General features: G+C 35.4%; 1 protein-coding gene across 3 annotated transcripts; it reads left to right on the top strand.

Annotated features, from left to right (window-relative positions):
* Positions 1 to 39,802: 39,802 nt before the first annotated feature.
* On the top strand, positions 39,803 to 66,192 carry LOC107872278 (uncharacterized protein sll0005). 3 transcript variants are annotated; one of them, XM_047414769.1, is made up of 15 exons: positions 39,803 to 40,026; positions 40,108 to 40,365; positions 41,521 to 41,644; positions 43,154 to 43,397; positions 44,703 to 44,744; positions 49,147 to 49,218; positions 49,545 to 49,680; positions 50,124 to 50,281; positions 52,632 to 52,713; positions 57,723 to 57,922; positions 58,045 to 58,206; positions 60,451 to 60,600; positions 63,126 to 63,386; positions 64,390 to 64,653; positions 65,127 to 66,192. In XM_047414769.1, the coding sequence occupies exons 2-15, from the start codon at positions 40,305 to 40,307 to the stop codon at positions 65,373 to 65,375; spliced, it is 2,205 nt and encodes a 734-aa protein (XP_047270725.1). In that variant the 5' UTR covers positions 39,803 to 40,026; positions 40,108 to 40,304; the 3' UTR covers positions 65,376 to 66,192. The 3 variants fall into 3 exon arrangements, with proteins under 3 accessions (XP_047270725.1, XP_047270746.1, XP_016574530.1); XM_016719044.2 differs by lacking the exon at positions 39,803 to 40,026 and having other exon boundaries at positions 40,045 to 40,365; positions 65,127 to 65,384; positions 65,476 to 66,192; XM_047414790.1 differs by lacking the exons at positions 39,803 to 40,026; positions 43,154 to 43,397 and having other exon boundaries at positions 40,044 to 40,365.
* Positions 66,193 to 72,089: the final 5,897 nt, after the last annotated feature.

The raw sequence follows: 72,089 nt of genomic DNA, 5'->3' as shown, positions 1-72,089 counted from the left end.
AACTGGCACATAGACATCACATTCAAAAATTCATAGATGACTAATATTTGGCTTATGACCAATGATCAATTGTGATGGTGAGTACTTATTATAATGAGTTGGTCTGAGATGAATAAGTGATGTTGCATGCAACATAGCATGACCCCAAACAGTAGTGGGCAATTTCATTTTCATAAGTAGTGGTCCATTTTGAGTATGAACATGAGCAATAAGATGTTCAACTCTTATTCCAGTTGATATATAATAATCATCAAAAGCTTGGGATGAAAATTCTCCAGCATTGTCGAGGTGAATAGCCTTAATGGGACAATTTGGGAATTGGCCCTTAATCATATTATTTATACCAATAATTTTGCAAACCCCAGGTTGTGAGATGATAAGAGACATAAATGGGACCATCTTGAAGATACATCTATTGGGATTATAAAATATCTTGATGAATCACTGGATGGATGAATAGGTCCACATATATCCCCATGTATATATTCTAGAAAAAGAAAGGATTTGATGCCACTTTCAGTGACGATGGATTAGTTATCAGTATGCCTTGATAACAAGCAACACATAAAAATTCATCAATTGTAAGAATAATTAGGTTCTTCAATGGGCATCCTTTTGAATTTTCAATGATTCGTCTCATCGTTATTGAGTCAAGATGGCCTATTTGATCATGCCAAAGCACAAGCATATTTAGATCGGTAAACTTCTGATTTACGATAGAGTGTGCTTCAACTGTACCAATTTTTGCATAATATAAGTCGAAAGACAAAGTTGGTAATTTCTCCAACACGTGTTCCTGGCCTGAGGCATTCTTGATAATGAAAAGATATTCAATATTCAGTACATTTATTGTCTCAATATGATATCCATTTCGGTGTATGTCTTTAAATCTCAATAAGTTTCTTGGGGATTTAGAATAGAACAATGCATCTTTTATAACCAGTTTTGTCCCCTTAGGAAGAAATATAGTAGCTCTTCCAAAGTCTATAATTAATTTTGAATTACCAGAGATTTTTGTAACATTTGTTTTTCTTCTATGTAAGTGGTCAAAGTATTTCTCATCTTTAAATATAGCGCGCTATCAATGATACAAATATCATCTCAATAGATTATTGATCCAAATAATATTTGAGGAGTACCCATATATTATTCAAGATGAAAATATAAACAAAGTAAATATTATAGAATTACTAACACACAACATATTATACAAACTTTATTTATTTACAAGACTAGTGAAATACTACAAACGAGAATATAAACTAATACAACCAATAGAAAAGTAAAATAATCAGACTGTTGCAGATTCGTTACCGACAAGGTGACTAACATTTTCTTCAAGGATTGCAAAAAAATCTAAAACATCTAAATTTATAGGCTTAACATTATCTTCAGAGATCGTTCGGTGAATATTTATGAACTGATTCATGACTAGATATCCGAATTCTGAAACTGATGCCTGTTACATATACTGAGCTGAATTCACAATTGTGAAACTATTTTGAAATGACCGTACTTATGAAACTTTAGGTAATAAAACTAGGTTGGATCAAAAAAATGGAAATCCATAGAAATCTATGTGCCTGATTGTTAAATTAAACTGTTGTCTATTCAAACTAAATCATACTAGATACTCATGCTCAAGTGGAGGGTTTCTTCAACACCCTTCTAGGGAGTTTTAATAATTTGAAAAAGCCAAGAATTTTGGTCAAGATCTGAATAAGATATCTGAATAAGGGATTACAATATTGCTACAATTCCATAGCTTGGAATCATAGACCTTTGAATCGTAGACTGGGGTAGAATTTACTAGGTTTTAGGCAATGGAACACCTTACTTAAAACTTAGACACACTTCTAAAATATTCTGTCAACTAATCCTTTACCTTAAAAACCATATTTATTGATTCATCTTCAAATTATAACGAGGTCGTTGATATTTCCTTCTACTCATGTCTAAGCTGAACTAAATTCCCTCACCATCTTCAAGCCTAACCCACAATCATAGGGTACACCACATAACACTGTACTACTAGTCTGAACCATAATTCACTTCTCATCTCATGAAAATCCACATTACTACTCCAACAACCACATTCAACCTCGTACTACACATTTTACTAATGTGCAGTGCATTCATCTAAATATACAAACATGACAATCAAGCCTCACTTCTATAACCACATATGCCCTTCTAAACACACTCCCCAAAAATACCTTTGTCACAACTTACAAACCTCTATCAAGAACAACTTCCATGCACTACTCCTAAGAAGACATACATAAGATTTCAACTACCCAAACATCTCATATAAAACTTCGACTAACCATGACGGGTATTAAAGACTTGGCTTTAATCTTACTTCACACTTTACTGCCTTAGCTAAAATAAGCATACAATGATCTTCCAGTAACAAGAAATGTTTACTCTTTCTCCCATCCAGAAAATTGAGTATCATCACTATCTTGACCAAAGGAAAGGTAATAGAAGGTTAGAACATGAGGTCCCAAAATATGAGGGGATACAATGAATAACTTGACACTCAACTGAGGCTTGAGGAATAGAATATATAGCATCATAGACTTATCAAAGAAGTATGATCTGAGGACATGCAAGATATAAATCTGAATTCCGCTGATCACTAAAAGTATTTCTTGAGTACTTGGATTGAACATACTGTAAAGCTTGAGTACATGAGTCATGAGCTACATGACCTGAATTTGAAGTTCATAACTTATGGAATGTGATTCTAACTGCTGAAAGAATTGGAACTCATCATTTTTGGAAACTAGGAGAGTACATAATTCTCCATCATATGCATGAACATAAATTAAGATCATGGAACTGAACGTAAGGCATAAGTAGGTATTGGGACAACTAGAAATACTGAAATAAGATTAGGTCAAGCATTAATCTTTCTCACAGCTATTCTACAACTTACTGGTACATCTACTAGAATCTGAAGGGTTGACTTGGTTACTTATTCTATCATCTCCCCCATTAGATGTAAGCCATTACTCTAAGGCTGTGAACCACTATACAAACTCTAGTCTAACTACAATCACTTTACTTTAGAGTTGGGATATAGCAACACACATGAACAAAAGGACTTAACCCCAATGACTACAGCTGAAAGTGTAAAACTAACTTCTAATACTCACTTCTAAGCTACACCCTATCTTTCCATAGCCCCAATAGTCATCATATAACACTTGAATACTTACTAACTTTGAATCTGCATGAGCGTCCCCATAGTTGGAGTGCACACCATCTAGTGCTTCAACTCTTGTTCCTATTAGCTAAATCTTTGAAATTTCAAACTTAGATTCTAACGCTTAACATGGGTATCTCAAACCTTTGATGGACCATACAACTTCTGTCATAGTCTACCAATATCACGCTTGTAAACTTATGTTTCTAAACCATGAGAATCACATTCATACTTAAAAAGGCTCAACATCTTCAATCAAACTCCTTAACTTAGCTATCAAGAACATTACTCCTTATCTAACTAGTCTTTCTCCACCTAATATTTCAACGGTACTACCAACCCCACAACATGCAATAATCCTAAAAAAAAAATCCAACCCCATAGCACCTTGGGAATACTTCTGCATCATACATACAACATCAAACTTGATTACGAATCAAGTAAATTATGCTCTTGCATACACTGTTCAAGCCTATTATATTACTTCCCTATAACTAGTATTGTTAGCCAAGAAACCATCATATCCACCTTCATGACCACCAATTGTTCAAACTTAATACATAGTGTTGTTCTCACTTGGGTGCTATAGAATAAAACAAATCAAGAATAACAAGCCCACTTGAACCTCATAATAACAATTATCGATCATAAACATATGGCCTATCTTATTTACAATCTGTTACCACATCCTCCTTCTACACATCATTGTTATCCACCTATCTATACACCTAAACTTCTTTCATAGCTCTATAAGTTTCAACCAACACAAAAATAATAAGATGCACAACAAGTTGCTAGCGCATCGAAATAGGCCTCACACAGGTTCACTAGACTTTGATTTTTATTCAACAAAACAATGAAAACAAGGTTACAAGAGATAGAAACATTAGACACAATATTCAATGATCTAAGAATACATATATTATTCTGTCTTACTTGCATAACTCATAAGAGTGAGGACATAACTCTGATCTTGAGAGACTTATAACACACTAAAATGCTACTCTCAAGCCGCTTTATATGACTTCTGAAGCTTCTTGCTAGACAATCTGAGAGCGTTATCTGGGGAGGAACTGCAACTTACTAATCATGCTATCTCAAGAATAATACATGGATAGGGAAGTATAGCTTTACATTATAGATTCTGAGGAGGAATCTGGAAGTACATCTGACTTGGGCTTAGTGCATGACTTTTATGAATCATGAATAGAGCACTTCAATCATCGAAACTCAAAAGCACTGATGGGATACTTTCTAGATCGCTTACAATCCGATAACTATCTGTGGAGACTATCTGAGAAAGCACCATCTGTAAAGATTTAAGCTTGACTATTTCTGATACCTTGAAAATAAGACAAAGATGGCTCGAATAGAGTAAGATGAGAATATATATAAGTTTCTTAAAGAACATTTCTATAGCATTATCTGAGACTTGAAAGAATGGAGACATTTCCTAAGTGCCTTGTAGCCTCTCGAAGAAGAGTACAAATATCTCTGTACTATTTCGCAAGACTCTACTAGACACGGCTTCACAGATACCCTAGGACACTTAAAATATGTGCTCTGATACCAAGTTTGCAACACCCTAAAATTGGGTCCCGAGATGTCACACGGTGCTTAGGATCACAAGTGACCCCAAGCTAACCCTTCTACTAGCATAACTCATAAGCAACTGAATAAAATGCTTAAATCTATATAAAATCAGTGAGAACATAAAACTTTTCTGAACTTGATCAATACAAATCTGAACTTTACAATATACAACTCTGTTTTTACCAAAATAAAACTGAAACTAAATACATTAACTCTACTGACTGTCTATGAAGCCTCTACTAGTACTTACTTTAGATAGTCGGGTCATAACTTCCAACTATCCTAACTCAATACGACTGAAATAGGAAAATAAAAAACTACTCAAACTATTTATCTGGCTCAAACCCTTGAATTAAAAGGATTCATCACCTACTGACTGGAAGCTGCAAGCTGACTGAATCTGAATGTGCATACTAAGTCTTGTACCTACATTATGAGACAATGTAACACATAGACGTATATATGGATCAGCACATTGGGAATGTACTGAGTATATGGGGGTGCAATGAAATAAGTAACAATATCTCAATATCAAAAATCCTTATAGAAAACATGCATGCTAGTATAGATGACTCACACAGCTTAAATTAAAACAATCATAATCATGAATAAGAAAACAGGTAATGTAAATCACGTGAATCATTGCACTTCATTCTAAATCTGCATACTTTCTTTATTCTCAAACTTGTAAGATAGATAAAGTCTTAAAATAACATCTTTCAAAGCATACACTTTAATCTCATGAAAACTAGGAACTTCTTTTGAAACTTAAAGATTTTAACACTTGAGAGCCTTAGAAATCTTGGACTCATATCTTTCAAAATACATATACTTGTATCTTAGATAAAGTGGGACACTACTTTGGGAGTTTTTTCTAACCGACACAAACCATGTGAGCTACATGGAGTCTAACGTCTTACCAACATTGGGGAGAGTTGTTCTATCCGTACCATCGGATAGAACCTTAACTTTAGTGATCACTATCTTAACCCACTTGGGGTATATCAAGAACCTATGGGGGCACGTAGTTCTGGGGCATGAGAACTCAAAATCACGCCCAACTCGGTGCTAAATACTACTCCCTTACTTAGCTCAAAACTTTATCAAATCCACCTTAAAACATTTCAACAATATGTGATGGGAGCCAAAACGTATCCTCTTTATCTCAAAATCAAGGATGTGGATTTCTTTCTTAACTTAGGATCAAAACACAATTCTTTCTTGAAATCTTGATAGACTTATCATGAATTAGTTTCAAAGTCTCAATAACATGGAAATATATGTACTCTTCTTGAAACACTTTAAAAAGTATCAATAAGTCATTCTCAAAGACTCACAATTTCACAATAAGGCTCAATTCATGACAACAAATCTTGGAAATTCTTGAAAAAAGGATATCAATATAGGCATGTGCAATTTATATCATGAACTCTCAATTTAGATCATAATTAAACAAGACAATCATGCAATTCAAGACTTGGACAATTCCATAATCTCATAAACTTGAAATATAGCAAAATAATATGAATTCATCTTGTAAATACGAAATTCTTTAAGAAAAAATAAACCTTTTGGGCACAAGAACGAAATGGTGTTCTTGTTCAAACCCCACATACCTTAAACTTAGAGATTTTGGATGACTTCAAAAATTCTGGTAGGTTATTCATGAACTATTGGGTGTCCCTCGTAGCCCTCTTAACGGGGAATTCAACTATGCAAGAATTATTGAATTCTCACAGTTGAATCTCTAGATAATTGGGTTTTTATGTTGAAACCCTAACCTTGTGGTTGATGGTGCGCAGAGAATTTTGAGATATTTAACTAAGGAGAATGGAAAATAATATGCTTCTTGAGGGTTATAAGTCATGGGAAGTGAAGGAAAAAGACCAAAATACCCTTACTAAACCGCTTCCCAGTTGCTGAAAATATAAGGCTGATAATATTTGTGATAGGCCGTCAACTTGTGATAAGTCAACACAAATGTCGTCACTGGGGGCTGGAATTGATGGATTTCTGCCTAAGGCTGACGACATTCGTGATAAGTCATCACACTTGTGATAACTTATCATAAATATCGTCACTGGGGGATGGATTCTGCATAAGGCTAACGACATTCATGATAAGTTATCACACTTGTAATAAGTTATCACGAATGTTGTCATTCAGTTTTCCAGGCTGACATGATGGAGTAAAATGGGTATAACTTTTTTCTCTGGTATCGGATTTAGGCGAAATTGATATCGTTGGAAAGATAATTCAAATAGATTTTATTTAATATATCGTAGGCCACTCAGTTCATCATATACAAGGAGTTATGGTCGATTGAAGTAGACTAAGGTTTTGACACTTACTAAAACTCGAATGACAGGAAAGCTTTCAACCTAACCTTGAGTTAGGGGATCTCTATGATCTCAATTCATGCTCAAATAGGTTCCCACACTACATACTTGATTAACATATCAAATTTCCATAGGATTTATCGCTTTTGGAACATCTACACGTAGAAATGACGATTTTTGTTCTAGCCCAAAATGCGGGGTGTTACATTATCTCCCCCTTGGGATCATTCGTCCCCAAATGTTACGTTTTAGGTTAAGAATATAGAGAAAACTGAGGATACACAGTTGAAATAGCTTAATAAATTGAATCTATATCTTTCTAAACTTTGGCATCCTTTGATGAATGCATATACTCATGATAAGAATAGCTATCTAACTGAATCTTTGATTAGAGATGGGCTAAATGACGGTAGGTTGTTACCTTCGTCTAAATCTGAGCTAACTTGCCCTTTTTACTTATTTTTGAAGAGTTGACTCATGCTGAGGGTTTAGAATTTTCTTGATGTGCTCATGGTGCAATCGTACTTATAGACTATGAGGTGATAGTTTATGCAGTCACAAATCATAAGAAAACAAGGCTAAGATCACACAATAGGTATCACAGTGTCGGAGCTGGAATACTTGGAAAACGAAGATCGTTCAGTGAATATTTATGAACTAAATCATGACTAGATATCCGAATTCTGAAACTGATGCCTGATACATATACTGAACAGAATTCGCAATCGTGAAACTATTTCGAAATGACCAAACTTATGAAACTTCAGGTAATAAAACTAGGCTGGTTCAAAAAAATGGAAATCCATAAAAATCTATGTGCCTGATTGTTAAACTAAACTGCTGTCTATTCAAATTGAATCATACTAGATACTCATGCCTAAGTGGAGGATTTCTTCAACACCCCTCTAGGGAGTTTTAACAATTTGAAGGAGCCAAGAATTTTGGTCAAGATCTGAACAAGACATCTGAATAAGGGATTACAATATTGCTACAATTCCATAACTTGGAATCATAGACCTTTGAATCGTAGACTGGGGTAGAATTTACAAGGATTTAGGCAATGAAACACCTTACTTAAAACTTAGACACACTTCTAAAATATTTTGTCAACTAATTCTTTACCTTAAAAACCATACTTATTGATTCATCTTCTAATTCTAACAAGGTCGTCGATATTTCCTTCTACTCATGTCTAAACTGAACTAAATTCCCACACCATCTTCAATCCTAGCCCACAATCATAGGGTACACCACATAATACTATACTACTAGTGTGAACCATAATTTAACACACCCTGCACTTCACAACTTCTCATCTCATGAAAATCCTTATTACTACTCCAACAACCACATTCAACCTCGTACTACACATTTTACTAATTGCAGTGCATTCATCTAAATATACAAACATGATGTTCAAGCCTCACTTCTATAACCACATATGCACTTCTAAACACACTCCCCTAAAATACCTTTGTCATAACTTACAAACCTCTATCAAGAACAACTTCCATGCACTACTCCTAAGAAGACATACATAAGATTTCAACTACCCAAACATCTCATATAAAACTTCGACTAACCATGACGGGTATTAAAGACTTGGCTTCAATATTACTTCACACTTTACTACCTTAGCTAAAATAAGCATATAATGATCTTCCAGTAACAAGAAATGTTTACTCTCTCTCCCATCTAGATAACTGATTATCATCACTATCTTGATCGAAGGAAAGGTAATAGAAGGTTAGAACATGAGGTTTCAAAATATGAGAGGATACTATGAATAACTTGACACTCAGCTGAGGCTTGAGGAATAGAATATATAGCATCATAGACTTATCAAAGAAGTATGATCTGAGGACATACAAGATATAAATCTGAATTTCGTTGATCGTTAAAAGTATTTCTTGAGTACTTGGACTGAACATACTGTAAAGCTTGAGTACATGAGTCATGAGTTGCATGACCTGAATTTCAAGTTCATAACTTAGGAATGTAATTCCAACTACTGAAAGAACTGTAACTCCTCATTTTTGGGAACTAGGAGAGTACATAATTCTCTATCATATGCATGAACATAAATTAAGATCATGGAACTGAACGTAAGGCATGAGTAGGTATTGGGAAAACTGAAAATACTGAAATAAGATTGGGTCAAGCATTAATCTTTCTCACAGCTATTCTACAGCTTACTGGTACATCTACTAGAATCTGAAGGCTTGACTTGGTTACTTGTTCTATCATCTCCCCCCCTTGGATGTAAGCCATTACTCTAAGGCTGTGAACCACTATACAAACTCTAGTCTAACTACAATCACTTTACTCTAGAGTTTGGGGTATAGCAAAACACATGAACAAAAGAACTTAACCCCAATGACTACACCTGAAAGTGTAAAAGCAACTTCTAATTCTTACTTCTGAGCTACACCCTATCTTTCTATAGCCCCAATAGTCATCATATAACACTTGAACACTTACTAACTTTGAATCTGCATGAGCATCCCCATAGTTGGAGTGCACATCATCTAGTGCTTCAACTCTTGTTCTTATTAGGTAAATCTTCTGAATATCAAACTTAGATTCTAACGCTTAACATGGGTATCTCCAAACCTTTGATGGACCATACAACTTCTGTCATAGTCTACCAATATCACGCTTGTAAACTTATATTTCTAAACCATGAGAATCACATTCATACTTAAAAAGGCTCAATATTTTCAATCAAACTCCTTAACTTAGATATCAAGAACATTACTCATTATCTAACTAGTCTTTCTCCACCTAACATTTCAACGGTACTACCGACCCCACAACATGCAATAATCCTCAAACAAAAATAATGCAGCCCCATAGCACCTAGGGCGTACTTCTGCATCATACATACAACGTCAAACTTGATTACGAATCAAGTAAACTTATGCTCTTACATACACTGTTCAAGCCTATTATATTACTTCCCTATAACTTCCCTATTTACAATCCATTACCATATCTTCCTACTACACATCATTACTATCTACCTATCTATACACCTAAACTTTTTTCATAGCTCTATAAGTTTGAACCAACACAAAAACAACAAGATTCACAACAAGTTGCTAGTGAAGTGAAATAGACCTTACACGGCTTCCCTAGACTTTGATTTTTTTTCAATAAAATAATGATAAAAAGCTTACAAGAGATAGAAACTTGACACACAATATTCAATGATCTAAGAATACACATCATATTCTATCTTACTTGCATGAATCATAAGAGTGAGGACATAACTCTAATCTTGAGAGACTTATAATACACTAGAATGCTACTCTCAAGCCGCTTTATGTGACTTCTGAAGCTTCTTTCTAGACAATCTGAGAGCGTTATCTGGGGAGGAACTGGAACTGACTAATTATGCTATCTTAAGAATAATACATGGATAGGGAAATATAGCTTTACATTATAGATTCTGAGTAGGAATCTGGAATTACATCTGAGTTGGGCTTAGTACACGACTTTTATGAATCATCAATAGAGCACTTCAATCATCGAAACTCAAAAGTATTGATGGTATTCTTTCTAGCTCGCTTATAATCCGATAACTATCTGTGGAGACTGTCTGAGAAAGCACTATCTGTAAACATTTAAGCTTGACTATTTCTGATACCTTGACAATAAGGCAGAGATAGCTCGAATAGAGTAAGATGAGAATCTGTATAAGTTTCTTAAAGAACATTTCTATTGCACGATCTGAGACTTGAAAGAATGGAGATATTTTCTAAATGCCTTGTAGCCTCTTGAAGAAGAGTATAGATATCTCCGTACCATTTCACAAGACTCTACTAGACACGGCTTCACATACACCCTAGGAAACTTGAACTTTGTGATCTGATACCAAATTTATAACGCCCCAAAATATAGTTCCGAGACGTCACACGGTGCTTAGGGTCATAAGTGACCCCAAGCTAACCCTTCTACTAGCATAACTCATAAGCCACTGAACAAAATGCTTAAATCTATATAAAATTAATGAGAACATAAAACTTTTCTGAACTTGATCAATACAAATCTGAACTTTACAATATTACAACTCTGTTTTTGCCAAAATAAAACTGAAACTGAATACATTAACTTTACTGACTGTCTATGAAGCCTCTACTAGTACTGACTTTAGATAGCTGGTTCATGACTCCCAACTATCCCAACTCAATACGACTGAAATAGGAAAATAAAGAACTGCTCAAACTGTCTATCTGGCTCAAACCCTTGAATTAAAAGGATTCATCACCTACTGACTGGAAGCTGCAAGCTGACTGAATCTGAATGTGCATACTAAGTCTTGTACCTACATTATGAGACAATGTAACACATAGACGTATATGTAGATCAGCACTTTAGGAATATACTAACTATATGGGGGTGCAATGCAATAAGTAAACAATATCTCAATATCATAAATCCTTATAGAAACATGCATGATAGTATAGATGACTCACATAGCTTGAATTAAACCATCATAATCATGAATAAGAAAATAGGTAATGTAAATCACGTGAGTCATTGCACTTTATTCTAAATTTGCATTCTTTCTTTATTCGCAAACTTGTAAGACAGATAAAGTCTTAAAATAACATCTTTCAGAGCATACACTTTAATCTCATGAAAACTAGGAACTTCTTTGGAAACTTAATGATTTTGACACTTGAGAGCCTTAGAAATCTTGAACTCATAGCTTTCAAAATACATATACTTGTTTCTTAGATAGAGTGGGGGTCTACTTTGGGAGTTTCTTCTAACCGACATAACCATGTGAGCTATATGGAGTCCAACATCTTAACCATGTTGGGGAGAGCTGTTCTATCCTTGCCATCGGATAGAACCTTAACTTTAGTGATCACTATCTTAACCCACTTGGGGTATATCAATAACCTACGGGGGCACGTAGTTCTGAGGCATGAAACTTTGGAATCACACCCAACTCGGTGCTAAATACTACTCCCTTACTTAGCTCAAAACTTTAGAAAATCCACCTTAAAACATTTCAACAATATGTTATGGGAGCCAAAATGCATCCCCTTTATCACAAAATCAAGGATGTGAATTTCTTTCTTAACTTAGGATCAAAACTCACTTCTTTCTAGAAACCTTGATAGACTTATCATGGATAAGTTTTAAAGTCTCAATAACATGAAAATATATGTACTCTTATTGAAACACTTTAAAAAGTATCAATAAGTCATTCTAAAAGACTCACAATTTCACAATAAGGCTCAATTCACGACAATAAATCTTGAAAATTCTTAAAAATAAGATATCAATATAGGCAAGTGAAATTTATATCATGAACTCTCAATTTAGATCATAATTAAACAAGACAATCATACAATTCAAGACTTGGACAATTCCATACTCTCATAAACTTGAAATATAGCAAAATAATATGAATTCATCTTGGAAATATGAAATTCTTTAAGAAAAACTAAAACTTTTGGGCACAAGAACGAAACGGTGTTCTTGTTCAAACCCAACATACCTTAAACTTGGAGCTTTTGGATGAATTCAAAAATTCCGTAAGGTTATTCATGAACTATTGGGTGTCCCTCGTAGCCTTCTTAACGGGGAATTCAAATATGCAAGAATTATTGAATTCTAACGGTTGAATCTCTAGATAATTGAGTTTTTATGTTGAAACCCTTACCTTGTGGTTGATGGTGTGCAGAGAATTTTGAGATGTTTAACTAAAGAGAATGGAAGATAATACGCTCCTTGAGGGTTATAAGTCGTGGAAAGTGAAGGAAAAGACCAAAATACCTTACTAAACCGTTTCCCAGTTGCTGAAAATCTAAGGCTGATGACATTTGTGATAGGCCGTCAGAATTATGATAAGTCGTCACAAATGTCATCACTGGGGGCTGGATTTCTACCTAAGGTTGACGACATTCATGATAAGTCGTCAAACTTATGATAACTTATCAAAAATGTCGTCACTGGGGGCTGGATTCTGCCTAAGGCTGACGATATTCGTGATAAGTCGTCACACTTGTGATAAGTTATCACGAATGTCGTCATTCGGTTTTCTAGGCTGACATGCTAGAGTAAAATGGGCATAACTTTTTTCTACGGTATCGGATTTAGGCAAATTGATATTGTTGGAAAGATGATTCAAAAAGATTTCATTTGATATATAGTGGGCTACTCAGTTCGTCATATACAGGGAGTTATAGTCGATTGAAGTTGACTCAAGTTTCGATGCTCACTAAAACTCGAACGACAGGAAAGCTTTCAACTTGACCTTGAGTTAGGGGATCTCTATGATTTTAATTCCCACACTACATAATTGATTAACATATCAAATTTGCATAGGATTTATGGCTTTTGGAACATCTACACGTAGAAATGACGATTTTTGTTCTAGCCTAAAATACGGGGTGTTACATTTGACCAGCCCAATTAGTGGTTCGAACAGGTCGACCCATCTTCGGTAAGGGACGGTCTTCTGGGCCACGGTCCTGGACTGGGTCATTTGGTCCAAATAGCCTGGTGGAGCAGTCCAGATGAGAAACTGGACTAGGCCCACCGGTCAATCGGTCTAGTAGTGCATTTTTTTTAATTTCTGGCCCAACGGCCCATTAAAACAAAAGTTGATTTTGGATCGTTGGTAACGGCTATATAGACGTTGACCCAATGGCCAAAATCAGCTTTTGGCTCATTTAATTAAAAAAAAATTCTTATAAATACTAGGCATTTTGTATCAATTTTTCCACAATTTACAATTTCACTCTCTCAAACTCTCTCAATTATTCTAATTAGCTCTTAAAGTTCTCAATTTTATTTTATTATTTTGCAATTACAAAAATCAAGTGCAAGTTTTCAAAAGTCTCTCAATTTTCAGATACTTCAAAAATTTGTTATTGTCGTTCCATCTCGTACTTTTATTTTTAAATTAGTGTATCATTTGTTGAATATTTATTTTTGTTATTTTTGTGTTTTTTGAATATTTGTTACTTTAATTTATAATATGGATAAATTAAGAAAATTCGGTAAAAGCGTTAGAAATTTATGTCCCGAAAATGATAGCGGTAGTAAAAAACAAATTGATGTCGGCTCTGGTAGAGGTAGTTCAAGTACTAGATATACTCATGTGCCTCCGGTACCAATTAATGAAACTTTTGAAAATAAAATAGGTGTAGGTGCTCATGATATGAATTTTTTAGAAGCGCAACATTATTATCGTATAGAAGAAGAGAATGAAGTAGACATAGTTGATTTAAAGTAGATGATGATGCTATTGGTGATACACCCAAAGCCGGTAATTCTAATATTAGATCTGAATAGGTTAAATTTCCTTCCTGACCCCTGTAAGATCTCGTAGAAAACTAGAATTCTGTGAAAGTTTTATTCGAAAGTAGAAGGAAGTACTAAGGTCCAATTTAATCTTTGTCAACAAATTATGTGAGCATAAGACCAAAGATAATAAAGGGGGTACGAGTCTGTTGTCTAGACATTTGGAAAATGAATACCCTATAGAGATAGCTGTGGCAAAAGATGGTGGAACTGTTATGGGGCCAACTCAAATTAGATTGAACCTAAGAATCGGTCAATTAGTTCAAAATTATAATAAACTGAAGGATTGAGAAGAATTTGTAAAAAATGATAGTTGTACGTTGTTTGCCTTTCACTTTTGTTTCTTCTGAAGTTTTTATTCATTATATTCAAGCAATTTATAATCCTATTGACACGACCCGACCCAGAGCCTTGTCATAATGGGAATCCCAAGTCCAACTAGGACCTGAGACCACACCATGTTACCCAACCCAACCACCTATATCCAGCCTTAGGTGGGCTGAATTTCGAACATATAACAAGATAGAATTATTATTCTCATTAAGACTCTGGGATAGGGTCACAACCGTGACTGACCCATTCGATTCCACCCATACCAAACCAAACCATAGGCCATAAACCAAAGGGAATACCAAAACATAATATGAAATAAATCCTAAAGTGTAATATGAAGGAACGTTGAGAAATCCTGTGATGTGGTGTCAATCCACCAGCCTATTCCAATGCCAAGGCCGACACCAATACTGATCCTGCCCATACCAACCCACAGAAGTACCATAAAGCCTCTATCTAAGAGAGTATACAAATCTAGTTGGGACATGCCCCCAACCATGGCCAAAATCAATATCCAAAACAAAGGAAAAATGTCTAAAGAAATACATAACATGAAATGATTCCTCCAAAAAGGATGGAAGCTCACCACTTCAGTCCAAATTCTGATACCGAATTCGTGTGCTAAACAGAAGGAGTATAATTGTCAATTCCTATATACCATGGGTATACAGTCGCCAGTAGATGGGGTTAGTGAGTGACCGCTAGCATGAATCTCAGGATAAGAATGAAATAATGCCAATCATAAAACCAAGAAAAAACATCCATAATGTACACAACCATACATATATAAGTGTTGGGAAAGGAAACTGGGTTTAGCTTACATTTAAAACCTTTACCTAGGCTGTGTAGCTTTGTCGTCCTAACCACCCACGGGCCAGATTAGTTCAGCTCCCCCTGCTGAAAGGGCACCAATATGTGTAGCCGTACCACCAGGGAATATCCGATGGGATGACTAGTACATCCCCCAATATAAAATATGACACACGCGCACGATCATCGAAGACCCCTCATATCGACAAATGAGTTTTTTGTTTTGGTCCCCTCTGGGAAAGCCACCTTCCATGGCTTATCTTCACACACCGCCATTAATGCCCAATTGAAACCATGTCCAAACAATCCATTTACCATTTAACTAAGGCCAATATTACTAGAATCGTCATACCACCACATTACATGCAAGTAATATCCATAGCCAAACCATTTAGGTTAAGGGGACCTTAGGTGCTCTTCCAATTACCATATTAAATCCTCTTGGAAGACTTCCATTTGTACACAAGCATTACCATTTAGCCTTTCCAAACCATTTAAACCATGTATAAATCCTTTACCAAGTTTAAAATATGCAAGAGTTTCAGTAAAAGAAGTCAATGCAATGAACATATGTTTATAAACAGTTTATCAAACACATTGGGGCATAATATAACCAAACTGATTTCAAAGACCATTAAATCATTACCATGCAATCCAATTGTCCAAATCTACCATTGATGCATATAAAAGCATAAGTAAAACCATAGGAAACCATAACCAAGCATTTAATACTAAAACCCATAAATAATAGTTGAAAACTATAATCATGAAATAGTAAAACCATGAAATCAATCATATAAACCTTACCTTTAGTTAAAATTAGAATGAGGGAAGAGAATCATGCCCTATACCAAAGAATTAACGAAAAGAAATCACCAAAGCAAGCCCCAAAGCAGTCCTCAAGATGAAACCCTAGTCTTCTTGCCCTAAAATCTCTTGAGAGAATTATGAAGTATTTTAGAATAGTTTCTAAATGTTAATGAATAGAATAATAAGGTAAATAGCCTCCAAAGTGTATTAGAAGTCATGGTTCCTAGTTAAGGTAAGTAGGGAAATGTCCAGAATATCCCCACTTAAATCCTTAAAAAACCGTCACAGGGATACGACTGACCCATATGAGTTATACCCTTCTATACAATTGGTACCCATCACTCTTATCCAAGCCTCAACCCTTAGATCAAACACTGTCCAGTATACGACTCATCCAACCAAGCCATAACTACTGCATACGATCCGTACCAATGATCCATATCCCAGGCATAATAGAATACCAAGAGGATCAAACACTGCCTACCATACGAGTCTTTGATATGACTCGTACCAAACCCTTACGACTCATACCCCTAATTCGTACCCATTCCAGTGACCAAAACCATCCCACCAACTAACATTGATCAGCATACGACAAAACCATACCATTCGTACCCCAGCATACGCCTCGTACCTATAAGTCGTATTGGGTCCGAAGAATGAATTTCTAGGAAATTTTCTAAGGGTCAAAACCCAAGATGTTTCAGTCTCCACCTGTTGGGACATTCATCCCCGAATGATGGACAACGTAGGGGTAGTCACACACAGAGTCATTTGCATTATCAAACATCCTTTTAACAAAGTTTGAAAACAAGATGTTAATCTTTCTTTTAACAAACTCAAAAAATAAAGATGTGTTCAAGACACATACCTTCCGCATGAATTCCAGGAGCAGAAAACCAAAGCAGATACTTGGACTTCATGTCCTCTTCCGTTTCCCAAGTAGCTTTTTCCACCTTATGGTTCCGCCATAAAACCTTAAACAAAGCCACATCCTTAGTCCGCAACCGACAAATTTACCTGTCTAATATCTCAATCGAGACCTCTTCATAAGTCAGATAATCCAAAATACCCAATTTTTCCAAAGAAACAATTGAAGAAGGATCACTAAGACACTTTCTCAAAATAGAAACATGAAAAACCGGATAAACAAAACTTAAACTAGATGGCAACTCCAACTCATAGACAATATTGCCAACTCTCCTCAAAATCACACGAGGACCAACAAACCGAGGACTGAGTTTCCCCATTTTGCCAAACCTCACCACTCCCTTCATGGGAGACACCTTGAGGAACACCCTATCCCCAACCTCAAACTCCAAGTCTCTATGCCTAACATCCGCATAGGACTTTTGGCGACTTTGGGCGGCTTTAAGCCTATCCCGAATCACCTTGACCTTCTTCATCGCTTGTTAAACCAAATCCAAGAAAAACATGTTTGCTTCTCCAAGCTTAACCCACCCAATAGGGGATCTATACCTCCTACCATACAATGCCTCGAAAGGAGCCATACCAATACTCAAATGATAGCTATTGTTGTAAGCAAACTCCACCAAAAGTAGATGCTCAACCCAATTGCCACCATAGTCAATCAACAAGGCCCAAATCATATCCTTCAATGTGTGAATAGTTCTCTCCGCTGCCCATCTAACTGTGGATGAAAAATAGTTCTTAGACTAACCTTAGTCCCCAACCCTTTTTGGAAAGTCCACTAGAAATAAGACATAAACTACATACCACGAACAGAGATAATAGAAAAAGGTACCTCATGCAACTTCACAATCTCCTAAAGATACAACCGCACATAATCCTCCGTTGAAAAGGTCATCCATACTGGCAAGAAATGCACAGACTTGGTCATCCTATCCACGATGACCCAAATCAAATCATACTGATTCCGAGACCGAGGAAGACCAATAATAAAGCCCATATTGATCACTTTCCACTTTTATTTGGGCAAATCAATCTCTTAATACAACTCTTCTAGCCTCATGTGCTCAACCTTAACCTATTAGCACACCATATACTTGGCTACAAAGTCAACCACATCCCTCTTTATGCCATTTCACCAATAGATCTCCTTGAGATCATGATACATCTTAGTCGAGCTGGGATAAACAACATCGCAACTCATGTGCCTCAACCAAAATCCTTTGTCACAGCCCATCGACATCAGGAACACACAACCTCCCTGGGTACTGTAAATTACCATCACCAGTAATCTCAAACAGCACTAACTTTTTCCCACCAACATCACCCTTGATTCTCATCAAGACAGGATCCAACACTTGCTTCTCTTTAATCTTCGCACCAAGAGATGATCCAAGAGACAAACTCCAAGATTATCCAAGCAGTGAATATCTTTCACCAATTCCCGCTTGCCTTCCTCCACATGAGCCAAATTCCTCATGGATAACCTACTAAGAGCATCAGCAACCATATTAGCCTTACCCGGGTGGTAGGGAAGACTCATATCATAATCCTTAAGAAGCTCAAGACATCTCCTCTGCCTGAGATTAATCTCTTTTTGAGTGATCACATACTGAAGACTCTTGTGATCAAAAAAGATATCCACGTGAACACCATACAAATAATGTCGCCATGTTTTCAAAGCAAACACAACCTCCAACAACTCCAAATCATGAGTGAGATAATTCCTCTAATGTACCTTTAACTGCCTGGAAGCATGGGCAATCATATTCCCATGCTGCACTAAAACACAACCAAGCCTTACCCGAGATGCATCACAATAAACCACAAACCCATCATTACCCTCCGATAAGGTCAAGATTGGAGCCGAAGTTAACTTATCCTTCAACTTCTCAAAACTCCCTTCATAAGCATCTGACCAAGAAAACATAACCTTTTTTTAAGTCAACTTAGTCAAAGAGCAGCTATCAAAGAAAAGCCATCCACAAACCGTCTATAACACCCGGCTAAACCTAAGAAGCTCTGAATATTTAATGGAGTCGTGGGCCTAGGCCACCTTTTCACCACAGCAACCTTCGGCGGATCCACCATGATCCCTTTATTAGAAAAAATATGGCCCAAAAAAGTCACAGCGTTTAACGAAAACTCATACTTAGAGAATTTGGCATACAACTATTATTCCTTTAAGGTCTGTAACACAGCACAAAGGTGATTAACATGATCCACCTCACTCTCTGAATAAACTAGAATGTCATCAATAAAAACAATGACGAAGAGATCCAAATACTACCTGAACACCCTGTTCATTAAGTCCATAAATGTTGTCAGAGTGTTAGTCAACCCAAATGACATCATCAAGAACTCAAAATGCCCATACTGAGTACGAAAAACCATTTTAGGGATATTCACCTCCTTAATCTTAAGTTGATGGTACCCAGACCGAAGATCTATCTTAGAGAAAAACTTGGAACCCTATAACTGGTCAAACAAATTATCTATCAGAGGAAGAGGATACTTGTTCTTAACCGTCACCTTGTTCAACTGCCTAGGTCAATGCACATTCGAATGGAACGATCCTTCTTGCATACAAACAACACTGGTGCACCCCGTGGATAAACACTAGGATGAATGAACCCCTTATACAGAAGATCTTTAAGTTGCTCCTTGAGTTTTCTTAACTCAGTCGGAGCCATTCTATACGGAGGAATAGAAATTAGACGAGTGTCCAGAAGTAAATCAATACCAAACTCTATTTCCCCATCCATAGGAACACCAGGAAGATCATCTGGAAAGACCTCTAGAAACACATTAACCATAGGGACCGAAGAAAAAAAAGGACCTTTTGAGTTAGAATCTTTAACTCGGACCAAGTGATAAAGAAAACCTTAGAGATTAACCTCAAATCTCTAAGATAAGAAATAAACCTCCCCCTAGAAGCTAAGAAACTACCTTCCCATTCCATAACTGGTTCACTAGGGAACTTAAAGATAACCCTATGAGTCTGATAATCTATAGACGCATAACAAGAATTCAACTAATCCATACCCAAAATTATATCAAAATCTACCATATCCAACTCAAACAGATTCGCCAAGGGCTGCTTGTTACCAACGGATACCACACACCCCTTATAGACTTTCTTAGCAATAATTAAGTCCCTAATGGGGTAGAAACAAAAAAATAATCCAAAATAACTTTTGAATCAAAACTAAAAGACACGGCCATATATAGAGTCACATAAGAAAGAATGGACCCCGTATCAAGAAAATAATATACGTCACGAGAGAAAAGATGTAATATACCAGTAACGATATCAGGTAATGCCTCGGATTTCTATCGGGATGCTAAAGCATACAACCTATTCCGACCAACACTAGAAGCGAAAGTAGTAACAGAAGAAGATGTTACCCCACCAGGTGTAGGAACAGAAGATGAAGCCACAGGAATTTTATTCACCCCCGTAGCAACCTTATTGACTAGATAATCCATAAGTCGATGTCCTATCTAGCCACGTTTAAAGTATTTGTCCTTTCTATCCTCACAATTACCCCAATGATGATGACTACAGAATCGACAAGGAGGACACAAAGAATCTAACTGACCTCCGCTCGCCTGAGATTGGGCAACCTGTGCCCGAGAATTATCACCACCTTGATGACGCCTGTCTCCCGACTGATAAGGAGCACTAGCAGAAAAGAAGCATAACTCTCCTACTTTTTTTTCTGCCACTTGCAACCATCTCTACCTCCCTGAGACTGAGCACCTCTGTGATCAAACTCCACCTGTTTCTTCTTCTCATCCTTAACCTGCTATATATGAACAATCAACCTCAAGATGTCCATATCTTTAATTAGTAGAGTAGTCTTTCTCTCCAGAATCAAATTCCTATTCCACCTAGAAGCGAACTTCCTCATTCTCGGCTCATATTAGCCACTAAATCAAGAGCATACCTTGATAACTGATGAAACTTCAAAGCATATTTATTTACTAATATCCTCCCATGCCTGAGGTTCACAAACTCCTCTATCTTAGCTTCCCTCAAATCTTAAAGAAATAACCGATCTAAGAAGGCATTAGAAAGGGCCTCTCACAACCTTTCCTCTTTCATATCATGTCTATCCTTATCCCACTCCTTATACCACTAATAAGCAGCATCCTTAAGCTGATAAGCTGCAAAGTTAACCCCCTCTACTTTAGTAGTCTGCATCACCCAAAAGATCTTTTCCATCTAATCCAAGAAGCCCTATGGATCCTCCTCCACCTTTACCCTAGTAAAAGTTGGAGGACCCATCTTTATAAATTGACCAACCCTTGTGGCCTCAGCAGATAAGGCACCAGTTATACCCCTCTTAACCTGAGCAACACCCAATTGGGCAATAACATGGATAGACTAACGAAATTTTGCGTTTGTCACATTGCCTTAAGGGACCTGAGAAAAACTAGCCAAAATAAGAAAAACTCCAGCACCATCAGGAATAGGACCATGAGATCGAATATTTGTTTTTGAATATTTATTAGTTTAATTTATAATATGGATAAATTAAGAAAAGTCAGTAAAAGTTTTTGAAGTTTATGTCTCGAAAATGATAGTGGTAGTAAAAAACAAATTGATGTCGATTTTGGTAGAGGTAGTTCAAGTACTAGATATACCCGTGTACCTATGGTACCAATTAGCAAACCCTTTGAGGATGAAATAGGTGAAGGTGCACACGATATGAATTTTTTAGAAGCTCAAGAATATTATGGTATAGAAGAAGAGAATGAAGTAGACATAGTTGATTTAAATGTAGATGATGATGCTATTGGTGATACACCTAAAGTCAGTAATGCTAATGTTAGATCTGAATCGGTTAATCTTCCTTCCTGGACCCCTGTAAGATCTTGTAGAAAACTGGTATTATGTGAAAGTTTTTTTTAAAAGTAGAAGGAAGTACTAAGGTCCAATATAATCTTTGTCAGCAAATTATCTGAGCATAAAATCGGAGGTAATAAAGGGGGTACAGTTGCGTTGTCGAGATATTTAGAAAATGAACACCCTATAGAGCTAGCTGCGGTGAAAGATGATGGAACTGTTAGGGGGCAGACTCAAACTAGATTGAACCCAAGAATCAGTCAATTAGTTCAGAAGTATAATAAAATGAAGGATTAAGAAGAATTAGCAAAAATGATAGTTGTACGTTGTTTGCCTTTCACTTTTGCTTCTTCTGAAGTTTTTATTCATTATATTCAAGCAATTTATAATCCTATTGACACGACACGACCCTGGGTCTTATTGTAATGGGCATCCCAAGTTTAACCAAGATCAGGGATTGCACCCTGTTACCCAACCCAACCACCCATATCCAGCCTTAGGTGGGCTAAATTTTGAATATATAACAAGATAGCATTATTGTTCTCATTAAAACTCTGAGATAGGGTCACAACCGTGACTGACCCAATCAATTCCACCCATACCAAACCAAACCATAGGACATAAACCAAAGGGAATACAAAAACATAATATGAAATCAATCCCAAAATGTAATATGAAGGAATAGTGAGAAATCTTGTGACGTGGTGTCAGTCCACCAGCCCATTCCAATGCCAAGGACGACACCAATACTAATCCCACCCATACTTACCTACAGAAGTACCACAAAGTCCATATCTAAGAGAATAAATAAATCCAGTAGGGACATGCCCCCAACCATGGCCAAAACCAATATCCAAAACAAAGGAAAAATGTCTAAAGAAATCTATAACATAAAATTATGTCTCCCAAAAGGATGGAAGCTCACCACTTCAGTCCAAATATTGATAGTGAATCCATGTTCTAAACAAGAAGATTAGAATGATCGGTTTCTGCATAGTGTGGGTATACAGCCACTAGTAGACGAGGTTAATGAGTGACCGCTAATATGAATCTCAAGATAAGGATAAAGTAATGCTACTTAAAATACCAAGTAAAACCATCCATAATTCATACAATCATACATATATAAGTGCCCGAAAAGGAAATCGGGTTTAGCATGCGTTTAAAACCTTTACCTGGATATTGTAGCTTTGCCGTCCTAACCACCCACGGGTAATATGGGTTTAGCTCCCCCTTCTAAAAGGTCCCCAATGCGTGTAGTCGTATGACCAGAGAATATCCCATGGGATGACTAATACATCCCCCAATATAAAATATGACACACGCACACGGTCATCAAAGACCCTTCATATCGGCAAATAAGAGTTTCCAGTTTTGGTTCCTCTGGGACCGCCACCTTCCACGGCTTAGCTACACTGATATAGACAAAGCTATAAAAACCAAAACTATACCTAAGAGAATAGAGAAGAAGTAGAGACAACACTAAAGAGACCAAAACACACACAGATACAAGAACTACAAACACAAAACTTGAATAAAATGAAAGGATAGTAGTGAAACATAAACTTTTACAAAATGTAGGAACTAAGGTGTGTATCAAAAACCAAAACCCTCTACAATCCACAAAGGCAACACCGTATTCTTACGTTGACACAAAAGGGACTCGAACCACCCCAAAGCACCAATATTTCTAAGCCAGATTGTCAACTCAGGTGAATCCACACTCAAGCTAACCCTAGTTACAATGACTTTTCCAAGTCCTACACTACAATGGCTTTTCCAAGACCTATACTAAAACACTCTCTCTTAAGAGAAGAAAATGTTCTTCAATATCATTCAACAACTAATGAAAAATAGAAGCCTAATTATCTATTTATAGTTATTACAATCAAAGACTAAAATACCCTTAATGAATGAGGCTCCTATGAAGTGTAAATGAAAGGCTTTAAAAGACCTCAAAGCCCTTAATGAGAAGGCAAGGGGAGGATTTGGAATACATGGACCCTTCTTCTCTCTTCAACTTGAGCCAAGACTTTAATATTATTCAAAAAGGTCTTCAGCCACTTGTAAACCTGAGCTTGGTCCTTTGAGAAAGATCATGTAATATTTGCACCCGTATCCTCCTCTCTATCTTGAAAAGAATTTGACCACAAATTCATACCTTGCAAAACCAAATAGAAGGCAAACAAGCACACAATACCCATGGTATGAAAGTTAGAATTAGTACCATAAATATCATCAAGCCAAGTTGTACACATATAGCATTGACCCTACCTCTATATAATATAAATCCAAGACTAGCATGGATATCATCATAAGCAAATAGGTAGTATAGAAATGAATCAAGTGTGAAGGCCTCATCCAAGGTGCTATCATCTATAGGAATACTATTTGGCCCAAAAGTATAGTACATAAAGCACACAAGGATGGATTTAAGGCACTTAAGCACATATGACCTATTCCTTTCAAGTAAAGTATCAACTTGGCATCCATAAGTTGGGAATCATGAAACTTAAGCACAAGTGTGTCAAGCAAGGATGCACATTTAGCAGCATTACCCCAAGAAGACAATGACATTGTTTCCTTTGGGTTTTTAAGAATGTTACTTTGCTTGTCATGTAGACCAAGCAAAAATTTGAGAGTGCCAACATCATCATATCTATGTTTGGCACCGGTGTCAAATGGAAAGAATAGCCATAGACATAGGTCTAGACAACACTTTTTACCTATAGGCTTCACCAAAACTACAAGATATACTTTCTACAATAACATACATATCATCAAAAGCAAATAGACAGTGAAGAAAGGTATCATTCAAGTTAACTTCAACTAAGGTGTCCTCATGTATGTACTCACTACTAGTTTCAACATCATAACCATGAGTACTCTCAATAAAAAGGTCACACATAGTAGGAGAAGTAATTTCCAAACAATGGACACCTTCCCTTTCTATGGAAGTACCCTCAAGTAGACACATACCACCACCAAAATCAAAGGGATTATTACTTAAGTCTTCATAAGAAGCAAGCAATTCATCTTTATAGTCGTCAAACATAGGTGGGGTGTCATAAAGAGGATCACAACCACAGTCACTTTTCAAGGAACAATCACTTATTGAGTTTCTTAAGAATTCAAGCAAGTTAAAATTATCATCGCCCAATTGATCATTCCTTTCCAATACTACACATTCCTTACCCTTAAGAGTACTCTCATCTTTTAAGAAGAGATTTCCATCTTTAGGAGGAATGTTGTCACACCATAGTTGGTTAGTATATAGGATATAGCCTTCAAGACAAGTTATACCTTCAACATCATTCTCATCACTAGGTTCATTAGAAGTGAGCTCATCATCTTCAAACAAGATATTGTCCTTAAAGAGAAAAGGATTTATCCATGAAGAGGATATAGAATATGCAAATCCATTCTCTAAAAAGTCATTATCAAGTCTTAAATATGTTTCAAGCATATGATTATCCCTATGAGCAAAACAAACTGTAGGGTCTCCTTTACCAAAAGGCAAGCTCACGGGTTCACTCCTATTCATTTGATTAATATTTTCAACATTATCACTCATTTGAAACCCATTAAACACTTCACATATATCCTCAAGTGGTGCACCAATTCTGTACATAAGTTGATCAACATAATTTTCACAAGATGATGTACTTTCTTTCAATACTAGGTGGACATAAATTGCTCTTACAAGAAGAGTCAATTTCGTCATTAATAAGATCAACTAGTGTATCCACACTCATAATGTGTACATCATCAACAAGAGAAAAATCAATAGATGATGTACTATCATTTAACACAATGGCTTCAACACTAGGTGGACATAAATTGCTCTTAAAAAAAGAGTCAAATTGGTCATCAATAGGATCAACTAGTGTATCTACACTCACAATGTGTACATCATCAACAAGAGGCAAAGAATTAATAGACTCACAAATAGGTAAGCTACTACTCACATTTAATGGGCTACTAGCCATACAATCATCATTCACATGCACAAAAGTGTAAGAGTTAGCTATTTTACCTTGAAGTTCTTGAGCACATTCTTCTTCACCTTGTAGTATGTCATGGCAGCCCACTTTTTCCTTTGGGATGCTCTCATCACAAGGGAGTTTGCCAATTTTCCTATCTTGATTCAACTCTTCATCACTTGAGAAAGCATGGTAGTTTTAAGGAGTGGAGTGATTGGAGTGTTTTTGCCCTTCCACACGTTCCAACCTTCTTTTCAAAGTAGACACACCTCCTTTCATTGATGACACCTCGATTTCTAGCCTATCAAAAACTGTTTATATTTTTGCCATTTCTCGAGAAAGAACTTCAAGATGGGCCAAAATTATATTTTTGCCCATGGTACCTAAGCATAGATACTAACAAAAACAAACAAACAATGTTAGTTCAAAATAACCTCACCAACTCTCACTCTCGGATTCTTACCTCACACTTGGTTTCACAAGTGTTGAAAATTTGGCTTGTACTACGTGAGTGATTGAGGGATAAGTCTACTTTTGTCCAGTATAGATTTTTGTTTGAGGTGACTCAAAGAAAAATTGCTTTCAGACTTGAACCAACAAGATACTACGAGTAACAAAACGAGAAAAGCACAAAAGGACGTTAACGCGAAATAAAAGGACACTAAACTAATTATCAACCTAGTAGGTAGTTACTACTTTGCTAATTAGTGATAGAATCAACAAAATGTAACTAAGAAAAAAAAACTAGAAACTAAGAAATCCAAGTTTGAGCTAAATTCAGTTGTTCGCAAAAATGATGGTGTGGCACCTTCTGATTGGACGTTAACTTTGCAAAATTTTCGATTCTTCAATTTTGTGTCTCAGGAAACTCAATCCCAAGAGAGTGTGATTTCGGTTTTAGGGGGAATTTTCAAGGTTTTTGGAGCCTTTTCAAGGTTCAAAATGGATTTGAAATGAATTGGTCCCCCTTTGTACTTGCAATTGTACTTGAAGATTCCTTTTGTCTTTGTTGTTTTCTTCTTTTGGAAAGACTAGGAAGCTTCTTGAAAATTGCCTTTAACAACTAGTACACTCTCTTTACTCCCTTTTAAAGATCAAACAAGCACTTTTGAATATTCTTCTCCAACAAAATATGAAGATTGAGGAAGAACAATATGAATATTCAAGAGTTGACCAAGTTTGACCACAAGGCAAATGACCTCAAAATTCAAATTTTCTTTTAGATCTAGGTTCCCTTTTCCAAGCCGAACACAAAAAACACAAAATCAAGTCCAAAACATCCACACCACAATATATCACACAAAATCCACCCTCAAAGAGCTTCAAACTCAAGTTCAACAATGGTGGAATGCTCAAAACAACCTGGATCTTGCTCAAAACTTAGATATAGACTCTCTTAGTGCTAGGAAACAAGGATGTAGCACTAGAAACTAACAAAACACACAAAAATAAAGTAGATCTAAGTCTAAAAAATCAGTCAAAATACAAAAACGGGTTAACAATTTTTTTGTGAGATTTTTGATTTTCTACACTCTTTTTTGTTGATTTTCTTCAAGGTAATCAATAATTCAAGACTTAGAGTTGTGCAAACAACTTTAAAACATGGCTCTAATACCAAATGATATAAGACAAAGCTATAAAAACTGAAACTATACCTAAGAGAATGGAGATGAAGTAGAGAGACAACACTAAAGAGATTAAAACACACACGGATTCAAGAACTATAAACACAAAACTTGCATAAAATGAAAGGATAATAGTGAGACATAAACCTTTACAAAATATAGGAATCAAGGTGTGTATCAAACACCAAAACCCTCTACAATCCACAAAGGCAAGACCACACTCTTACGTTGACACAAAAGGGACTCGAAGCACCCCAAAGCACTAATATTTCTAAGCCGGATTATTAACTCAAGTGAATCCATACTCAAGATAACCCTAGCTACAATGACTTTTCCAAGTCCTACATTACATTTTCCAAGCCCTACACAAACACTCTCTCTTAAGAGAAGAAAATGTTCTTTAATATCATTCAATAACTAATGAAAAACAGAAGCCTAATTGTCTATTTATAGTTATTACAATCAAAGACTAAAATATCCTTAATGAAGGAGGCTCCTATAGAGTGTAAAAGAAAGGCTTCAAAAGACCACAATGCCCTTAATGAGAAGTCAAGGGGCGGCTTTGGAATGCATGAACTCTTCTTCTCTCTTCAACTTGAGCCAAGACTTTAAGATTATTCAAAAGGTCTTCAGCCACTTGTAAACCCGAGTTTGGTCCTTTGAGAAAGATCATGTAATCTTTGCACCCGTATCATACACACCTCACCATTAATGCCCAATTAAAACCATATCCAAACAATCCATATACCATTTATTAACCAAGGCCAATATTAGTGTCATACCACTCCATTACTTGCAAGTAATATCCATAGCCAAACTATTTAGGTTAAAGGGACCTTAGGTGCCCTTCCAATTACTATATTAAATCCTCTTGGGAGACTAAACAAGCATAAGCATTTAGCCTTTGGCCTTTTCAAACCATTTAAACCATGTATAAATCCTTTACCAAGTTTAAAACATGCAAGAGTTCCATTAAAAGAAGTCAATACAATGAACATATCTTTATAAGCATTCAAATACATTGGGGCATAATATAACCGAGCCAATTCCAAAGACCATTAAACCATTACCATAAAATCCAATTGCCCAAATCCTCCATAGGAAACCATAACCAAGCATTTAATATCAAAACCCCCAAATAATAGTTGAAACCATAATCATTAAATAGTAAAACCATGAAATCAATCATATAAACCATGCCTTTAGTTGAAATTATGGGAAGAGAATCATGCCTTATACCAAAGAATTGAAGGAAAAAAATCACCAAAGCAAGCCCTAAAGTAATCCCCAAGATAAAACCCTAGCCTGCTTGCCCCAAAAGCTCTTGAGAGAATTATGGAGTGTTTTGGAATAGTTTCTAAGTGTTAATGAATAGAATAATAGGGTAAATAGGATCCAAAGTGTATTAGAAGTCGTGGGTCCTAGTTAGAGTAATTAGAGAAATGTCCAGAATACCCCTACTTAAATCTTTTGAAAAACCCGTCACCGGGATACGACTGACTCATACGAGTCGTACCTTTCTATACGATTGGTACCCACCACCAATATCCAAGCCTCAATCCATGGATCAAACACTTTCCAGTATACGAATCATCCAACCAAGTCGTAACCATAGCATATGATCCATACCAATGACCCGTATCCCTGCCAGAATGAAATTCCAGGAGGATCAAACACTGCCCATTATATGAGTCCTTGATACGACTCGTACCAAACCCTTACGACTCATACCCCTAAGTCGTACCTATTCCAGTGACCAAAACCATCCACCAACACATACTGGTCAGCATACGACAGGACCATACCACTCGTACCCCAGCATACGGCTCGTACCCATGAGTCATATTGGGTCCGAAGAATAGATTTTCAGGAAATTGTCTAAGTGTCAAAACCCAGGACGTTTCACCTATGTTTGCAAGTATTCCTAGAAGTACTTGTCGGTCCAATATTTTTAGACTCCATGCATAATATGTTTATTATTTATCTACATTATTAAAAAATATTTTATGTAGAGTTGCTCTAACTTCTGATCTTGGTCGTGCTATTAATAAAAATAATCATTTAATAATTACTTGTCATTGGATAGATAGTAATTTTGTTATGCAAAACCGTATTTTAGCATTTTTGTATGATGAAGTTCATAGATATACTGAAAATTTTATTTATGAATCTATTACAAAAGTTGCAAAAGATATTGTATTGAAAGAAAATTATTATGTATCAACAACAACAACAACTCGGTCAATTCCCACATAGTGAGATAAAATTATTATGTATATCTTTAGATAATGCATCTAACAACAAGACTATTGTTAACTTGATAAGAGTTGAGTTTTCTCTACCGTTATCCAAAATATTTCATGTTAAGTGTGTTTGTCATATATATAATTTAATCATAAAAATGATCTTGAATTTTTTGAGCTAAGTATTGAAAAGATTAGGCTTGCGGTTAGCTTTATTCAAGAAAAACATTGAAAATTAGACTTGTAGAATTTAAAAGAAAATGTGCACAAAATGAACTTAGATCGATATTAATGCCTAAAGAATTAGATACTGGATGAAATGCTAATTATGATTTTATAAGAACTTGCCTTATTTATAAATTTTCTATTATAATGACTTTTAATTAATTTGTTGGTTCTTTTCCTGAGTGTATGTGATATGATTTTGATTGGGTTATGATTGTTGATCCTATTAAATTTTTAGAAAAAAATTATATAGCTACGGTTGAATTTTTTGGTGCTTATTATCCTACTGTTTGTAATATTTTAGTTTATTTAGCGAATAAGCTAAATGTAAGGATAACAAATTGCTTGCTTGCTTAACGAATATAAGGATAACGAAGGTTACAAAGAAGCTATTGTTGCAATGACTAATAAATTTAAAAAATATTTTTATCCGCTGCCCCCTATTTATTTGATTGGTGTTATAATAAATTCCTGTATGAAATATAATACTATGTACGAATTTTGCTTCTATTATTTATAATGTTTTAGCTATAGAACCTGAAGAAGAACCTTCTTTATTTACGACTATGGGTGATGCAAACAATTACATGAAAGCATTATACAATTACTATGCTGATTTACTTGATGATGCTATATCAGTATATATCATTCCAACTCCTGCTCCCAAAGCTTCTGAGGAGTCATCATCTTGTAAAAAACAATCACATAGTAGTTATCCTGATTACTTTTTTTATTTAAATATTTGGAATAGGGTATCTCCTTCAGTATATAAAATCATTTGTCGGGAAGAGCTTAGGTATTATCTTAGACAGCCTATAGAGGATCGTAGAGCAAGGATCAACACGCTAGATTGGTGGAAGAATAATGAAAGACAATATCTTGTACTTTTAAGATTAGCTAGAGATATATTGAATGTTCCAATGTTAATCGTTGCATCAGAGGTGTTTTTAGTCAGGGACGACAACAACTTGGAGATAACTGATACTCATTGAGAAGCAATGCCATGAATGTTCTAGTTTGCCTTAGAGACTGGATTAGAGTAGAACAGAGAAATCAAAGGATGAAGGTGGAGCCGGCAGACGAACAAAATCTTAAAGAAATTATGATTTAAAGGGAGAACTCAGCACAATCAAGTCCAATGCATGACTTTGGCTTCATTGATTTTGACACTCCTCATGCAATTCTCGTTAATATTAACATGAATGAGCTAAAAAATGATGCAAAATTTATAAAATTTTCAATTAATCACTTAGTTTATTGAATTTTTTATATTTCATTTTAAGAAAGATGAAATTGCAATCTTGTAACTTATAAGTTTTGGATCACTTTGCAATCAATCAAATATAAGATTCATTCCCTCTTTACATATTTTTTCTCATTCGAATTGAATATCTAATTTGAATTAAATGTTTTTAATATATTACAATCAAACTTTACATAAACATAACAAACATATACATACAATGAAAATTGAAAAATAATGTTAACAAATATTACTTATACTACTAGTATTGACATATAAAAATTCTATATAAGTTTATCTTTAAAGTAGTGTATGTTAATATTTGACTATATATTCAAGTATTATTATATTAAGTAGTATATATTGTATGTATATATGTGTGCATATTTTCTATATATGTGTGTGTGCATATATTTTAAAGTACTATAGTATGAAATGTATATATGTTGTGTGTATATTTTTTAAAGTAGTGTAATATATAATGTATATCCGTTGTATGTATATTGTTTGAAGTAGTATTTTAATTTTTAAGTAGCATATATATATGTGTGTGTGTGTGTGCATTTTCTAAAGTAGTATATATTGAAATATATGTGTATATTTTTTTTAAAGTAGTATAATGTGTAATGTATATATGTTGTATGCTTATTGTTTGTATGCTTATTGTTTAAAGTAGTATTTTAGTTTTTTAGTATATATCGTGTATATATATGTATATATATGTTCTAAAGTAATATATATTGAATGTATATATGTGTATATATCTTCTAAAGTAGTATATATTTAAGTAGTATATATTAAATGAATATTGTTTCAAGTAGTATTTCAACCAGTATATATTGTATGTATAATGGTGTGAATGTTTTTTAATGTAGTATAATATATATATGCTTTCAAGTGGTAGTATATATTGAATGTACATTGTTTCTAATAGTATTTCAAGTTATTGTATGCATATTTGTATGTATTTTTTGAATATACTATAATATATAATGTATAAAATTTGTATGTATATTATTTCAAGTAGTATTTTAGGTCGTACATGTTGAATGTACATGTGTGTTTATATTTTCTAAAGTAGAAATTGAATGTAATATATGTGTGCATGTTTACTAAAGTTGTATAATATGTAAAGTATATATATTGTATACATATTGTTTAAAGTATTTAGTAGTATACATGTGTATATATATATATAGTATATATTGAATATATATATTGAAAAAACCATGAAAATTCAAATTTAGACATTTTTTTTCACTTCAAGGACAGGTAACCGACCCATTAATTAAATTGGGTTGGGTTGACTCGGTCCAAGACCGATTAAACCAGTTACTTTCTTAACTGGGCCGGTGATGAGCCATTAGAAGGTCTTTTACTAGGAAACTACATGTTATAGCCTCAATAGTAGGTGGCTTTGGATTTTTTTATCCCAATAAAAAAAGTTTTTAAAGACTAGTCTTCCTTCCTTTTTTAGTATAGTACAAGTATAATTTTGCCCTCTACAATTCAAATATTTTTAATCTTTTCATACTCATTTGTATCTAAAATTTTATTATTATTTTTATTATTTTCACTTTTTAAATTTTTTCGTTTAATTTTATTTTCATGTTTTAGTTCATTTGTCTCAAACTTTATTTTTTTCTCTTTTTTCTTTTTACTCAAACATAATCCATTTCTTCATTTTTTTTTCTTTTTTTATTTGTCTCAACATTTATTTTTCTTTTATTTTTGGTTTTTATCATTTCTCTTTTTCCCCCTCAATTTTTTCAAACTTTATTTTTATTTTTTCCTCTTATTTTTATTTTTCTCAATTTTTTAAATTCTTCATTTTTTTCTTGCCTTTTTTTTCAATCTTTTTTTTTTATTATTTCTCTATTTTGTTTGATCGTTTTTTTCTTTTTTCTCAACTTCTATTATATTTTGCTAATTAATAAAAATTAGACAAACCGCAAAGAGATCTTCTTTTTTTACATCAAAGCAAACTTAAGGGCATGAAAACATAATGTAGTAGAGTCAACTCTTGCCCATGGGGCATAATTTGCTGTTTGAAAGTCCTTGAGCTATGACTTGCCTCTAAGGCAATAGTTGTAGAACATCTCATAAATGAAACATAACGTGGTAGAGTCAACTCTTGTCTGTGGGGCATAATTTATAGTTTGAAAGTCCTTGAGCTAAGTCTTGCCTCTAAGGCAATAATTGTAGAATATCTCATAAATGAAAAATAACGTGGTAGAGTCAACTCTTGTCCGTGGAGTATAATTCATAGTTTGAAAGTTCTTGAGCTAAGTCTTGCCTCTAAGGCAATAGTTGTAGAACATTTCATAAATGAAAGTATAACATGGTAGAGTCAACTCTTGCCCGTGGGACATAATTTGTTGTTTGAAAGTTCCTGAGCAAAGTCTTACCTCTAAGGTAAGAAGTATAAAATATCTAATAAATCAAAATACAATGTGGTAGTGTCAACTCTTGCCCATGAAACATAACTTATTGTTTGAAAGTCATCAGTCTTGCCTCTAAAATGTGGTAGTGTCAACTCTTGTCCATGAAACTGATCCTGAAATAATCATGGATATGGACTTAGGAGAGTGTGTGTTGGACTCAATCCTTGTCACGTGTAATTGAAGTGTCAAAAAGGCCCAAAATGCACTCCAATCAGCCCATAAATTACACTAGATGGATGCCCACTCTTTGAAGGGCCTTTTGGTCATTTTGATTTATATTTTGTTATAGATATAAAAGGAACATTATAGGGTTTTTAGTTGAGTTTATGAATGAAGTTGTAAGTCTTAAAAGATAAATAAACACAAGTCCTCTTTCCTTGAGGCACCCAAAACCGAAATTAGGGCTTAGACAAGTGTAGAATCACTTGTGTTTGTATTTTCTTAGAAACATTGATGCTTGGGAGGTGGATTCCGATCTTGTGTCTTTGTAAGAGATAGGTTTATTGTTGTGTGTAAAGGGTCCAAGAGTTACCATTCTTGGGTTCTTAACATTATACCTTCATGTGGTCTATCTATCTATCCTTTTTCTTTTGTAATCTTGTATCCGTTTTGTATCTTGTATTGTGAAGCCGTTTTTGTAGTTGTTGTTCTTCTCATTGTTATTTCATCTTGTGTTGTTAACTTAGTTTGTTGTTGGCTGCAAAAGGTATCAAACACCTAGTTATATTGTCCTTCTTGTATTTCATTCTTGAATTTGAGAGTGGTCTTCAAAAGGGTCCTCGATTCTTTGAATTTGTGGACTATTTTTGGAGTGTGTTTGGACTATTTTGAGACAATTTCATGTGTTCCTTGGTTTTCTTGTATCATTTGGTATCAAAACCATCTTTGGTTTTGTTCTTACAATACCAATCTTGCGCTTTCTTGCTAAGAAAATTAAAAAAAAAAAGATGTGTTCTTGAGCTTGAGATCTTGGCCGAGAAGTTGAACTTCTTGTTGTTGTATCTTGGCCGAATGTTGTATGTCTAGGTCTAGGATTTATTTTGCTTGTGTTATTGTTTCAAGTGTTAGTATTCTTGTCCATTAACACTTTGAGTCGATCTAGATTTGAGCTTTAAAAAAATTGATGTTGTTGTGAACAAGACTATGGCCGTGTGTTGAAGTTGGTATTCTTAGACGTGTGGACTTGTTGTTATAGTCTTGGTTGGATGTTGTTGGTGTTTTTGTTGCTCTTGATAAAGTTGTTGTTGAGTTCTTGACATTCATCACAACCTTCACCCTTGCTAAAATCGAAATACAACACCAAAAAAAACCTTGGTCGTGTGTTGACACTAAAATTGGTCGTGATGTGTGTTGATATTTGTTGTGGGGTGGAAATTATTGTTGTGTTGTTGATGTGTTCTTGAAGTTTGTTGTGGTGTTCATCTTGTTCTTCATCTCACCTTACAACTTAAGACAACCAAAGTGTAACATAGATTCAAAAAGGTGAACCTACAAGTTGTAAAGTTGTTTGTGAGAAGACTTGAGCCATCACTTTCTTGACTTAACATCTACTTTTCAACCACTTTTCTTATTTCAAAGGACCTTGTTTTGTGGGAATTCTACAAAGTCAAGTCTTTCCTTTTGAAGATTAGACTTAAAGGAGATTTAATACATATATTTTCCCTCCAAAACCAATTGTTTCCATTACATAGTAACTAAAGTTTGTAAGCTTCAACTAGTGACTAATTGTGGGGTCGTGACCAATGGTATGCTGCTATGTCACCCAAGTTACTGTTCACACAAAAATTTTAAGCTGAAAATTTGATCTTCTAGTTTCATTGTGTTGTTTCTTTAATTTCGTTTGTTGATTCCATTACTAACTTACAAGCTAGTTTTAGATTGTAAGTTAGTTTTGAACGCGTCCTTCGTATATACATTCCTTTGTGTGTCTTATCCTTGTGAGTCATTGTAATACTTGGTCTACCTCTTACTGCCTCACGGAGTACAAGCAAGGTTATGACACTTGTGAAATCAAAGTGAGAAAAAAATCTAAGAGCCAAAACAATAGAAAGAGAGTATGAGGATCATTCTTGTACAACTAACTTGTTTGTTGTTTTATAGGTAACTTCTTGGCCATAATGGAAACCATTTTGGCCCTCCTTAATGCTTTGTCCCGAGATGTTCCTAAGGCAAATGCGGGTCTTAAAAAAATTGACTCGGATGTGGTAACTATGCGTGAGAGGTTGGATCGAATGGAGAGTCGAAGGAACTCTCGTGCTTTTACTCCCGAGACTTTACTTTCAATGACCAACCCTTCAAGACAACCACAGAATACCACAAGCCAAGCTCCAAATAGCCCTCAAAATCGAGAACAAGATAGACCACTTCCCCTACAATTTGATCAAGTCCAACAAGGAAGATTGGAAGCCAATTTCCTCCCATCTAAGCTCCACAACCGAAGCTCCACTTTAGCAAATCAAGCCTCTCAACCAAAACTTCCCTTTCCAAAAATTGACACATCCAAGAAAAGGAACATGGTAGAGAGACACATGAAGGATATGGAGTCTACGACGATGCTTATATGATAGAAGGAGACTTGAGCGGATGAGATTGAAGGCCAATCTCAAGAGGGAGAGAAAGCTGAGGGTCAAAATGAAAATGTTGGATCGGAGACTTACTGTCATTATGCTCTTGGGTTTAGCTAGCTTGTGGACTATTTTTGTGCATTTCTTGTGGGCTGTTTTTAGCTTTTTTTTTATACGTCCCTTGTTATTATTGAGCTCTTGGGCTCTTCATGTTTTGCGGACTGTTTTTGAGTAGGTTTCCTTTGAAGTGACCAATTAAATGAGGTAAAGTCGTGAATTTGTGGATAAATTTCTCTCAAGATGGAGAGGATGATACGAGAATAATCACGGATATGGAATTAGGAGAGCGCGTGTTGGACCCGAGCCTTGGTACGTGTAATTAAAGTGAAAAAGAGGCCCAAAATGCACCCAATCAGCCCATAAATTACACTAGATGGGTGCCCACTCTTTGAAGGGTCTTTTGGTCATTTTGACTTATATTTTGTTATAGCTATAAAAGGAACATTGTAGGGTTTTTAGTTGAGTTTATGAATGAAGTTCTAAGTCTTACAAGACAAATAAACACAAGTCCTCTTTCCTTGAGGCACCCAAAACCGAAATTAGGGCTTAGACAAGTGTAGAATCACTTGTGTTTGCACTTGCTTGGAAATATTGATGCTTGGGAGGTGAATTTCGATCTTGTGTCTTTGTAAGAGATAGGTTTATTGTTGTGTGTAGTGTTAAGGGTCCAAGAGTTACCATTCTTAGGTTCTTAACATTATACCTTCATGTGGTGTTGTTGTTGTTCTCATTGTTGTTTCATCTTGTGTTGTTAACTTAGTTTGTTGTTGGCTGCAAAAGGTATCAAACACCTAGTTATATTTTTCTTCTTGTATTTTATTCTTGAATCCGAGAGTGGTCTTCAAAAGGGTCCTCGATTCTTTGAATTTGTGGACTGTTTCTGGAGTGTTTTTGGACTATTTTGAGACAATTCCGTGTGTTCCTTGGTTTTCTTGTATCAGAAACATAGCTTGTTGTTTGAAAGTCATAAGTCTTGTCTTTACAATGTGATAGTGTCAACTCTTGCTCATGAGATGTAACTTGAATGGAAGAAATTGAAGAAAAGAATAAAAATAATAAAAATTATGAAAAAAAAAAAGAAAATGAAGAAAATATTTAAAAAATAAAAATCAAAGAAAATGTAGAAGTGGAGAGAGAATGGAAAAAAATAAAGGTTGATAAAAATAAAAAAAATAAATAAAAATAAAGGTCGAGAAAAATTTAAAAAGAAAAGAAAAATAAAATCAAAGAAAAATACATTTTTTTTTATAAAAGTAGACGTTAAGAGGTGTAAAGAAAAAAAAACAAGGGTTCAGAAAAACTAAAAGAATAAAAAAAAAGAGGAAAGAATAAAATAAAAAATCAAAGTAAAAGAAAAAAAAAGAAGTTGAGAGGAAAAAAGAAAAAAAAAGTAAGGATTGAGAAAAATCAATATAAAAAATAAAAATTAAAAATCAAAGTAAAATTTAAAAAGGAAAAAAAGAAAAGTTGAAAAGATATAAATATAGAGTTGTTATCCATTATTAGGATCATTTATGTACTCCATTAATCAGGGGCAATTTCGTTAAAAAAATATTAGTTAATAGGTAACGACTATTTTAAAGAAGTTTTTTTATTTGGAGCTAAAATTTGAAAGTCACCCTAATTTGAGTCTATTCCTGATATTTATATGTTTTTTACTATTGCATCCAATACGGACGATCCATTAAGCTGGACGATTGGACCGGATTGGACTTAAGCCCGGTTAAAAAATTTAGGCTAGTGTCGGGCTAGGTCGGACTGGCCATTTGACTACATAAATCCCTTAGTAAGTGAAACTAATTACATAAAATCCCTTCAGCCTTTCTCTCTCCCTATTTTGAGAAAAATACTCATACATTTGGTCAACCCTCATACATTGCTGGAATGTATGATAAAGCTGATTAGGCTATATTTAAGGAAAGATAAATTTGATAATATCAATCTGTTCCTTAATTCACATCATGAATTACTCAACATTTAGTGGTGTATTATTAAATATAGTAACTGAAATTTAAATTCAAAAAATATGTTAAACATCACATTAAATTTTCTTCTTTGTTAAATTGCGTTCAATGAAAAAAAAATCATCTTCTACTGCTTTCTTCAGTTCTAAAAAAAAATCAATATGACTATAGAATAGCGCTGCTAATACATATTTTAATAGAAATTGCAGTTGTCGTATTATAGTTGTTAAGTTTTGGTATTTTTTTCTGATATGTATTGTATTATATTATACGTTGAATAAATATGGGAAATTTGATTGTTATAGATTTTAAAGAAGTTCGTTTTTTAATGTGCTACTGTGGTTAATGCAATTACTATTGTATTGGTTGTTCCTATACATTATAAAATGTGCAAAAATCTGATATACTAATGTATAATGGCTCATCATACATATAGACTTATGTATGAAGAAATATTTTGACATGATATTTATATCATCTTATAATATTTTCGTGAGAAAATTTTCTTTTGCAGCTATCATTGTAACGTTTTATGTTATAGTAATATACGTATAGTGAAACCTTCGTATGGATCAACCAATTCAATGTTACAATATCTTCATACAATATAGTTTCATGTATAAGGTTACCAAATTTTAGAACATTATTAAACATGCATGTGTAAACCTTATATAATTAATAATATAGTATTAATACATATATAATGAAATCTTATACATAGAATCATACCGCCAAAACAAATAAAAGACAACCTCATGCAACAGTTCATATGTATGTGTAAACCTTATACAAGTAATAAATATAATCTAATACTGTTTCACATGTATACGAACACCTTATACAATTCATTATATAATCTTAACAATTGTATAATGAAATCTTATACATAGAATAGTGCTTCAATACATATTTTAATGATAACTAAACCTTTGGTAGACGTAGTCGTTCAGAATCATCAATCTTTTTCTTACTTGGCGATTTTGGAGCTTTCTTATTTGAACTTGAACGGGCAACTTCCCTCAATTTCTTCATTATTATTGGATCGTTTCGATACTTCGAGCGGTTCTCTGTGAAATTGAGTTTTTCATAATCAAAAGAACCAAAAACGAAATCAATAATGGGAATAGCAATACGCGATTATTAAATGGAGAAGATTCAACTTAATTCGTTTTTGATGAAATTCAAAGAACTATATATTGGATGAAATTGCAGTTTTTTTTTCCTCAATTTTTGATGAAAATGGAGAAGATTTTATCAATTTTGGATGGAGAAAAGATAATTTTGAATGGAGAAAATAAAGAAACTTTTTTTGGAGAGAGATTATTGTAAATTGGAATTTGTGGGTGTGGAGAGATAATAAGGAGGTTTAATGCATATAACTAATTGGAGAAATAAGGTAGTAAAATTTTAAGAGTAAAATATGGAGCTATTTGGAATATACAAGAAGGGAGAAAGAAAAAGTATAAAGAAGGTAGGAATTTAAGTAATTAATTTGAGATATTTGTAATTTGATTTTAGGATTTCACGTGATTGCAGAGTTTTACATTTTCAGTTGGTGAGTCTCATTGGGAGAGCCACGTATGCGGAACGTGGCAAATTCTTAGGCAAAAGAGAGCAGAGTAGCGGCAAAGCTGCAAAAGGAAGCACTGTTGCCCCGCAGCTTCAATCGCCTGAATTGCAGAGGCATATTCTCAAACACCTTATATGCACTCCAAATTTATATGAACACTCACTCAAATTGCCTTGCCGATGAGGAGAAGTATCATTTCATGCCTTAAAAGACGGCGGCATCATCCACTGCTGTCCCCAAGTAATTTGCCTCCCATTTTTTTTTTTTTTTTAAATTAAAACTTCTTCACAGAATTAGCTTGGTAATTTTATTTTTTAGGAAATAATGTTCCTTCATTCACAATATTGTTTGACTGTTGTATAATGTTAATCGTCCCATTTCAATTCTCCCTGAAATAGTTTTATTTGATTCTGAATTGTTTGAATTTAGGCACTGTAATCCTTTGTAATTTCACCTCAACTTTCCTTTGATTAAGATACTTTTACTTGTTCTAAAACCTTTACTTTCTAGAGTGTTTCTCTACAGGTTAAGCTTTAGGCTGGTCTGGTACTCTCACTCTTTTAGTCAAGTGACACAATATTATTAGCATATAGAATGCATCGTATAATGCTGTTAGTTAGCTTAAAAAGTACGGGCTGCTGATTAAAGAAAAAGACAGCCTGGTGTACTAAAGCTCCCCGCTATGCACGGAGTCCAGGAAGAACCGGACCACAAGGGTCTATTGTACACAACCTTACCTTGCATTTTTGCAAGAGGTTGTTTCCACGGCTTGAACCCATGGCCTCCTTGTAATTTTTGGCTATCTGCGGCGCTCTTATGAGAAGAGCGAGCTAGAGATTTTCGAGTGAAAATCCTAGGTGGAATTTACTCTTTCCTGGTTAATTTCCCGTGGAAATCTTTTAAAAGTATACCGCACAACATAAAATATTAAGCTAAGTGGTCCATTATACCTGGCAGAAATCATTATACATAAAGTATCAACCATGCATAGAAGTGTATAATAATACATAAAAGGTGCTTATACACAAATATGGGCTAAACCAGGTATAATGTTGTATAATTTTTTATATAGGGCTACGTGTCATAAATAATTTAAAAAACAGAGCTCTATTTCCCCTTACCCTCAACATATTTTACGTTTGACACTTTTGAACCCACTCACTTTATTTGGATTTGTATCTGCTCCCCTAGAACCAATCTCTTGTTCGGGGAAAATTGACTGTTGTAGCTTTTAGAAATTTTTGAGCATTTCTCATATTTTCTCGCTTATCCTCTGCTTATTTCTGATGAAGTTATAGCTTTTAAATCAGTTTCTGATATTATGTTATCACACGACTTATTTAACTAATAACAAAAAATTAAGTGGTTGTTTTTCCACCCCTGACTTCTTTACAGCTCCTTGTTTTGGCTGCTCAGTTGAGACTGCTTTGTGCGAATATTCATCCAGTAGTTTTCAGGAGGTTATTCTAGCTGGAAAGCATGACAATTTTGTTGGATCATGTTTGTCAACCCCAAAATAGTAAGTGAATGAATATTTGATTGTTCCCCTATCCGTTGATATGTGACTGGTTAATGCACCAATTCAATGCTGCATCGAAACGACCCTGTACTTCTCTTTTGCTTTATTGATCAATTTATTGGCTTCACCACCTTGTTTTTATTTTGTAGTCTTTAACATTTGTGCATGTTAGAATTGGAGTAGGAACAAGAATGGTATATAGAACTCTACTTGGAAAATGATTGTAATGTGATGTCCTACGTGGAAAAGAATTGGAATGTAGTGTCTATAAATAGGATCTCAGTGTGATTATGTAGAGACAATTCAATAATATTGTTCTCTTATATCAGAGCCTCTACGATATTTGTAGAAAATTTTAAATAAGGGGCTTTTGTGGCAGGCAGGTGATTATAACTCATAGAGCCGCCCATCTGGCCAATGATTATATTAGCAAAAATTGGGCCACCGTGCTTCTTTTCGGTGGCTTCTCAGATCTGATTTGCATAGCACCGTGCATCTTTTTAGGCTACTTTCTTATATCTGAGTTGTGTAGCATCGTGCGTCTTTCTAGTGATTCCTCAGATCTAATTTGGGCAGTTCCCCGCATCTTTCCGGCGTCTTCTGTCTTATATCTGATTTGTGTAGCACCGTGCATCTTTTCGGACTTTTTTCTCATATCTGAGTTGTGCAGCACCGTGCGTCTTTCCGGTGACTCCGTAAATCTAATTTGTGTAGTTCCCTGCATCTTGATTGATCTAATTTCACTTTTCATCAGTGTTGTGCAAACAACAACACTACCAAGAGGTCCGGTGTCTCCCTGCGACCAAACCCCAACCAACGATGCTGTGAATCGACTTCCCCCACACCTCCATGCCCTGCTCAGGAGATTGCCACCTTTGGCAAGATCTGATCATGCGCCAGTGTGTGAGCCTTTTTCAGCCAGTTTTTCGCAGACTTCCTTGTTCAAGATCTACTTGTCTCTTGATTTTGAGACGACCCATATATTTTACACCAGTTTCCCGCAATTTTTCAGCGACAAATTGACTTTCCGATGAGGTTTACTACTTTTTCGACCACTTTTTCAGTTTGTTCCTTGAGGTCGCCCAGATGTCCTGAGCAGTCTTTACCTGTTTTCTTGCCGACACCGTCACTGAGTCCTTCATTGGTCCTCATATTTATTACATCTATAACAAGCTCGATGCATATGACCTGTATGCACCAGCTTAAGGGGGGTGGGGTGGGGTGTTAGAATTGGAGTAGGAACAAGAAAAGTATATAGAATCCTACTTGGAAAAAGATTGTAACGTAGTGTCCTACTTTGAAAAGGTTTGGAATGTGGTTTCTATAAATAGGTGGTGTCTATAAATAGGGTCTCAGTGCTATAATTTATAGACACATTTCAATAATATTTCTCTTATATTTCTCATAGTGCATAGATTCATAGTGCATAGATTCTGTGTTGGAGTATTTTCTTCTCAAGGAGTTTCCTTGTCATCTTCGAATTGACGAGGTACTGCACTTTTGGTGCAGCTTTTCCACTGGGTTTTCCAGTGTGCATGGAGAAAGGCCAACTGCTGAGTATGCTAGATTGAGGAAAGAATCACTTGAAAGTGAATTTGGCCATGCACTTTCTTATAAGTCGAAAAGCCTTTCATCATTATATCGTTATGGCCCTTTCTTGGCTTTGTACAGAGCATCCATTATTTCTTTCTATGTATTGAAGCTAACAGTTTGGCGCTTTTTTGTCCATGACATAAGAAGACGTGCTGTTAAGGTATATTCAGTTCTCCAATGAGTTTATATTTGATTTTTTAGTGCACATGTTCTATATGCATTTTTTGATGTTGTTTGTTTTTATGTTTTCTGTTATACTGTTATTTGTCCTGAGCCGGGGGTCTATCGGAAATAGCCTATCTACTTCATTTGTGGTAGTGGTATGGACTGCGTATTACCTTCCCCAAACCCACTTTGTGGGAATGCACTGGGTATGTTGTTGTATGTTCTATAGGCATTTTGGTAGATGACAGTGTGCTGTCTATTCGTTCAATGACATACACTGGATCAGTCATTTTTTACTGAAGGTGTTCTATAGGCATTTTGACAGAATTGCAAGAATGGACCAGAAAATGAATTTTTCAGCTTCAGAGCATGAAAGCTGTGAAATAACTTGCCATTATTTGTTCAGTGTTTTCTAGCAATCTTGCTATGATAAAATGGAAAAATTGATGAAAGGAAAACCTCTAGTTCTTCAAACTAACTCCACTTGCTTTGACCATCACATTTTAATCCCATAGCATGTAGTGTACCTCTAAATCCCCTTTCCTCATTGATCTGACAGATAAATTAAAGAAAAGAAGAAGGCGAAAATGGGTGAAACTGTATTCAAATGCAGTTCTTTGAGATACTATATGTTTTAAATTTACTGCGAATACCTTCATTTAGGTATTTACTTATTATAGTGATTTGATGGGAATGAAACAGCCTCTTGCATTCTGCAAGGTAAGGTTGCGCACAACAGAGCCTTTTGGTCCGGCCCTTCCCTTCCCTGGACCCCGCACATAGAGGGAGATTTAGTTCACCAGTATGCCCTAGTGATTTGATGGGAATTTTCCAATGCATTTTGTCAAGCAATCACCTGTTATTGAATTGAGTATTAAGGCATGCTTTCCTGCAGTTGTGCTGAGCTAGTTGACACCTATATGTCTGTGAATCGTAAAATTACCACTCCTTCAGCACTCTGTGCTGGATGAGGAAGGTGGGGTCTTGCTTTGTAGTAACTTTAAGGCGTTACTGATAGCTTGTTTTACCCCACTCATATTTCATCCAACATGTACTTTCAAATAATTCACTAGATTGGTTTTCAGCTTTTATTAAGACAGAGGTTCTCTTGTTTCTGGTTTGATTTGTTCTTTACTGGTGTTTATGGTTCATAATGACCTTAGCCTCTACTAAAGTATTTGATGAGAGAGATATTTGATGCTTTTCAAATTATTTGTACTTCTTTCCATCTTTGAATTTCAAGCGGTTAGTTGGTTATCCACGCTGGCCTTAACAATGAGTTTACTTCTTTTATTTGCAGTTCCGTGAAACTCTTATCCGCTTGGGCCCTTTCTACATAAAGGCAAGTTACGCTATCTGTTACGATTATCTAGGTGTGTGGTTGACTGATGGTCTTCTCATGTTTGTACACAAACTACATTGTTTGTAAAAGTGTGCATGTTTGTCTGCTGTGGTGTAGCCTATTATCACTTCTGCCCGTAGTTGTGTTTTTACGAGGGGGTGAGGAAAATGCTTCAATATGCTTACGACTAATGTCATAGGAGCATGTACATGGTGATGTGCCTCGTTCTCATTACAATTTATCTTGTTATATGTTCTTGTGTGAAGTCTGACACTGTCGAGAGTCCAGGGCACCACTCTGTTCCATTCTCAATTTGCATTTCAGATTGTGGCATACATTAACACACCTATATAGTAGATGTTTAAGCTCAGGCTACAGGCATGACTGGTGACTTAAAAAGAAACAAGTTATTCAGAATATATTTTCTCTATCATAATAGACAATACTGCTTCCATTTCAATTTTTTTGGCCTATTTTGACTTGACACAGAGCTTAAGAAAGTAAAGAAGGCTTTTGAATCTTGTTGTCTTAAATTAAAGATATGTCAAATGTACCAAAATGCCCGTTAATGTTGTGGTCTTAAATATGCCATGTGAAAATTTGAAATTAGTGAGTTGCTATGAAAGGAAAGAGACATTCTTTTTTAAACGGACTAAAAAGGAAAGTAGGCCAAACAAATTGATACTGAGGGAGTACTAGATAGGGAACACCTGGTTTTTATGCACATGCTTCTGACCACCAGAAGTGCTGGAATTTCAAACTTAGCAGATTTCGTTGTTCTTGTTTTAGATTCTATATGCATACATTTGGCATGAAGAATCTAATCGGGTCTGCCAAAGAATGAGAATAAGAGTTGAGGGGCCAACATTAGGTTGAAGAAGACCACAGTTGTTGCTTCAGAAAAATCTTGAGGCTTTGAAATCTGTGAACTGCAAGGCGAGATTGTTCACTTATTTCAGTTTAAAACTAAATTTGATCAGCCTCTTATCAGCAAGGAAAATTTGGATAATTTAGGGGTTGTTTGACAGATCTGAAACCTAAAATGTTATGTCTGTCTGGATTTTATGTCATTGAATTATTTAGTGGATGAATTTTAACTGTCGATATACAAATTCAGACCATTTCAGGTTACCTCTGGATGTAAAGTTTAATTACCAAATTAAAATGTAAAAAATGTATTCATCTGTTACGTCTGGCATGAGGAGGAGTTCTTGTTTGTATCTAAATAATCAGTTTTTGTTTATCCTATGTATTGAAAGTCATTTATAAAAATGAAATCATATAATCGTTTTTAAAAAACAGCAGAATCTTAATGAGTTCATGATTTATTTGAGATGTATTATGTGGCATGTAATGATTGACTACAATCTGATTCATGATTAGTTGCTTCATGTAAACAGCCAAGCATTTTTACTGGCACTTACTGTATTAAGTCATCTTCCATTTCTTTTATCATGATATCATTTTCTATGGCTAATAGATGAGTACATTTAATTTCATGCGCCGAATTCGATTTTCAAGCAGCATCCACATCCTAAACTAATAGAGGAAATTTCATTCTTACATGCTCCTTGAAGTATCTTGAGTTCAGCTATCTGTACAAAGGAGCAGATCAGTTCTGCCTGCTCTTTGTAAATGCCGATACCAATTGAAATAACAAATAATTTAAGCACGCCGTGAAAGGTTTATTGTATTTTTTTGCTCTAACCCAGGTAATATGTTTAGCCTGTCTATGCTCAAAAAATTGGCCGTTCTGCTTTATTGATCAACCTGGGTTTTCCGCGCGGTGTGTGTGTGTGTATGTGTGTGTGCCAGTCTTCTACAAATCTCATTGTGTGACCTAGCCAAGTGCTTTTTGCAAAAACTCCTAGCCAATCACAGTGTCCAATTGCCTTACCTTGAAAATACTATTCACAAACATGTGGGCAGTGTTATCGAAAGCAAAATGCACAAAAGAGCTATAAGGTTCATTGGGGCTGTAAGTTCAAATACAAATAAAGCGTGGGCCTTAATGAAATAAGGTTCAAAGGGAGAAAAAATAACAAATACATATGTTTAGTCCAAGACTTATATTTGTAAGCATGAATGACAAATATATTAACAAAGAAATTGAATTTATAAAGTGAAATATCAATTGTTTAGCCTCACCTCTTTAGAAGAGTCTCATTGGCAAGGAGAAGTCTGTCTTAGAACAGATGACAACAGTGAAGCGCATTTAGCGAGACAAAACGCTCAATGCGTTTTGAGCCTCGGTTTAGGGGCTTAAGCACCCCTTTGACAACAATGCATGTGGGTTAGGAGAAGAGTGGGCAACGATGAAACACATATCTAAAGAATAACTAAACTTGGTTCCTTACTTGGAATTTTGTGCAAATAGTGCCTTTATATCTTCCTCATTGGCAGAGGAATGATGCAAAACAGGTGTTGAGAAGGAGGTGTAGGTGGCACTATTACGTGTATATATTGTGCAAAGGGTGCATTTACTGCTTTGTTGTTGGCAAAAGAATGATAAAAATATATGTAGATGGATTCATCGCTTTGCATTCTCCCAAGTACAACAAACACGAGTAGTGGTTTGTACTTGCATCTGTCGGAGTTACAACTGTTCTAGAGGCTAAAGATTCTGCTAGTCCTTGGCATGACAACAAGAGTATGGTGTTTTATCACGTACATATAAGAGCAGTACAACAAAACCGTCACTTCTCGATCTTCTGGATTTTGACTTTTGCTTGCATCTTCTGGATGCCTTTAATGAATTACCCTTTCTTCAAAAAAAAAGGAAAAAAAAAAAAGAGCAGTACGAAGTAAATCAGCAATTAGTTTTGGCACCAGCACTACTGATCATAGTGCAAGTCTCTGGCAACCTTAAGTTTGGCTCAAGTTAGAATGTTTGGGCTAGATGGAAACTCACACGAGAGTAGCTCCCTTTAGCAAATACCTTCAAGAGGAAAAAGGTTAGCTAAGAATGACAATAAGTATTCAAAGATAATAGGATGTCCTTGATTACTTTTAGATAAATGGCTTCTCAGTGTTCAAGTGGAGTAACAACCTCAGAAACTAATGGTCAATTCCAATTAGAGGCGACATGCGTGAATTCTTCCCTTCTACGGGTACCTGTGCTAGTAGGAGGTAATAGGTACCGAAAATAAGTCGAGGTGCGGCGCAGGTCTGCGTGGACATAAGAGTAAAGAAGAGAGAAGAAAATCCAACTTATTATAAGTCTTCTAGTTTCTTCCATTTAAGATTATGAAAACAATTGAAATTTGCATGACCTGCATGATCTACTGCAGGTTTGAAAACAATGTCTATCCAATAAAAGTAGGCTTCTTGTGCTGATCTCAGAAAATAACTGACTTTATACATCAAATGTGTTCAGGAAGAGTCTATAACCTGCTTTGAACTTTCTCTTATGTCCAATGGCATCCCTTGTGTTACTGGTAGAAAATTTCACTATCAAAGCACTCATAACATCTTATTAATGCATTTCTCTTTTTTTTCCCTGATTATAATAACGATATTTTACATATAAAGGTAGACTGCACAAGCTACGAAGTTGCCCAGAAATAGTAATGCTTTTCCCTTTAATTGATGAGATTCTTTTTTAGAATGCTTTGTCTTAAAAAGAATCTTGTCAATTCTACCATCTAAACTGACCTATATGAATGGATGATATCCTCTTTTTAAGGAGCCATTAAATTCAATCAACTCTGGAAAAGAGCTTGTCATGTGATATGAAGCTAAAAAAGAGGCTTGTAATGTGATGGATTATAGCTTCTAAGTCTTAATTCCTATACCCTAAGATGGAAACTTAGAGGATGAGTCAGTCTCCCTTTGATTTCCCTTTTATGGGTGAGTGGTATCAGATTCAGAACCTAATGGAGTAGTTTGATTAATTGATTAGATCATTGAATCTTTTGTGGTGTATCTCAATCAAAAATGTCTCAATTGGTTTTGCTTGGGACAGGATTGAAACTTGATACTCTCTTCATCTGTTTACTTGATGTACTCAAAACGATTTTTTTGGGGTTTTAGGGGGAGAGGGAGAAGTTGAGATCTTCTTTGTTGCATATATGAAATGGCAAAAGAATGTATTTGATCAGTGATGCCTCTTCATCGCCTACTAATAAAGAGAATGGGGTTGATAGAACACCATTATGGAAGAAATATTCTGCTGATGTGATATTCTTCTTGTTTATTGCTACCTATCTGAGTCCTGTGATACTCTTTTAAACAGAGTAGCTCTATGTGATATCAATTATCTGTGGTTAAATGGGCCAAATAGCCCTTGTAATTTCAGATTGCTTACATGGTGCATCAGCCCTGGGTCCCAACAGGAGCTTGTATCTTGTCTTCAGCAGGGAAAAAGGTCTTATGGTTAATTCTGCAATTGTTTGAATAACAGCTGGGACAAGCGTTAAGCACAAGGCCAGACATATTACCAAAAGTGTATTGTCAAGAACTTGCAAAGTTACAGGTACACTTAATGTTTCAATGGTGCTGCTAGGGTCATCTTCTGACTTACCATTTCACTTTTTTTCCTTGTCGTCCCAAGCATGGTTTCATCTTTTAATATATCCTGGACCTCAAACTTTATTCAAAGAAACTTCAAATTCTTAAAATGGCTGATTCGTATCTCCACCTTCTGTCAGTCTTTTCCTCAAGTACCCTGTAAGAACCTTATTAAATCCAGCCTTGTTGCTTACTCAAAATGGGAGGAGAGTAGTGTTGTATTTTTGAAATCTGGATTAGATTTCTCAACAGAATGTATTATTTTTTAAATTGTCATTAATGTCTTGCCAGGACCAAATCCCCCCATTTCCAACTCAAGTTGCAAGAAGATCTATTGAGTCCCAGTTGGGTGTTCGCATTTCACAAGTATTTGCTGACATTAGCAAGGAGCCAATTGCTGCTGCATCTCTTGGTCAAGTATATAAAGGTTAGAGCTTGGATATTTTGTGATTCTCTGCCACTCTCTTTGAGTGGTTCTCTAACTACTAGTTCTATGGCGTTCCATTACTTTTCACTTTCTTCCTTTCACCTAATCTCATACCTTATCTTCCAGAAGGAACTTTCAGTATCCAACCCCACATGGAACCTTCCTAAGGTTTTCGAGACAAAAACTGGTCATTCTACGGTCCATAGATATCGTTCACTTTTTCTAACATTTCTAGTACAAGCTAATTTAGTCTGGCAAGGCATCTTACGGTGTGATGATGCAGCCATTCCTATAATACTTCTGGCTCTTGGGAGTCTCTTTTTAGCTTAATTTGTTTTGAAGATAAATCTACTAGGGGAATGTAATGGGTTTTGGAAGGGCGTGTACCGTGATTAAGGGGTACTCAAGCTTTTAATGTTTCTTCTTGGCTTCAAGTTTTGCAGCTCATCTGCACTCCGGAGAGCTTGTGGCTGTTAAGGTTCAGAGGCCTCATATGTCACATTTACTGACACTTGACGCTATGTTATTTCACATGATTGGTGGCCAACTAAAAAGATTTGCAAAAGCTCGTAAGGATCTGTTGGTAGCTGTCAATGAGATGGTAAGATTCCAAATTTCCATCTTACATTTCTGTACTAGGAAGATATCTGGCAGCCAATGCATCAGTGGATGTGATTGGTTATACATCAAGACTGTCTTTATCTCAGAGAGTATATTACTACAACAACAACATCCCAATATATTCCCACAAAGTGGGGTCGCAGGGGTGGTGGTGGTGATAGAGTGTACGCAGCCCATACCACTACCTCAGATGAAGTAGAGAGGCTGTTTCCGATAGACCCCCGGCTCAGGACAAATAACAAATATAACAGAAAATATAAAGGCACATAACAAACAAGGGGTGACACACCGCTAGATAATAAAGAAAACAAGACACGCACAAAGCAGTATTATAAGCTTGCTATACGAAATTAGAGACATCACCAGGAGGCTACAAACACTAAAGGCACCAATACAAATAGAGCACCCTTTCCTACTATTACGAAAGCACTCCTACCTACTATCCCTCTACCCTAATCCACGTCCTCCACACCTCCCTATCAAGGGTCTCTTTCGTAAGCTGTAACTGTCCCATGTCTTGCCTAATCACCTCCCTCCAATATTTCTTCGGCCTACCTTTATCCTATCTAAATTTATTCATAACCAGCCTCTCACACCTTCGAACTGGAGCTCACATGCCTGAACCAACACAACCTCACTTCTCGCATCTTGTCTTCTACCGAAGCCACTCCGACCTTCTTCCAAACAATCTCATTTCTAACCCTATCTCTCCTGGTAACTCCACACATCCACCGCAATATCCTCATCTCCGCCACCTTTAACTTTTGGAGGTGGAAATTGTTAACTAGCCAACACTTCGCTCCATACAACATAGCCGAACGGACTACCATTCTGTAGAACTTACCTTTAAGCTTTGGAGGCACCTTCTTATCACACAAAACTCCCGAACCGAGTCGCCATTTCACCCACGCTGCACCAATACGGTGCGAGACATCCTCGTCTATCTCACCATTCCTCTGAATCATAGACCCAAGATACTTGAAACTCCTCGTCTTTTGAATGGCTTGAGAATCCAACTCCACAACCACATCATCATCATGCGGCAAATCACTAAACTTACATTCCAAGTACTCTGTTTTGGTCCTGCTCAACCTAAAGCCCTTTGACTCAAGGGTTTGTCTCCAAACCTCCAACTTATCATTAACTTCATTCTGAGTCTCGACAATCAGTACAACATCATCAGCAAATAACATACACCAAGGCACCTCCCCTTGAATATGTCACGTCAAAACATCCCATCACCAAGGCAAATAAAAATGGGTTAAGGGTCTATCTTTGATGCGAACCTGACAAAACAGGAAAGTGCTTTGGATCTCCTCCTATCGTCCTCACACGAGTCTTCGCGCCATCGTACATATCTTGGATCGACCTAGTGTAAGCCACGGGCACCCCTCTAACCTCCAAGCACCTCCACAAAATCTCTCTGCGAACTTTTTCATACGTCTTCTCAAGATCAATGAACACCATGTGCAAGTCCTTCTTCCTCTTCCTATACTACTCCGCTAATCTCCTCACAAGGAGAATCACCTCAGTAGTCGAGCGATGTGGCATGAAACCGAACTGATTCTCGAAAATGGTCACGATCCTCCTCAGCCTCAACTCTACCACTCTCTCCCAAACCTTCATGGTATGGCTCAATAATTTAATACCTCTGTAATTGTTGTAACTTTGAATGTCTCCCTTGTTCTTATATAATGGAATCATTGTACTCCATCTCCAAGCTTCGGGCGTTTTAGCCGCCCTAAAAATGCTGTTAAACAACCTCGTTAGCCACACCAAACCTGCCCCGCCTGTGCTCTTCCAAAAATCCACCAAAATCTCGTCTGGCCCAGTCGCCCTACCCCTATGCATCCGCCGAATCGCACCCCTGATTCAGCTAGTGTATGCTAATTCTTTGGAATGATTGTGTGGTGAATTCTGATTCAGCTAATGCATGTATTAGCCAAATTTACAAGGTGCACTTGGTACAGATGAATGAAACAGCTGCAACAGTTAACAAAATCAAATCCTTGATTAGAAAGGCACAACTCAACCAATAGCTATCAAGGCAGATGAAAAGATCTCAAAGTTACTCTAAAGATGACACTATCAGTTGACCACTAGTTCTTAACCTATTCTTTTGCTTAGAGATCAAATCAAAGAAAGCCGCTAAAAGTTGTCTTTAAGTAATTGCTTATTGCTCACCCTTCATGTCTCATTTCCCAACTGGTTCATCATCCTCTTAGTTCCCCATTTTCTGTAAATATGAGGAAATGTTGCACTATATTTAAATAGTTGTCTATTATATACTTGCTAAGTGCTAATCCCGTAGGTTTTGGTTGAATGGACAGGTGAGGCACATGTTTGAAGAAATTGACTACATCCTGGAAGCTCAAAATGCCGAAAGATTCGCATCTCTTTATGCATGCAGTAGTAAGTGTCTTCCAGACATTGCTTTTAGTAGCTTTGGTGATATCATGGAATATCTTTCCACCCTTCCTTTTTCTGGAACTAGTTGGTATAATTTAGATAGAATTTCATGGAATATATTTGGGGCAGGTTAATGTTGAAAGGCCAACTGGATATTCTGATGGTCTTAGTTTATGCCATCAAAAGCCTAAAGGACTATGGTTCTACTGTTTGTAGCAGCTAAACAGAGAGAGAGCTAATCAATCACTGTACATTTGCAGACTAGTCATAAAAAATGTGTGGCCAGATAGCACCTCCCTCAAATTAACCTAAGTTGAAAAAGTCAAGGAGGACAATACTCCTGATACTAGGTGTATGCTTCCTTGATAAATTTTGATTCTCACATCAATGAGCTAAGATATTTGTTCCCTATGAAGGATTTCGTACTGTAGCATATAATGAGGTTTTGGTTTATGATTAAAAAAAGCTAATGTCTCCTAAGGATAGCTTTGCAGTTCATTTTTGCGTAAGTGCCGGTTAAAATCTCTTGGCATGTGTATTGGTAATGCTCAATCCTACACCTAGAAATAAAGTGTTGCAATAATGAACTCAACAAAGGTTGGGGATGATCCCTCATGGAGTGCATCTATGTTGACGTGAAGTGACTAAGAGTGTAAATTTGGGAATTCCTAAAGTAATCTCCAGATCAACAAGTGATTGAACAATTACTAATTACAATTACTACTAAAACGTGATTATTGCCGGGCTAGGACTTTTACAAGCGCTTAGAACACAGATAGAGTTGTTTTCTACAATAAGAAGGAACGAGGCTGTAATCTCAATAAGGCATGACTAGTTCAGAGTGTACTTACCTTGCTTGAATACCGTGGATGGTGAGATTGATCCAATTGTTAATTGCCCACTTGAATTTTCTAATTCTTGCAAGCTTATCCTAAGAGGGTTTCCAAACCCAAATGAATGCATTAAAATCCAATTGATAATCCAGAGTAGAAATCTCCCTATTCCTAGCTCTAAACACCCAATCCAATTTCTACTTTAACAAGCAAGAAATACATAGTCTAGGGCTTAATCTAGTGTTTGCAACAACCAAATTGACAATAAAGCATGTAAAGAAGTAGGTAATCACAACCCAAGTAATAATAAGCAAGACAAACAAATACCCATTCACCACAATGCCATAAGAGATTACCACCCCAGCTATTAAGCTTTGTTAGAATATGAGTAGGAATAGGAATAACATATAGAATCCTACTTGGAAAGGATTGTAATGTAGTGTCCTATTTAGAGAAGGATTAGAATGTAGTATCTATAAATAGGGTGTCGGTGTAATAATGTAGTTACAATAATTCAACAATATTTTCTCCTCTATTCCTCTCATGGCATCAGAGCCTCTACGATCTTGGTGGAGAATCAAAGGGCTTCCGTTGCTGGCAGACGGCTATAACCTATATATGTCGCTCGTTTGGCCAATGATTATGTTAGCAAAAGTTGGTCGTCATACTTCTTTCCAATGGCTTCTCATATCTAATTTGCGTAGCACTGTGCTTCTTTCCAGTGGTTTCTCATATCTAATTTGCATAACACTATGCTTCTTTTCAGTGACTACTTTCTCATATCTAATTTGCGTAGCACCGTGCATATTTTTGGTGACCACTTTCTCATATTTAATTTGCGTAGCACTGTGCATTTTTCGGTGGCTACTTTTTCATATCTATTTTTGTAGCATCGTGCATCTTTTTGGTGACTACTTTCTCATATTTGATTTGTGTAGAACCATGCATCTCTCCAGACCACTCATATTCAATTTGCATAGTATCGTGCATCTTTTCGGACTACTGTCTCATATCTGAGTTGCATAGCATCGTGTCTTTTCGATGACTCAGATCTAATTTGCATAGTTCCATGCATCATTTCGGTGACTCAAATCTAATTTATGTAGGGTCGTGCCATTATTCTGATCCTATCCATATAATTTCTCTTTTTTAGTAGGGTTGTGCCGGCATTACGACCCTACTCATATAATTTTTCTTTTTCACTAGGGTCGTGCCGTCATTTTCAGCGTACCCATATAATTTCTATTTTTCAATAGGGTCTTGTCATCATTCCGACCTTACCTAAATAATTTCTCTTTCTTAATTAGGTCGTGCCATCATTCCGACCTTACCCATATAATTTTGTTCTCAAATTTTGACCACATTTTAGCCATCAAATCTAATAATGTGGCGCGTGAACATGTTCCGGTCAGTTTTTTAGGTGACTTTCTTTTCAAGATCTACACTTTTCTAGATTTAGAGATGACCCATATATTTTATACCAGTTTCTGAGCGCAGATCGACTTTTAGGCGATGTTTATTACTTTTCGGATCACTTTTTCTGTTTGTTTCTTTTCAATTAAGGTCTTCCAGCCGTTCAGAACAGTCCTTATCAATTTTCTTGCCGATATCTTCACCAAGTCCCTCACCGATCCTCGTATTAATTACATCCACAACAAGCTTGATACATATGCCTTCTATGCACCTGCTTGTGGGGGAGAGCGTTGGAATATCGGTAGGAATAGCATATAGAATCCTACTTGGAAAAGGATTGTAATGTACTGTCCAATTTGGAAAAGGATTAGAATGTAGTGTCTATAGATAGGGTCTTAGTGTAATAATGTCGTTACAACAATTCAATACTATTTTCTCCTATATTCCTCACAGGCTTAGCTGCTACAACAACAACAACATACCCAGTATTCCAACATAGGGTCTTGGAAGGGTAAAATGTTGCCATCCATAGAAGAAGTAGTGGAGGCTATTTCCGATAGACCCCCGGCTCCAGACCAAAAACAGTAAATAAAGTCGAACTAAAACATGAATCAAGCATGGAATAACAGAAAATAACACCCACATAGTAGCACTCTACACTATCAAACCAGGCGCACACCCCTCACCACAACCCTCCTACGACTATTATCAAGGCTACCCCAAAGCACTCCTATCTACGGGATATGGGGCCTCAAACCTAATTTGTGTCTTCCACAACTTCCTATTTAGGATCATGTCCTCAGTAAGTTGTAACTGATCCATATCACGTCTAATCACCTCCCTCCAGTATTTCTTCCGCCTACCTCTACCCACCCGAAACCATCCAAAGCTAATCTCTCACACCTACGAACTGGGGCATCCGTGCCCCTCCTCATCACATGCCCAAACCATCGCAACCTGACTTCTCGCAACTTGTCCTCCACCGACGCCACACCCACCTTCTCCCGAATAGTCTCATTCCTAACCCTATGTTCCCGGGTAAGCCCACACATCCAACGCAACATTCTCATTTCCTCCCCTTTCAACTTCTAGATATGAGAGTATGAGAGTGGATATGAGAGTTCTTTACTGGCCAATACTCCGCTCCATACAAAATGGCCGGCCGGACTGCCACTCTTAACTTAACTACTCATGCTAGAAAATGAATACACAAGTGAAACGGAAAAGACTGATATAATTACAAAAATCGTCAAATCCTTCCCAAACTAAAGTTGCTCTTTCAATCGCAAGCTGACCCGGATACCACGGTTTTTTCATAAGCATCACATGAGGGTACAGAAGAACTCGCTCACTCAGGGGGGGGGGGGGGGTGAATACGGGTAATAGCAACAAGAGAGTGAGCGGTAGCTACAACCTGTTCATCAGTAAGCGCTAAGATCTCACTCTCTGGACCTCACTTAGCGGGAGTCATCCTCAAACCAACATTCTTTGCCTGTGTTCCCCCATCTGTCTTGCGGGGGTACTCAGCTACATCTTCTAGGTGTCACACACTGGCATCCAAGGATTGGAGAGTCTTGGCTATGGTAGCCATTCCTGATCCTCCTCTCTTCTTACAACTTCTTCTTTTCTTCTCTTTTTTCTCCTTTGAGTTTCAACTCACCTTCCTCAAGACTAATCAGATGCTTCAGCATATTTTCTTAGTGCCAATATCTGCATTCTCTGGGTAGCTACGTAATTCAACTTGTATTGCTGATGGTTTTCCCGCAGTGTGTCTAACAATGTCATACATCTTATTATGAATGAGGATTGAAAGCATGCTTGCATCATATTTCAAAGAAATTGGGATCTAACAAGTTACTTGGTGAACTTTCCTAATTATACCGTCATTAGTAAACTTCTTAAGCGTATAAGACTTGACTCCTAAGTCCTAGTTTAGAGGTACATTATTTACTGGTATCTTGAGGGTATTTCAGAGCCCAGACCCCTCCACTTGTCAAGGCTCTACATTAAGTATTAGTATGTGTGGAGTGGGGAGATGATAGCTTCATATGCTGGTGATTCACGTAGAAATGTGTGGTATCTGATGATCGGAAAGATCAGTCATCACATTATTCATGGATTAGTCAGGATGAGTTTTGATGGCTTGGTCCTAATCTTTTGAAGTCGCACCTACAGTCTCTCTTGTCGGTGTCTCTTTCTTTTTCATCCGTAAGGAATGGTGCAACTCTAAAGCATTTGGAAATATCTTAGTAGAAGAAGATGAACTGTTGTGGAATTTTTGTATTTATTTATTATATATTTGGACTAGTATACACCGTTTGAGACCTGTATCCTTATTATTATCTAGATTAGGTTCTATTTTATTAGATTTTTTATCTTTATCTTTGTCACTTCAGTAGAGATAAAGTTTTCAATAGTTCTGAGAGTAGCTTGGTCTTGGTTCCCTCACTATAGATGGGGGTTCTTTTGCAATTTATTCGAACATTGATGAGTAAGACTTCGTGTATGGTCTCTCTCGTTTTACTCTTGTACTTTCTCTCATCTCTCCTTTTTCTTTCTGTTCTTTTCCTTTTTCCTTCATCTCCTGTCTCCTTTCTCCTTTCTGACAATGTGTCACTTAGTTGTGGAGCACAGTGAACTAAAATCAATATTTTGGGAACCTTAAAGTAAGTGAACTTGATGTGTGTGAACTTTTTTTGAGTGCTCAGTAAATATTTCCTTAACCTTGTTTACTTCAATTTATTCTAACTTCACCTGTACTTTCAGGTAAAGAGAAAACTGCCCCAGGGAGTGCAGCAACTGATAATGTCGGGTGTCAGAGAACTGTCGGTATCAAGGTCCCGAAAATATACTGGAACTTTACCCGTAAGGAGGTGCTTACAATGGAATGGATAGATGGGATTAAGCTAACAGATGAAAGTCGTCTGAGGAAAGCAAACCTAAATAGGAGGAGACTTATTGACCAGGTAAGTAGCTTTTTTTCTTTTTCTTTTTTTTCCTTAAAATGGAACTTGTCTTTCTTAGTGGAGTGTATCTGCTCCTCTCCATGCCAGTTTTAAGCTTTGTGAAGTAACTTTTGTTTTATCAGGGGTTATACTGCTCACTGAGGCAGTTGCTGGAGGTGGGGTTTTTCCATGCTGATCCTCATCCTGGGAACCTAGTTGCTACTGAGGACGGATCTCTTGCCTATTTTGACTTTGGCATGATGGGAGATATTCCACGTCACTATCGTGTTGGACTTATTAAAATGGTTAGCTCTAGTGATAAATTCTCGTTGCTCGTGGTCGACTGGTGTGTTATAGGAGTATTTGGATATAATTTGGATGCATTTCATGTAGTCAAAGGCTTTATTATCTGTTTGGGTTCATGTCATCACCTTTAGGTCAAGTTGTATTGGCTAGCTTCATCAATTGTTTGCAGTTACTGACGTCTTTGAGCCTGTTTGTTTTCATAGAGTTGTCCGTCCATTTCATCTGAGTTTAAATTGTTCGAAAATGAATGATTTACTTTATTTAAGGTGGGGCTGCAAGACCTATTAGTTCCTCGTGTAGGATTTTGCTAACCACTCTGTTTGAAAGCTTGAGCTCTCAGTGAAGGAATTGTTCTAGTTACTTATTTTAGTTCTCTTTCTTCTGCTATATCATTCTTTTTCAAAAAGGAGTTTCTTGCAATACATTAAGGACAATAAAGTCCTCATGAAACCATCTTTTGGGATTTTCTTTGGGGCAACTGGGATTGTAAGACTTATTTTTTTGGGGGAGTGGACCGAGCGTGTACTCTTACTACCTGTTTGGCCATAAGAATTTTTCACTTTTTTTCGAAAAATTATTTCACTTTAGTGAAAATTGGGGTGTGTGGCCATGAGAATTCCAAGTCCAATTCCAAATTGTTTTTGGAAAAGTGAAAAGAAGTTTTACTTGTTTTCACTTTTTTCCAACTTCAATTTCAACTTTATTTATTCAAAGGACCCCATTTTTTTTATTTTTACAAAACACCCTATTAATTTCAACCAACAATCGGAATTAAATGACTAACTACCACATTACCCACTTCTTCCTGCTTCCATGAATAAAAGACCTCAAAATTGAAGGCAACTTCAATTTTTTTCTTCTTCCTCAAAATCTCCTCATGATACAACGGAACCTTAATCCCTCCATTCTTGTGACTCTTTATGCAACACCAACAACAAAGGCGACATTATTGTCTCCTCTCACATTTGGTTTTATCTTGTAGGTAAATTAGTTAAGTTGGATGATTTTGATAGTTTTTAAAAATTGAGGGTATAGATTTATATTTAAAAAGTCTTTGGAATTTTATCTCTGAAAAGAAAGGAAAGGAGTTAATTAAATCTGTTGTCCTTGGAACTCTGAAACTGATGGGATCTGCACCAAAGATATTCAGACTCTATAATTCTAGGTGACAATGTATAATCGTGAAGCAATGTAATTTCCATATGCTCGGATAGCTTCTATAGTAGAATGCGGTTATAGAAAATGCTTTGGGCCTCTAAATATAAATCATAGGTCTAGAGGTGTTACATCATATTTTGATTTTATTTATCCTCAAAATTGGTCTGTGCAACCAGACCTCCTCTTATCATTTTCCCTTTTAGCGTTCTCTCCAGCTGACTCACCTGTTTGTCACAGTTATTTTCTCATCCATTGATGTCCCATTGCACCTTTACTCTTTTTATTATTATTTCTCTCTTCTTTGGTTTGATATTTTTTTCATCATTTTCTTCCCTAACTTAACTTTGTCCTCTTTCCAGTAGCGATGCCTTCTAAACCTTCGTTTGCCTCCAGCACGAGGATACTTGTCCATTCCCAGACAAGAAGTAAGCTCTGACAACTTCCTGTCTTAAATCCAATCTTAAGCCCCGAAAAATGATAGAATCAACCAACCTCTCAAGGTAAAACCACAGGGTTCTCCATACAATCAAAGTCGCAAAGGGATGATGGAGTATGAATGTGTGATATTTGTTATCTGAATCTGTTGCACGTTCTAATCAAATGTGTTATGAGCTAGAGACCTTGTAATTAAAGCATAAGCTGTGTGAAATTCTGATTTCTTGATTTCAAGAAAAGCACACAAAAGGACAAAAAATACTAATCCTTTAGAATGAGCTAAATGAGAATTAACTAGATTTGCTAGTATAACACGTGACCTCTCCAAAGTCCAAATTATTTTGTCAGCTGATGTAGGCAGCATAAGGTTTTGAGTAACTTTTGCTAGTATAGGACGTGATCTCTCAAAGAAACTTTGGTTCTTTAAGGCATTGCATATTTTGATGTCTACATGGATTGTCTACGTATTCATTGACCTATTACACGTCCAGTGTTTCTATAGATGACTGCACTTCAAGAGCTTTGCAATTATTTGTTTATTTATTTTTCACACGAGGTTTGTATTCTGATGTAATTTGTTCTGCAAGCAAAAGCTAGCAAGTATTTGTAATAACTTTTTTTGGGTAGCTGATCAATGCTGTGCGTTGCAGCTTGTTCACTTCGTTAATCGAGACTCTTTGGGTTTAGCAAATGACTTTCTTTCGCTGGGATTTCTACCTGATGGAGTAGACATTCAATCTGTTTCAGAAGCTTTGCGAGCGTCCTTTGGTGATGGAACCAGAGAATCCCAAGATTTCCAGGTTTTCTTTTTCCCTAGTTTGAGAATGCTTCCTACTAAGCTCGTTCTCCCCTTTATACATGTAAGTGTTATGGTAGAGCTCTGGAGAAAGGCCAAAACTGTGCAATCTAGTTTATCTAGGGAAAAAAAGATTGGATCGAGTTAGAAGTAGACACACCCTCCCAAATGGAAAAAACCACAAAGAGGTCTTTTAAGCACTACGGAGTTGTTTGGTTTAAAGACGAGTTATCTCGGAATTAGTAATGTAGGGAATGAGATACATGGATTATTCCTTGATGGATGTTTGGATTGATGTATTTAAAAAATAGCATTTAATGTATTAAACATGTTTACTACTTAAACAAAATGAAAGTTAGTTTGGGTTAGTTTTGTAATTTGTAGCTGTTTTAATCTATATATTACTATTGCCTTCATATTTGTTTATTTTATTCCACATTCCCCATAAAAGAATGCATGATAAAATAATATATAGATTCACGCATAAGTTTTAATTTTTGGAGTTTTTACTAAGATCCATCGATGGTTAAAGTTTCTTTTAAACATCAGGTTACGTTGAAGCCTATAATTGGTAAGTTCTTAAAGTGTTGTCACTTTCTAAATACTTTAATTCTAAATAAGGAAAATAGTAGTATAAGACGACGTGGATACTACATTTATACCACTGGAATTTAGTTAGAATTATGGCCTTGTTTAGAAAAATTCCAAGCTTTCCACCACCTCTTCTTTGTTTTTATCTCTTCCAGTTTTATATTTCTTTGTTTCTTCAACACCATTAAAGCAAGCACCAGCATACATCAATGAAGCAATCACACACTCAAATCATTTGTCGCTATGTTGCCCGGACTCTCCAAAACTGATACCACACGTGTGTCGGATCCTCCAAAGTGCACTACTTTTGGAGGATCCGGCACACATCCGTTGCCATTTTTAAAGAGTCCGAGCAACATAGATTTGTCGAGCCATGAGCAAGTGTGAGAACAATGTGAAGAGATATAGAGGAATTTTCTGTAATTGTAGCTTTATATTAAGGATCTACAGTGAGGTACTTGTTTATCCTGGTCATGATATATGCACTTTGTAGAAAGTATTGTGTTTATTGATGAGATTAGAGGGGAGTTGACCTAAACTTTGGACTTTGGAGATGCATTCTAGAGATTAAGATTTTTTGGATTAGTAGAGGTAGGACAAAAGATATAAATTCGAACAAAGTTGAGTTGCGATAAGATGAAATCATTCCTTTGTGAAAGCACAAAGAAAGATCTCATTGCCAATGACTTATAATTTACATTGTTCATCAAAGAAGTTTTCGCTTGTTTGGAGGGAAGGGATTATCGTAGATGATTTAGAGTTTGATTGATGGTACATTGCGGTGCTTAAATACGAAAATTTTGATATCTTGATTTAATGTTGCGGGAGAATAAGATAATACCTAATGCATATGGTTAACGTAAGATGGTTGAAAATGGAGGAGCTAATGAAGTGTAATGTGATTGACGGATCCTTATCAAAGTGAAAGTCAGGTTTCATAGCATTGTTGCAAGGCTAGGAATATCATGTATCCACAAAATTAACTTCATGGAAGTGTTGTTTTAAAATGGATGTCCCCTTCTGCAAACATTAAAGATGATAACATCTTGCTGAAGGTGCAAGTAGCACAAACAGAGGATAAATTCAGTGAAGGATGCTAAGATGGTCTCGTTTGTTCTATGTGGATCTGATTGTATGTACGACTTCAAAATGATTGGAGGTTGTGAAAGTGGACAAGCTTGACCTAAAATCACAAGTTGTATAAAAAGACCTTAACTTCTCTCAGAGTGGATGCGGACTTAATGTAAACGTAGAACACAATGGAAGCAAATAGTTCATATAGATGGGGTTTAGGCTGAGGTGTATTAGTACTCTTGCACTAGACTCGGTATTTGTCAAGATACTTTGAAGTTTTGTTTAGAGATGTTTCCCATAGAAATAGAGAACTTCTAGTGTTATAGAATCTTATTATCAGCATAAAATTAGTCTAATGGAGGGGAATGAATATTCAGGGTTTATGTAGTTAACTCCAACTAGGTTGGAGTTGATGCTTGTCATTGACGGCATTGCTGGTAGGTGTGAATGCCTTTGTATTTAGTAAAATCGTAGAGACTCTAATACCATGTGAGATAGGTAAAATGCATTAAAACACATTAACTGGTGTGAGCTTCAAACCAAATGTTACGTTTTCTTATGAGGGTCGTGATAACTTTATACTCTTTTATGTCTCTACTAGTCTTAACAATCTCAGGTGGATTGGTTAAAGCTGTTTGATTGGATTCCTGAGTTGTGTGATAAACTTCTCAAAGCTAATATTAGTCCAAGGAATATGTCAGGGATGAACCTCCCGTCATTGTACTAAAGGATGATTTTCCTCCAAAATTTGGTTGACCGACTGCAATTTTATTTTATACCCATGGGTATCTTCTTCAATGAGACACATGTATTGTCTTGTTTCATGACCTTGAAAGTACTAAGTGGCACTTCAAATGATTTCAGGGCATAATGAATCAATTGTATGATGTGATGTACGAGTTCAACTTTTCTCTTCCTCCTGACTATGCCTTGGTGATACGAGCGCTTGGGTCTCTTGAAGGAACAGCGAAAGCATTGGATCCAGATTTCAAAGTTGTTGAAAGTGCATATCCTTTTGTTATCGGAAGACTCTTGGTAGATCCAAGTCCTGATATGAGGAGAATATTGAGAGAGCTTCTCATTCGCAATGATGGTTCTATAAGGTGGAATCGGTTAGAGAGACTGGTGGGTCATTGTTTTTTTCTATGTACTGTTATACTTGTTTACTGCAGGCAGCGGAAGTGAGGCTTATTTCTTTCCTGCACAGTAACCTTTGACAATAACAAAAACAACAACATACCCAGTGTATACACAAAGTGGCATTTGGGGAAGGTAAAGTGTACGCAGTCCATACCACCCATGCCACTACCTTAGAGAAGTAGAGAAGCTGTTTCCAATAAACACCCGGCACAGGACAACTTAATAGTATAGTAAACAAACAAAAATCATAAAAACAAACAACAAAAAGGGATAGCACAACACTAATTAATAAAAGAAACCAGACACCCACAGAGTTCTACTATAAACTATCTATCCGAAATCGCAAACGTCAACAAAACACCACAAACAAGGAACTAGTAGATACACGCGTACCACTATGACTACAGGCACAATCACAAACAAAGCACTCCTCCCTACTAGTCAAGGCGCACTCCTACCCACTAACCATCTACCCTAATTCGTGCCCTCCACGCCATCCTATTAAGGGTCATGTCATCCGTAAGCTGTAACTGCTCCATGTCCAGCCTAATCACCTCCCTCCAATATTTCTTTGCCTTACCTCTATCCCGCCTATCCCGCCTGAACCATCCATTGCCCGCCTTTGACTAAATTGTGGAAAGAAGGCTGTCTTATTTCTTTTCTGCTGGATTAAAAAATTATAATATGTGCCAACTTCATGTGAACTTCTAGGTCTTCCTTTTACTATAAGATTTAACAGTATAAAGTCACGAGTACTTGTTGGAAGTTATCCCCCCAGCCCCACCCTCTTTTTTTCTTGGTTAAGATAAACAGTGAAAAAGCACTTCTCTCTAATGTGATAGAAATCTCATCCTCTGAAGCTTGATATCTTTTCTAATACTTAAACTGAGTTAGACTGATAAAGATAAAGATGGGAATATGTTGTTTAATACTCCTGTTAATTAGTATACTTTTCTATGCAAATTGTTAAAATTGTATCTTCCTGCAGATTGCAGCTATATCTCAGCAGGCTTCTGAGACAGAAGGAGAAACTCAGAAGAGTTATTTGGATTCGTTGGGATCATTTGATATACGTGCTGTAGTCTCTGCTACAGAAGATCTTTTCGAATTTATTTTGTCAGATAAGGGTTCAAGAGTCCGTGTATTCCTTGTCAGGGACATAGTTAAAGCAGCTGATGTTTTCTATCAAGATGAAGTTCTAAATAATCTTCTTGATGAGAAACTTCGAGCGAGACGTTTATTTGGATCTGAGGTATATTTCATCTTGTTATTTATGCTCGTCTTGAGTTACAGTTCTTGTCAAAACAATGAAAGTGCATTTTATTATTGTTAATATTGTACTCCGAAATCAGATGAATCATGATACTACTAGCCCACAAAACAATTTAACCAACCTTCATCACTGAACTTCAAATATTCAATCTAATATAGGCAAATTATAGGAGATCCTAATAGTCAATTGAAGGTGCATATCCTTCTGTCATCACAGATTTGCTGATTCTGTTCGTGTGATTTGCTTATTATAAATGGTGGCATGTGATATCTCTCGGAATTCAGTTTCTTTCTTGGTCAGCAAATGGATTGTGGTTTTCTTGTTTAATTGGGTGACCCTTTCGTAATCTGCATCTTTAGTTCTTGGTTTGGTACTTTAGTTTCCCAGTGGCCCTTTTTGGTCTTCATGCATAGCAAAATTGATGAGAATCATTATTCCTTCTCTTTTTTCAGGAACATGGTATTCTAGTTAGGGTGGTGCGGGGATTTCATTCCCTAGGACGTGCAGTGAAATTAGCTCCCGATTTATGGTCAGCAATGCTGATACGCATGGTGGTGAAACCCGAGTTCCAGAAGTTTGCTTGTGACATAAGTTCAGCATTGATCAGTCACTTCAAGTACCACCTTCCAGTCAGCTTTTGGATGTGTATTTCTCGGCTACTGCATAGAGTGGTTGATAAAGATGAAGGTGAAGAATTGTGATGTAGCAAGGTTGGTGCTTTTGGTTTTATATCCGTTGTTATGCCCTTGTTAGAATTTTCTTTTTTCCAGCGGATGCATGGAATGAGGTTTATTTGGGCAGGGAATGATATTATCAATTTCAAGATCATAGAGAGATTTGCATATATTATGCCCTCAGAAGTGACTTCAAGCAGTCTGCTTCTAGGTATATTGCTGGATCTCACAGAGTCGAACTGCTTTCGTTTTTAGATGGTGGGACAGAAAGCTAAGCATCCCATTACACAAATGTTAATTTGTTTTACAAAAGTTAACAGGATCAAAAAGGGAAAGTACAGTATACACTCCAAAATGAGAATGGTCTTCAAACGAACTATTGACATTCTACAAAGGTTACTTCCATTTTACTAATGTTAATAGCATCAAAGCTGACTCTTCATGACACTTCCACTAAGATTTCTATGAAATGCCGTGGATCCCAAGAGTGTTTCCATACTTTGGGGTTGGTTATAGCCCTATAGCTTAATGATAAGCTTAGTGATAGGACTAACATTTTTGTCCGTCTAGTTTGTATTGAGTTTTTGTTGACGAACATTAGTAAAATGAGGAAGTATTTAGAGCATTATTCACTTTAAACAACAGTCAATTTCTTACTGGAACCTTTCTATTTCGAGTGAGAATGGTTTTCATTCCATACACAATCAAGTGATGGATGAAAAATACTTGTGCTAGCTTACTTTCATTATTTTACTCCTCCAGTGCATCTGTAAATGAGATTGTACTTAAAGAAGAAACTGGTATGAGTGTTTCCATCGGTTCAATTCAGGTATTTTTCCCTGCACCACGTGCAATAAGCCCTAAACTTTTTCATATGAAGTGCAGTACGGTAAGAGTTTGATGATTTTTTATTTGCCCCATGCCGGACCTACATATACGTCATGTTGGGTATTAAGGACATGAGCTACCTTAGGTATCTTCTAGTATTTGAGTTTATTGTTCTCCTTCGTCCGTCCTCCAGATGTATAAAAAGTGTTATTTGAATATCCTAACTATTCCGATAGGAAACTCAATTAACACATTAGGAAAATTTGTTTCAGCTATTGTTGTTCTACCTATAACTTTTATGTGGATTCACGTGTAGAAAGCTACCTGAAAGGTCAGTATAATTTTTACATGATTTTTGCACTAAAATTTGAGTATCCAAAGGAAAAAAAAAAAAGGGAACCCATGAAAATTCCACCTTGTATCGTCTACTTCTAAGCAAGTGCAGGCTGAGTCAATATGAAAACGGGCAAGTAAAAGTTGTTGCAATGAGTTTCCAATATTGACTACCAAAAAGTTTCATCTGACTATTTATTTCATCAAAACGCATTGATAATACAAAATGAATTTTATAAAGGCACACTCTGTATAGGACTATTGATTAAGATCTCTTTTGGTATTGGGCAACGATGATGTGATATAATGAAGTAAAGACGTGTAGGGGAGTCGATGACACTTTGGATTGACAATTACAATGATGATGTTGACATAAAAAAAAAAAAAAAAGGAAAAAGTAGGATGTGAAAAGGAAACTAATTAAAGAGAACATAATGATAATCAAGTATTCCCTCCGTTTTGAAATAAGTGAATTCTTGAGGTATTTATTGGTGTTTCAAAATAAGTGAATTATTGAATTTCTTTTCAAATTTACCAAGAGAACATAATGATAACCAAGTACTCCCTCCGTTTTGGAATAAGTGAATTGTTGAGGTATTTATTGATGTTTCAAAATAAGTGAATTATTGAATTTCTTTTCAATTTTACTCTTATGATTTGACAACCAATTAACTTTTGAAAAGGTATTACAAGATCAGTTTTTTTTTTTGGGGGAGGGGGGGGTAAAAATAGAAAGTTATGTTAAATTTATATCTTTAATGTTTTTTTCTTAATCTGTGTGTTAGAATTCAACATTCAATAATTCATTTATTATGAAATGGAGGGAGTAATGAATTGGTCACAAGTAATCCATGTGTTAGAAAACAAACGTGCACAATTTTTCGGAAAAAAAAAAAAAACTCGTTAGACTGGGAACAGGACACCTGTTTTAGCATATTATGTCGCTGGATCTTAATTTATGTTGAATCTCTTCGTAAGACTTTTGGTGAGTTCAGGATAAACTAAATATTGGACAGTACACCAGCAATTTGAATTATCCACGTCCAAATTAAGTTTTAAGTTGGACTCTCTTCCTACAAAATACTTAGAAAGGACAGACCAGTGCCATGAAGGAGGTTGTACTCTGATGATTTGCAAACAGGTGGATGAGGCATAGATAAGATGTATGTATATTTTGTATACAAAGCATACGATGGCTAAGTCACCGGAGAATCTCAAATTTTGGTAGTCCTCACAAGGGTATTTTAGGTATTTTACTTCCTTGGCTAAGTGAATTAAGAGAGCACACATGACAATTGATGGTGTTCTTTTGTTAAATATTTTCATTTTTACCTTTATTCTTTTTGTTAAGGTCATTCCCACTTATGTGTTTGTAATTGGTTTCTTCTTATCACTTAATAAATTATCTTTTGATTAAAATTTCCTTTATTTTAAATTAATAATAATTACTTTTGCTCAAAAAAATTATTCAAAAATAACTTTCATATAAAATTAAAGTAGTAATAATTTTCAACTACACCCTTATAGTAAATATTTTTCAATTCTTTAAAAATATATATAATAAGTAGGATAATTTAATCAATAATAAATAGTACATTGTCTTTATTATTTTTTTAGCGGACATGAAAAAAGATAAATCAATAATTAAAATAGGGTGAATAAAATATTTTTTAAAGGGCGTTTAAATAATAAACACGACAAGTAAACGGATCGAATGAAATAATTTATTAATTTAATTTAATTATTAGTTAATATTCTTATAGATCATTATTAAGTTAGTTTATGTAAATCTTTTAAATTAAGGTCGTAACCATTGTTTTATATACTTGAAGTCATTGAGATTTTATTGTATTAGATTGAAAAAATTTTTTGCAAACACTCTTTGTCACATGAAATTATAGGTAAAAATAAAATAATAAATATCAAAACAAATTTATTTCTACCTATAACTAAGAAATTACATATCCACAAACTCATTAAAATATCAATATTTATTATTTTTGATCACCATTGAATTGCCATTATTAAAATATCATGATGTTATTTTATAAAATACTGAATTACTTGTGGCCTTTTGATATATCCTAATTCTCCAATAATACTTTCTTCCGCACAAATAATTTTTTTTTTTAAATTATCCAATTTCATGATTAAGAACTTTAATAATTATAAAACTTATCAATAAAATTTATTAATACGTCGGTCATTAGATTATGTTAATTATAAAGTAAAAAGTGTAATATAAAATTATATTTTTTAAATTTAAATTATTATTTTTTATATCATGAGTTTGGGTCCAGGCTTAGTACGAGCCTCACGAAACTAGTACTATATATAAGGGAGAATAAACATTTTGGTAGTCCTCACATTAAAATTTATGATATGAAAGTCTTACATGTGGCATTATTTTTTCATAATTCTCCTTTTAAGATTTGTCACATGAACCTTTGTAATTGATTAAATTTTCTTTTGATTTTATTAAATTATTTTCTTCTTCATCTTAAAATATTTATCACATTTCACTTTTGAAGATCAAATTATATGAACTTCAATCAATGTTTTAAGAAAAAATATTATTATGTTGATATAATCATTACAATTTATGATCTTTATTTTTCATATAGGTTTCGAATATCTAATTTTCAATTTTATTGAGTTAATATAACACAGCAGTTTAGCTCTAATGTAAGTCAAATTATCTTTTAAAAATAAAACGATAAAATTTGAACAACTTTTGAAGACAATCTTTTTTTACCACTAAAGCATAGAGGATCTTGAGATTTTGATAGCCTTCGCAAGGGCTTTTTTGATATTTCTATTTTTTTGGTGAAATAAAATTATTACATGTGATAATTAATGGTGTTTTTTAATTACATATTTTCACTGTTGCCCTTATTCTTTTTGTTAAGACCATTTCACTTGAGTTTTTATAATTGATTTTTTCTTGCCACATGTTAGATTACTATTTGATTCAAACTCCTTTCACTTTAAATCAACAATATTCAAGCTGACTTTTCCTACAAAATTAAAGTTTTCAATGATTTCAACTACAAACTTATAGTTCTTTATGATATTATAGTATAATAAATAATATCTTGTATTTATTATTTCTCGTAGTGGACATGAAAAAATATAGAATAATAACTGAAATGGGACGAATAGGTTACTCTTGCAAAGGACGTGTAAAAGATAAATATAATATGTAAATAGACCGGAGCAAGCTATTAATGTAGTTTAATTATCATTTAATATCCTTATATATCCTTATCAAATTAATTTATATAAAGGCTCTGATTTGAGGATATACAACAACAACAACAACAACAACAACATACCCAGTGTATTCCCACATAGTGAGGTCTAGGGAGGGTAGAGTGTACACAGACCTTAGCACTACCTCAGGTGAAGTAGAGAGGCTGTTTCAGCTATTTGAAGATATAATTATTATAATTATAATATAAACTTAAAAGCATTGACTTTTTTCAGATGATTTTATAAGATGAGAAAAATGTAATTAGCAAAAGCTATTGCCACTAAAATTATGAGAAAAATTAAAACTCATAGATATCAAAATAAATTTATTTTTAGCTATAACTAAGAAAATAAATACTTACAAATTTTATAAGGATGTCAATATTTTTTCTATTTATGATCTTCATCGAAATATAATTATTAAATATTTTAATTTATGTTATTATATAAAATATCGTATTACTTGTAGCTTTTTGATATATTCTAATTCTCTAGCAATATCTTCTTCATCATGAATAATGTTTTTATTTAAAATTATCCAATTATGTGATTAAAAACTCTAATAATTATGAAAATTTATCAAGGAGACTTGTTTAGTAGATTATTAGATATACTGATTATAAAGTAGAAAAAATATATAATATAAATTATTATTTTTATACTTTGCTTTTGGGCCCTAATGACCTAAAAAATTGATGAAATTTGTGATTTGTGTGATTCGATTGTTTTACCCCTCTCTGTAGTTACATTGTGGTATTTCTGGGGTGTGGAAGTGATTGATATGATTTTTGATGTATTTTGGTACTATTTATGCGATATTGTAGTTTTTGATGGCTTTGAGAGCCTTATTTTAGACTTATGGGAATATCTTCTTATCCATGCGACGGATGGCCGAACGAACTGTGCAGGAACTCCAAAATATCGATTTTAGGCTAGGTAGACTTTTGGTTCGTGTTCGGTGCACCCGAGCTCATTTCGACCTATTGATCGGAAAGTTGGAAAATTTAAAATATGGGTGTGGGATCCACATTTGATCGAAACGACCTTGGATGGAAAATTAGACTTCGCCAACAGATCTAGAATATCAATTTAGGGTGTTAGCATGTTTGATATGATTTTACGGCTTTTATATCTCATTTTGATCCTCGATTTTTTGGAAAATTGTGATTTTGAGTTCGAGGGTTAATTTTGTGAAAACAATATTTTTTTTTGAAAATTTGATATCGTCATCGCGTTCGAAACGTCGAATTTAGTGTGGTTACATAGTTCATTTGTATATATCAAACTCTAAACAAATCTCGAGCACCCCATTGAAGTCCGAATTGAACTTAAAATAAGAAAAACAACAGCTTTTTCCTTACCAGTGTAGATTTTCTGCACTATTAAAATAATTTTTTGGTCCATTTTGCTCATTTTTTATTTTGCCTCTTCGAAGTTAAACCCTAAAATAGTGTGAGAGCTTAAAAGTAAAGTTTGTGAGAGCTTGGGAAGCTAGCTTAACACCTATTTCTTGGTTTTATTACGGATTTAAGGTAAGAATTCATCATTTTTTTAGTAATTTTTTGATTAATTTCTCAAAATCCAAAAAATTTTAGGGCTTGATTTTAAACCCCAATTTCACTTCTTTTCACTTGAATAATATTTTTATCTTATAATTACTAGTTTTTCATCAATTTAACCTTCAAAAAAATTCTAATTCTTGATTTTAACCCGAATTTGAAAGATTTTACCCGGTAAAGCTCAAAAATAATTTTTCTTCGATTTGAACTTCATTTTTTTTACTCGATTTGACTTGATTTTTTAGCTGTAGGTTCCTAAAAATATGGGAAACACATTTTTGAAAGTTTTAATTTTCCCTTCTTTTTTGGAAATTCGTTTTGGGGCTTCGTTTTGACCCCTGTAAGATCCCGCAAAATTCTAAGCTTAACCCAGTCCTTTAAAGCTTGTTAAGGGGTCCCATACTTAGAAAATTTTAGCTAAGTATTTAGACTTAGTATTATTTTAGCCTTCGTTGGTTGGTGACTCTATTTCACGACCCTCATGACCTTAAAGTAATGATTTTTAGGTTGAATCATGATCAGGAATGTCAGTGGGTGTTCCCGGACAAGTTTAAGATTTTTTGAACTTCATTTGAATTACATTTGAAAGCTCAAACAAGTGGATCGATGCGATCTCGACGCGTCGCGTCACCCATCGCGTCGATGAATATTTTCCTCTAGCTCCCAGTGTAAATTCCAGTGAACCGACGTTGACTCGACGCGGTGCGTTGGCCATCGCGTCGATACCAACGACGCAGCACCGCAGTCTATGCGTCGCTAGGTCAGTTTT

The sequence above is a fragment of the Capsicum annuum genome, chromosome 1 (assembly GCF_002878395.1).
Source record: "Capsicum annuum cultivar UCD-10X-F1 chromosome 1, UCD10Xv1.1, whole genome shotgun sequence".
In the NCBI taxonomy this organism is placed as follows: domain Eukaryota; kingdom Viridiplantae; phylum Streptophyta; class Magnoliopsida; order Solanales; family Solanaceae; genus Capsicum; species Capsicum annuum.
This window is presented reverse-complemented; position numbering and strand designations above follow the sequence as displayed.

Bases quoted from the DNA above. Each gene is read 5' to 3' on its own strand.
- LOC107872278 (XM_047414769.1), top strand. From the start codon at position 40,305: ATGAGGAGAAGTATCATTTCATGCCTTAAAAGACGGCGGCATCATCCA. The intron at 40,366-41,520 runs GTAATTTGCCTC...ACTTCTTTACAG, and splicing joins TCATCCACTGCTGTCCCCAA to CTCCTTGTTTTGGCTGCTCA. The intron at 49,219-49,544 runs GTACACTTAATG...ATGTCTTGCCAG, and splicing joins AAGAACTTGCAAAGTTACAG to GACCAAATCCCCCCATTTCC.